This window comes from Sciurus carolinensis, chromosome 18, assembly GCF_902686445.1.
Source record: "Sciurus carolinensis chromosome 18, mSciCar1.2, whole genome shotgun sequence".
Taxonomy (NCBI): Eukaryota; Metazoa; Chordata; class Mammalia; order Rodentia; family Sciuridae; genus Sciurus; species Sciurus carolinensis.
Window position 1 is genome coordinate 18846583 of NC_062230.1, and position 72089 is coordinate 18918671.

Genomic DNA, 72089 nt, shown 5'->3' on the forward strand with positions numbered 1-72089 from the left:
AAGATAGAAAAAGAGAATACTAATTTACAAAACTGGTCACTTTTACTCCATTCCTTCCCCATTTTGATATTTTTTTCTTTGCAGTACTGGGAATTGAACCTGGGGTGCTCTGCCACTGAACTACATCACCAGCCCTTTTTATCTCTATTTTGAGACAGGGTCTCACTAATTTTCCTAGGCTGGCTTCAAACTTATGATCTCCCTGCCTCTATCCTCCAAGTACATGGGAATGCAGGCTGTGTACCTCCACACCCAGCAACATTTTGAATTTTTGAAATCCCAAATATTTCTATATTCCCTATCTCTTAACATATTAATATACTATTTTAACTGTTTGGTGTTTTAGTCTTCATACTAATGTTTATACAGCATACTTACATTATTGGAGCATTCCAAATTTGTATAGTTAACCTTATCAATGGGTTTTATACCTTCTGATATTTTCTTCTTACTTGTTAGCATCTCTTCCAGTTGAAAAATTCCCTTTAGCATTGCTTTGTAAAACAGATCTGATGGTGATAGATTCTCTCAGTTTATTTTGTCTGGGAATGTCTTTATCTCTTTCATTCTCCTTCATTTCTATACTTTCTTTGTTAGCAGGTTTGTTTTTTTTTTTGTTTTTTTTTTTTCTTTTCCTTCAGTACTTTGAAAATCTCATCATACTCTTTCCTGGTCAGTCAGGTTTCTGCTGAGCAGTTAACTGTCAAGCAAATTGAAACACTATGTTTTGTTTCTTTTGTCTTGCTTTGAGAATCCTTTTTCTTTAACTTTGGAAACTTGATTACGATATGTGTTAAGGTAAACTTAATGAGTTAAATCTGACCAGTAACCTTTGACCTACCTGTACCTAGATATTTGTATCCTTCTCTATATTTGGGAAGTTTTCTCTTATTACCTCTGTGGACAACATTCCCATTCCTTTAGTACTTTCAAGTCTCTCTTAATCCCTATCACCTGAATATTTACGCTTTCAAGGCTATTCCAAAATTCCCATATGCTTTCTTCCCTTCTCTTCATTCTGAGCCCCAACTAGTCCAGCACAGGCGTGGGACCATGTCCCTTGCTGCTATGGGATACCTGCTGTTGTGATGGTCTCATGTCCTGATATCTCTGCAGTCAACCACAGGCGATGTTGCCTGCAAGAGAATTCTGATTGGCTGAGGCTACAGGTCTCCACTTGGAACTGGGATGGGTCCAGAGGCTTTAACCATAGGCACTGGATTGGGTAAGGGACTGTTAGGATTTACCCAGTGTTAGGTTTCACCCAGTGTTAGGTTTCACCAGCCCAGTACTGAATTTCAAGGCAAAGTTTCATGCTTACTATCCTGTCCTACACCCAGGATGGGGTCTTGCTCCATGCCATGCTGACTGAGATTGGGTAAGGGGTGGTAGAGGCAGTCTGTTGTTTGTCAAAGCTGACACCAAGCTTGAGTCTCACAGCCACAGACCTGCACAGTCTTAGGCATGTGCCCCAAGTCCATGTTACAACTGGTTATGATTCAGGTCTTACTCAACTGCCATCTTGTTCTTGGGTCCCTATCAGTCTTTCTTTGTGAAAATTAAAAGATGATAATTCATCTAGATGAGAGTCCATTAGGGGAAGCTACTACATCTCTTTTATCTTTGTTGCTCCAACAATTAGGCATTAGTTCCTGAGTAGACACAACCGTAGATCAGTATATGTCTGTTGCGTGTGAGAATGGATGTGTGTTGAGGGTAAATGAGTTTGTGTGTAGACAGGTTAGATGAATGGAAGAATAGGGTGGTGAGTGATTGGTAAATGGGTGAGTGGCTATAGTTTACTTTCTGCTGCTATAATGAAATACCACAGACTAGATACATTGTGAATAGTAGAATTTTATTGGGCTCATGGTTCTGGAGGCTGGGAAGTTCAAGAGCATGGTGCCAGCATCTGGCAAGGATCTTCATGCTGCATCATAACATGACAGAAGAGCAAATGAGCATGTATAAGACAGAGAGAAGGGTGGAGCCTACTCCAGCAATAATAGCACTAAGCTACTTATAAAGAAAGAACTCCCATCATTAATTAGCTCCTAAAGATCACACTTCTTAAACATAATACAACAGAAATTAAATTGCAACATAAAGTTCAAGGCCAGCCTCAGCAACTTAGCAAGACTCTCTCTGAAAATTAAAAAGTAAAAAGGACTGCATATGTCGCTCACTGGTAGAGTGTCCCTGGGCTTAATCCCCAGTACTGAAAATAAATAAATAAATAAATAAATAGATAGATAGATAGATAGATAAATTTGATACGATGCATTTATTGCTGTGTGTGAGAATAGTTTGTTTCTTTTTGTTGCTGAATAATATTCCACTGGATGGATGTACCAGTTTGTTTATGTGTCATTCAGCTGAAGAACATTTGAGTAGTTTCCTGTTGTGGTGATTATGAGTAAAGGCATTAAAGACCAAAAATAAATAATAAATAAATTGCAACATGAGTTTTAGATGGAATGTAGCAATGGGTGAACAGGTGAATGGGTAAATAGAAGGGAAATCTGCACAGATTTGAAGTTGATGAACCAAGCACTCGGCCCAGATCACCCTAAGGCCTCTTCAATAATAGTGTAAGTCAGAAGGCTGCCTCAGAAAAAGACAGAAGCTTGCTTTCTAAGGGACAAGTTAATGTGAATTGGTGCAAATTTAGGATAAAACAAGGATCTGCTTAGTTTGCATAAAAGACAAGTAGAAGGAAATAGACAATCAGGAAGACAATCAAAGTGCACCTGGTACACAAAGTACACAGACAATGAGCAAAGGGAAGAAGGAAAAAGCAACAGCGGGCTCATACATTGTCAAAACTTAAGAGCCAAAGTGTGGTCCATTGTCCTTGCTCACACTTGGTCATGAATGACAAGTGATTTGGCTGAAATTAGAGCATATTACTTATTTTGTACTTAAATTCGGTGAATTAGAGACAGAAGAGAAAGGAGGGAGTGAAAACATAATAATAGAAAGGAGTTGATGAGAGAAAGAGGGTTGAGTTCCAGGTGTTGGTAACAGACCTTGTCATGATCTGGGTTCCCCTTCCCTTGGAAGGCTCCATGGCACATCCCTCAAATCCCACCCTCAGTTTAAGAGCCCAGCCCATAGAAGACAGCAGGCAGATCTGTGTTGGATCCTGAGCTACTTGAAGTCTGCCCAATATTAATCAGTTTAACCTAACTTCATAATCATCGGAATTCTCTTCTGCAAAATGAGAACAACAATTTCTACCTTACTGGGCAGTTGTGAAAATTTTAAGGAGACTGGATTGGCTTTGAAGGGGTTCAGAGCATGCCTCCTCAAAATATGCCGTTTGGGTACTTTGATTGTTTTGAGCTGAAGGAAATAGAGCAACAGCAAATGCAGGAAGCCTCTCTGACCTCCCTGTTTCTGCCTGAAGCAGGACCTAAAACTTCCCATGCAAAGGATATTCTAGGGAGAAGAGAATATTCTATCACCTGAAATAAGTGATTGACACTGAGATGAATCTGTACAAAAAAATATTACTAGAATTTATAACCCTTATCTTCCATTTATTTCCCCAATACATTGCCCAGTCACTTTCTCATAATTTACTGAATCTAGTCCAAGCCCCTTTGTCTTGTCACTATCATCATTCAATAATTAATTTAATAAGTATCTATTGAGCTCCTTACTCTTTGGTTGGCACAGTCCAAACATCACAGATACCACAATGAACAACAACCATCTCTGCTTTCGAGGGCTGATTATAGCCAGGGCAAGGAAACAAATAGACTTTTTATTTTTTGTAAGGATAAAAACATATGGGCCAGAGAGCTCTTCAGAATGGCAATCATCCTAGGCTGATTTTCCTAGATACAGAATCTGAGATTGCAATTTTTTGAAGGAGCATCTTAGGAGAAGGGGATGAGCCAGGATAGAGCAAGAAAAGCTAAAGTGACTAGAATCTGACTTTGGCCTGATCCCAGAGGAAGCTGTGGAGTATGAACTGCACCATGGAACAGGTCCCACTGGAGACCAGAGTTGGTCCATGGTGCTGCCTTTGTCCATCAGTCATAGATCACTGAGCACTTTTCCACCTCTCTCCCACCTCTCAACCCCACCACCCAGTTTCCTATTCAGCTAAGACAATTCTCCAGAGAAGGGAACAGTTGTGAGCTTTTAGCAACCAATGAGGCAACTGAAAAATCGGTGTTAACCTGAAAGACTGGATCTCAGAGAGTCACAGACAGCAACTAGGGACTGTAAAATAGTTTGATCTTAACCTCTTTTTAGAGCAAAAGGAAGGAACAAGGGAATCCTAGAAAGATGAACTAAGAACACAGAACAGAGCATCCAGGGTCTCAGGGAGATTGTGGGCCAAGTGGAGCTGTGCGTGGGATAGGCTGGGCTGGAAATGTCTGTCTGAATTGGAAGAGGAAGAATTCCAGAGAGGAGGAGTATGGCTCGGTCATCACACTCAGTTTCTATATCTTGACCTTGGCTTGGTAGTAGGATGGCCCTCTGTAGGCAGATGTAAATATGGCAGAACTTGGTCACCAATGCCTCCAACTTGTGCTCACTCAACCTGGATTGCTGAGACACCTCATACTTCAATGGTCATGGGGGGTGGGAGGAAGATAGAGGGAATTATTTTAGCAATTGTTCTCCAAATTCTGTACTCAAATAGGAATGCCCACAGAGGATGTGGAAAGGAAATAGTTTATTCATTGTTTTTCAGTTGCTGAACCAGAGGATTGTGGATACAAAGACCAACCAAATGAGAACAAGCAAAGGCAATTATTCAAAGATTATTATAGCAAGTAAATCTGACACCATCACTGCAGAGACTTAAAAAGCAGGCAGAGGAGTAGGAAAGCCTAAAGTAGAAAAAAAGGAAGGTTTAAGCATGCCCTGATCAGAAGCTGTAAACAGGCAGCTAGAAGCAGCCATCCTATGAGATTGGTTAAGTGTACACATTTGATTTTCTGATTGGTCATGAATTGGAAGCGAAGACAAAAATTAGGGAAGTTTTCAATTATTACTCAAGATTTGGCCATGGGGCCAATTATTAAAGTCATTGTTTCCTGGTCTGGTTGTTAGAGATATCTGTATGTCAAGAAGTCTGACTTCCTGGACTGGTTATTGCTAATGCATTGGTTGCTGCAGATTGTAGGTCAGAAATCTAATTTTACATATAGGCTGGTCATTGTTCCTTAGTATATTCAGTCTCTTGGGATCTAGAGAATGTGAAACAGCTCAGTTGTTTATTCTGTTTGTGAAGAAATGTGTTGGGATGAGGAAAATAGATGTTTGAGAGCATTGTTGGTAGAAAGCACGAAGAAAACCGGGATCTGGGGAAACGAGTCTTCATTCACAGTTCCTTTACTCAACACATATACTCTGCAATTGTTTATTATTGTTTATTACATGTTCTAGGTATTGTCCTGGAGTCTGGGGATGCAACGGAGTCCTGTCCTTGAGGAATGTATAGTTTTTAGAGGAATAAAATCAGGTTACTATGGCAGCATGTGAGAAGTAGGGCTTTTCCCAACTAGAAAATCAGGAGGACCTGGAAGAAGTAACATTTAAACTAAGGCAAAAGTCAGGCAATAGGGGAAAGAAACTGAGTTCTGGGCAGAAGGTGGAGCACAGGCAAAAGTTGAACCGTGAAAAGGGGGCAAGAGTAGGGGAACAAAACACACCCTGATCTGTCCCAGACAGGTCTAGTGTTCAGTGCAATGATTGATCATAGTTCCTTTCACTTTCAGAAGGGTTCTGGTTGGTCACCTAAGTATGGTGCATTTGAGAAATGGAAGCTTGAGTGGGAGGAGTAGGATCAGAAGGTGACTGCGGAGGTAGTCAGGTCCTCAAATGACTGATCCTGGCCTCAGAGACCAGAGTGCTATGCAAAGAGGGAGAACTGGACTAACAGGCACATCACATTTCTAGTATCTTCTCCCACTTCTACAGTGCACACAGATCACAATTTCTCTATCAGGTCATTCTGTCACCAGGAAGGAAAGGATAAAGGGGTAGGACCTTTCCCATGGTGCTGTCAGAGATTGAGGAGAAATCCTTGGAGACCAAACCAGTGGATCATCAAGAAGTCCTACCCAGCAGGGCACGGTGGCACACCTGTAATACCAGCAGCTTGGGAGGCTGAGGCAGGAGGATCACAAGTTCAAAGCCAGTACCAGCAACTTAGGAAGCCCCAAGAAACTTAGCAAGACCCTGTCTCTAAATAAAATATTTTTAAAAGGTCTGGGGATGTGGCTTAGTGATTAAGCACCCCTGGGTTCAATCCCCAGTACAAAAAAAAAAAAAAAAAAGTCCTATCCAAGGACAAAATGACTGTAGCCTATATCCATCCCAGAATGGATATGGGTATCGACCATACCATGATAAGTGATAGAGGGGATGAAATGCTAGGAAATACGGCACCAGTAAATCACCTTCAAGTTTTGTCACAAGTTTTGTTTCTTGGACCACAGAGGAAAATGATCTTTGAGAAAGTAGTGATATTAGTTACAATAAAGCAGAAGCTGCTATATCAGAGGCTCTGAATAACAATGTCTGTCAAAAGACAAATCACAACAAATTTAAAGATCTTAACTGGCTTTCATTTACAAGTTTAAAACTAGGCAACCCTCAAAACCAGAACAGGTTCAAGAATTCTGGCCTGCAACATGGCCAGGCAGCATTGATGGATAGCAAACGGAAGCGTGGTAGCAAGACAGCGTAAACAGCCTTGAAGGAATCATTTGGATGCCTGCCATTGACTGCAGCTCAGCCTCTGTCTTCAGTCAAGATTCAGTTGTGTATGCAAAAGTGTTCTCCTGAGTTAGATTTTTCCATCAGTTTCATGTACTAAGTCAGGCTACAATTCATTGTGTAAGGAGTTGAGTGGAGAAGCATTCTCAGACCAAATTGAGTGTTTCTGCCTGCAACAGTGTCAATGTTCCTTTCTCTCTTCTGTATCAGTATAAAAATATGGAGGGCAAGGCTAACATGGTAGTTCTTCAGAGTCAGTATCCAGGTTCCTTCTGCCTCACTCTGGCATTCTCTGGTGTTGCCCTCATCCACAAGGTACAAGATGACACACCACGACATTCACTTTTCAGTCACTGGAAAGATGGTAATGCCAAAAAGAACTGAGATTAAATGTCAGCTTCATTCCCTTCTTATCAGTGTGACCTCAGGCCATTGTTATGATCTAAGCATCAGTTTCCTTCATAAGTGAAATTCAGATAAATAGCCAGTGGTAGCCCCTTAGCATGGACTAGTATGAGAATTAGAGGATGTATGTTAAAGCCAGGGGAATGGTTAGTGCATTCACATAAGTGTAGGAGATGGGCAGTGATGCCGTCCAGTGGAGTCAATTTGGCACGAGAGACAAACGAGTAGCGAGGATCTTGAATTCAGAATGGTTTATTGTTGATTCAGGAAACCCGGGAACACCAGTGCTTGAGGAGAGCCGGCTTATATCCCCTCCAGGAGGTGAAGGGTAGGGCTGACACTAATTATGTGAAGATTAGGGGAGGAGCTAGCTGTCAATCACGGTAAAGGTCAAAACGAGCAGGCGAGATCAGGAGCACTCGGGAACACCTGTGCACACGTTGTGTGCGTGGACTCAATTGAATACGGCCAATGATAAATCACTGGGTGTGCTTATGTTAATCAACCTCCTTACTACCAATGTGATCAAAACAACCTCTGGCTGGCTGCCAGGCGCCATCTTGGCGTAGTTCACATTGCATAGCCCCCAACAGGGCAGGTAGGCTTCCCCCAGAGGAGGGAGGCCCCCTGGAAATAGTTATCAAAACTTTACCTGCACTTGATAGCAAGTGCCCCCACCCACATCCCCACAGGATCACCAGGAGCTGTGTTCTTTCACACTCCAATGGCAGCACCTCTATCTCTCTCTGGCCACCAGAGTCTGCTCTTCTCACAGGGCAAACCAGAAGTGCCACAGGATTGACACCCTGTCTCCACCAAGAGCAACTTTCAGCCAATTGCTATTGGTGTTCCCCTACCCGTTGCTCCCCTTGGCCGGGATAATGCTAAGGCACAAGTTCTTTGTTGTCTCACAGAATGTTCCAGTGGAATTAAGCTCCAGGGGTTCATATAAAGATATGATATAATGGCAATAACACCATTAGCGGCTGCCTTCCCTTTCCCAGTTTATTTCCCCCACCTATGGCTGTTTCATGGAAACGCTTCTTTTTTAAATATTTTTTAGTTGTAGATGGACATGATACCTTTTATTTATTTTTATGTCATGCTAAGGATCAAACCCAGTGCCTCATACATGCTAGGCAAGCGCTACCACTGAGCTACAACCACAGCCCAGAAATGCTTCTTAAGTAAATTCTTTTTTTCATTCATCCAATAAGAAGCCATAACTTTATTAATGATAGAAACAGTACAAATTTTAAACCAAGTTGCAGTAACCCTTTTGAAACGCCAGAAAATGGTTCTGGCTTTGATGATTACATTGTTAATTCCATTAAAGCATTTACAATAGCATTGCTCTTGTTCTTCAGGGCTGGGACTGCCTTTGCTCTTGACACATTTGCTTGTGACACGACCAATTCTATATCCTTAACTTCCACACCTGTTTCATCAACCTCTTCCTCTTCACTCTTCTTGTACAGTTGGAGTCTGTGTATTTTCTTGAATGAAACAGCTTCACCTTGAACTTTGAATTTGTCAACAGCTGCTAACTGTGCTTGCTAAGATAAATCTTGGCTTCCCCCAAAACTATGTAGGTATCTAAAGCTGGACTCTTGTAGACATCTTGTTTTGTGGTGACAAAGAGGATATTAGATTTTCTGACAGTGACTCTAGTAACCCCTGTAACCTGTCGAAGATCCAGTTTGGACATAGCCTTCTGTGCCTTCTTTTCACTCCGATTCCGTTTTGCTTTACTGACTGGTTCTGCCTCGATTTCAGTTGCAGCTGCCAGCTATGCTTGTTATGTGGTTGCTTGTGTGGAATCTTGTTCTTCAAGCTCTGATACTGATTCATCACTGTCAGATTCTGTTCCAGATCCTGTCTCAGCTTGGAGCTGTGGCAACTCCTGCTCTATAGCAGGGATGGTTTCTGTGGCTTCACTGGGCATTTTGTGCAGAGAACGCAGGATCAAGATGGCGGCAGAAAGAGCGAGCTAGAGCAGCTTAAGTAAGTTCTTTCACTCAAATTCTTGTCTTGGATTTGCTTCTGGGAGAAGTCAAACTTCTAGAAATATATTCTATAAATTATTCTTACATACATGCAAAAATTAGTTTATTAGTTTATTAGTTCAGCATTGTTCATAATAGTGAAGTTAGAAATAAAATATCCAAAGGAGACTGGTTCACTCCATTATTATACAATCACACAATAGAACATTATGCAGCTGTATGAAAGAATGAATTTGTCCTGACATGAAACAATCTGAGCTACTAATGGAAAAGTAAGATACAGAACAGTACAAAGTATGCTACCATTTGTGCAAAAGAAAAGCTTGGGGGGCTGGGGAGATAGCTCAGTCAGCAGAGTGCTTGCCTTGCAAGCACAAGGCCCTGGGTTCGACCCCCAGTACCGCAAAAAAAAAAAAAAAAAAAGAAAGAAAAGAAAAGTTTGGGTGTGTGTGTGTGTATGTGTGTGTTTGCACATGCCTAGAATGTCTCTGAAGAAGATCCAAAAACATATAATCCTGACTTGCCCCTAAGGAGGAAAGAGAGTTAGGAAGACTTTTCCCTCTTGAACATATTTCAATTTTTGTACTATGGACTGGCTTATCAATTCAAAAATAAAAGTAACATCAAAATAATAAATGAATAAGTAAAGGGAATTATCATTCCTCACTGGACATCTTTATTGGGTCCATCAACTCTAGTGTGGAATGGATTAGGTCAGACTCCTGCCAGCTCACGAGCTCCTGGTTCCATCCGCAGCTACTCTGTGTACTTTTAAGTTCTAGCTCCACACTCTTCCGCAGGTCTGCACATTTTCCCACACAGGGAAGTCTCACTTCCTTCAGCAAAGAGAAGAGCTGCTGCATTTCCCTTATTTTCTCCCACAAGAGATGCCATCACCTTCCTCAGAAGAAGACACAACAGCTTCTTCACCCACACACAAGGAAGCCTGACCAATTCCCTCCTGACCAGGAGGTGCTGAAGACACCCGAGTCATATACACAATTCATACACACACACATGAATGGAAGCCCAAGCAGGTCTTTCCGGTTGAGATATAAATACAACAGTTTCCTAAAGGACATGTCTGTCCAGCAGCATAGGGACCTGCGTGTTGGTCCATTGCAGAAGCCACGCATTGGAGAAGGAGCTGTTACTGGGGTGGGGCCTCTTGGGGACCAGCTTCATTCATCATGTCCTTGTACTGTCGCTTAAAGAAGCCAAGCTGTTGGGGCAGACACAGAGTTGTGAGGGCCACAGAAGCAGGGAGAAGGCGAGGGTCATGCAAACCAGGAGTAAGGACAAAAGGACAAAGAGGGGTAAATAAATAATGGGGCACAGAGTAGAAGGGAACTGGGAAAAGTGAGGAAGGAAAGGAAATCCCATCAATGTTGGAGCCAGAAAAGAAATATAAAATAAAGCAAGGAGAATTACTCCTTGGTCATTCTGTACCAGGGGCCATTCTAGTTGCTCTACACATATTAACCCAATTTCCTTCACAAAATGGGTATTGATAACTGTTTTACAGCTGAAGAAACTGAGGCAAAAGAGGCCCCCGTCTGCCCAAAATCACACAGCTAGCCGCACTAGTGGGAGTTAAATCCCTGCATACAATAGGATGGGAGGAGGGATAGGAAAGGGTCAACCAGGGGTACCTTGTACAGTGCAGCAGTGATGAGGGCCAGGAGCACAAGTCCCCCAATGGAGCTGCCCACAATGAGTGGCAGAGGGTTGTGAATTTCATATGGTTCGACTTTGGTCTCTGTCTGGGAAAGGAAGAGGGAGAAAAGAGGTACATGAAGGGAGACAGATTCCAAATTTCTAGAGGTTTCTCCTATCAGACCTGTACTCCCACTGAACCCAGTCTCCACCCAGAAATCATCCTGATAAACCCAGTCTCCCCTCCTCCTTCCAACAGTCCCTCTGAGCCAGTTACCTGGGACCTCACGAACATCCCCTGTCCTGGAAGTAGGGCAAACATGGAATCATTAAACAAGATCTCTGCTGTGCTCACCAGCAGGAGGTGGTTATGTGAAGTCTGTGGAAAAGAACAGAGTAGTAGCCAGGTCTGGGGTCCTGAAGTACCCCATTTGTGCCCCACAAAGTCTCAGGATCCTACAAACCTTGATATACCAGTCAAATGAAAGGTTGCCTTTGAGGACAACATTGAAGTCTTCCTGGACACCAAAGGATGGGATTTCACACTGGATTTTCTGACAGACAGCAATGGAGCAGTTCTGGGGGGAAAAGGAGAAGAGAGAAACGAGTAGGTGCTGATATGGAAAACATCACTGTGTGCCCAGCCCTCTCAGTCAAGAGACCATACTGAGCTCCAATGAGGGGACCACCATAGGTCTACATGTAGCCCTGAGGCTACTCACCAGCACTGGGGTCTTCTTAAGCGCAGCCTGGAAGTCAGAGTAGGGAGGGAGTCTCTTCTCAGTGTGGCAAGTGTTTGAGACATTCTGAGGAAAGAGAGACACTGTGAGAAGAGAAGGAAGTGGGGGGTGAGACAGCCTGGATCCAGGAGAGTCAGAACCACCAAAGTCCAGTGCAGGAAACAAATTTTAGGAAAGATCAGGACTGTGGAAGAAGGAACTAGACCCACTTCTCAGGCCCAGCTGGACTCACCTGGGAGAAGATGACCTGAGGGTGATCCCAGACTGTCACATGGTTCAGCTGGACAGGGACCCAGAAGGTCACACTGATGGGGAGGCTCCTCTGGCCCAGGTTGTTGAACTACACCAGGGAAGAATCAGGCATCTGTCCTTGCACCCCACCAACTAACTCCTGGACTCAACCTCCCCATACCTTACTGCCCAGTACACCTGAATAAGGCCCAAGTGTCCTGCCCATTTCTCGGAGGCAGAGAATATAGCCATTAAACACACATCTGAGAACCAGACAGGCTGGTTCTAAGTCCTGGCTCCTCCACTTATTAGTTATGAGGCCTTGGACAGGTTTTGTTAACCTCTCTGAGCCCCAGTTTCTTTAAATGTAAACTGGGGGTAGCAACAGTGCCTCAGTCTTTATGAAGATAAAATGAGTTCATCAGGTAGTTGTGTGTTCACGGAGTGAGACACCTCCCTCCCCCACCCTCAGAGCTGTGCCTGGCATGCAGCAAGCACCTTATGCACATTTCCCATCATTATTTGTACATTTTCTCCACATCAATTTCCCTCCCCAATGTCCTCTTAGGACTCAAACATCCCCTGTGCTCACCTTATATTGATGCTGTATAATATGACTGGTCTTCTCCGAGGCAGTGAAGTTGAGATATTTGGTAGAAACCTCAGTACTAAAGGAAGAAAGAAGGAACAGGAGGTGACAGAAAATGAAGGGTGCCTTGGAAGGGACTCACAGGCTAAGTGTGTAAGGAATAAGCAGGCACATGGGTAACATGGTCCTGAGAAGGCACAGCGATGCATGTCAGAGACACAGTGGGTGCCAGTTAGGCCACTCACATAGATACAACATGGGCACACATACACCAACACATGAACACACACACACACACACACGCAGAGGCACACATGCAAAGACACAAGCACAAGCACAGATCCATGAACACAGATACACAGCTGGCTGTGTCCAGCCCAACGGTGAAGGCTCCACTAGATCCCTGGGGGTCTCACCTGGTGACTACCAAGAAGACAGCATATTTCACAGGCAGCTGCAGTTGGAATTCAGTTTTGTTGGTCCTGGGCATGTTATTCTCACTAACAGGAAAGAGAGACCTTAGTCAGCACTTAAGAACTAAGAATCGGCCTTTTCTTCTCCCTCTCCTTCACCCCCCAACGCCAATCAGTCACCAAGTCCTATCATCTCTCATCCTAAACCTGACTATTTTCTAACTCCCTCCTGCCCCTACATAGCCCAGGCCCATCCCTACTCACTTCCATGGCTAAAACAGTCTTCTAACTGGTCCTCTGAATTTAAAACTGTTCCCATCCCAATTTCTAGTCCTCCTGGAGAGTGACCCTTCTAACATGCAAATATAATCATGTCACTCCTAAAGGTTAAACTGCAAATTCCCTAAGACCACTTATGGAACATTTTGTGACATGGTCAGAACCAGTGCCTAAGTCCTACATCATGTGCTCAGGCCATTCTTAAACACATCCTGATCTTTTCAGGCTTCAGGCTTTGCCTGGTAGGTGCTTCTTTCTGTCTGTCTTCCTGCCCACCTTTAGTTCCTGCCTTTTATTGATTGAATCACAGACTAAATATATTTTCTTCAGGAATCTTCTCTGAATACCAAGCTCCCAAGAACATTGGACATCCCCCATCTAGCCATTCATTTCATACTATATTATGATTGTCAGTTTTCTTGTGTATCTGTGCCACTTAACCTCTATTTCTATAACCTCTGTGAGGGCAGGAACCACAATTGTCCTATCTGCCACTGTCCCACAAGCATTCAACACAACTGTGAGTGCTCAGTAAGTATTTGTTGCATGAACAAATGATCTGAACAAAGAACTAGATGGGAGATGGGAAATGTTCACCCTGGACAAGGGGCTGGGGCCTCAAAGGGAAGGATGCTTGTGGAGGGTGAGGGACAGTGTACCTGGTCACATTAGCCTTGAGGAGTAGCTTGTTTCCAAGGAAAGCATCAGACTCCACATTAAATGTGACATTAAAGGTAACCTGGAGGTAGAGAAAAGAGAGACGGTGATAAGAATAGGAAAGAAGAAACAACACAATTATCTATCATCTGATGAATGAACAAATAAAATGTGATCCACCCATACAATGGAAATATTATTCAGCAATAAAATGAAGTACTGATAGGTGAATGATCCTTAAACTCAATGTTAATTCAAATAAATTGATTCCAGAGAACCAAATACTGTATGTTTCCATTTACATGAAATAGCCAGGATAAGCAAATCTATAGAGATAAGTAAATGAGTGATTATCAGGGGCTGGGAAAGGCAGGGGACGGAGGCTGATAGCAAGGTCTTGAAAACTGATCATGATGGTGAATGCACAAATGAGCGTACTGAAAGTCACTGAATTGTATACTTTAAATGGGTGAGTTTATGGTATACGAATTATATCTCAATAAAGCTGTAATCTCAGTGACCCAAGAGGTTGAGTCAGGAGAATCTCAAGTTCAAAGCCAGTCTCAGCAACAGCAAGGTGCTTGGCAACTCAATGAGACCCTGTCTCCAAATATAATACAAAAAAGGGCTGGGGATGTGGTCAGTGGTCAAGTGCCCCTTAGTTCAACCCTGGTACCAAAAAAAAAAAAAAAAAAAAAAAAAGCTATTTTATAAAAAAGGAATCTTGGTTCTTAAGAAAGAAAAGGAGGAGGAGGAAAAAGCAGAGAGGAGAAGGAAAAGGAGGAGGAGAATTCCAGAGAAAGACAACAGAGAAAAAAAGAGGAGGAACTGGTAGCTCTGACCTCTGAGTTCCCTGGGAAAATGGGGTGGTTGATGCTGCAGCTGGTGCTCTTCAAAGCTCTAGGTCCTTCAGTGGAAGAACCAGACTCGCAGGTCAGACGCCAAGATCGCTGTGAGCGCTGGTTCTGGAAGGCAAAGGAGGCAGAAGTGGGTATCATTACCCAGCAGCCATGAAGATGGGGAAAGCAAAGGTCAGATGGGGCCTAAGAAGGACCTGGCTACCTGGGCCCCTGACACCTTCCGATAGAACAAGCCAGCTGGGTGGTAGAAGGTGACCTGTGTCCTGTAGGAATCCTCGCCCTCGTTTCTCACGGTCAAGGTCACATTGAAATCCTGGGGATCGCCCACCACCAAGGTGTCCAGGCTGTGGGAACAACAAAACAAGCCAGGAGGCTCTTGAGGGCTCTTGAGGGGAGGCTGTTTGGGTGGAAAGGGGGTGCAGCATTTAGAGTGACTCAGAGCAGCCACTAGGGACCTCGTGGCACACAGACACCTGCAATAGAGCTGTTCTCTGAAGGCTCCCTTAGGAGCCAGGAGAAGAACAGGTTCCACACCATGCACAGGTTCGAAGGAGGCAATGAGGAAAAGAAACGCACTTCATGAAACTGAAGGTGAGGCTGAGGTCATCCTGGCAAATGCTGTCATTACCACAATTCTTCTCAAAGGGAAACTGTAAAAAATAGAATAGGACAAAATGAAAGGAAATAATGAAATAAAAGAATTAAACCCAAAATGTTGAAATAAAATTATGTAGAATAAGTTTTCAACATCAGACCCCAGAAGGAGAGATAGTAGTAAGAATAGGAGAGAAGAAACAACAGGAATGTCCATCAACTGATGAATGAATAAATAAAATGTGAGCCACATTTTATTAGAAATGAAACAAAATGAAGTACTGATCTTTTCCAAGACCCTGTAGTGCCCCCACTCGAGGACTCACCGAGGCTATGAACAGTCTCTGAGCATCCACAGCCAGAACTGGCCGAAGGTTTCCAAAAGAGGACAAGGGCATCCCCAACAGAGTGTAGTTGAGGCGCAGGGTAATAGGGCTCACTGAGTCCTCCACACAATCCTGAGAGAGAATGCAGATTTGGGAATCTGCCCTCTTCAGCTGCCCAAGCCCACCCGTTCTCAGCCCAGGGATCTGGCCACTCGCCTGCTCACCGTTAACGATAGCTTCAGGGTCTCGCATTTCTGTGTCAGGCTGAAGGTTTGTGTCCGTCTGCGTGTGCTGTTCTTTGTGTCATCAAAGATGGCTCGGGAATGTGGGCGGCCAGAGTCCAGAGCCAGGTCATAAGTGACAGTGCTCTGGATATCTCCTGAAGGAACAGGACAGCATGGTGAGGAGGAGCCTGGGCTGTAGAGTCAGGCAAAGAGAGTTTGAGGGCCAACTCCTCTGCTCCCCAGCTGTGTGATTTGGACCATGTTCTCTGGCCTCTTTGAGTCTCGGTTCCTTATTTTCAAAGTCAGGATAATAATTATACTTTTCCAATGGGGAAAATGTAATAAAATTGAGACCATAAAGTAATTGCTCAAAAGAAAAGGAAGCTATTCTATTACATATTAGAAAATTAATTTTATTTTTCTGGCTTCTTAAGTTTTTTTCCTCTTGGTTTTTTGTATTCAGCAATATGACTTTGGTATGGCTTCCTTTTTTAATATTTTTTAGTTGTAAATGGACACAATATCTTTTATGTGTTTATTTTTATGTGGTGCTGAGGATCAAACCCCATGCCTCATGCATGTGAGACAAGCACTCTACCACAGAGATACAGCCCCAGCCCGACTTCCTTTATATTTATCCTGCTTTGATTTTTTTTTTTTTTAACATCTTGATCTATTGAGTTTTGGGAAAAATTTTAACACTGTTTATTTTAACACTGTTTCTTGCTTCCTCTGATTCATTTCTCTCTCTCCCCAATGACATAGTTTGTTAGATCTTTCACCGAATCCTATGTCTCTTATGATTTTGACTGTATTCGTCATCTTTTTATGTGTGTCAATCTGAATACTTTGAATTAACTTATCTCTAGTAATTCTGTTCTGCTTCTTAATCTATTACATCTACTGAATTCTTAATTTCAGTCACTGAATATCTCAGTGTCAGAATTGCAGTTTGACTCTATTTTATAAAGTCCAGGTCTTTCCTGAAGTTTCCCATCCTTTCCTTTTTTCTCTTGAATGTATTATTTGTAGGGGGATTTTTTGTTCCTCTATGATCACTTGACTTTCTAAATCACTCATAGATCTATTTCTATTTATCTATTATTTCCCTTGGTTGCTGTTCATTTGTCTCAATGGAAAGACCAAGGCATTTACCAAAGCCTCTCTTAAATCTGACTCCTCAGCACTGGGAAGGTGTTTAATTCTCTGCTCAGCTCTTTAGCTTTTCAGTTGCTATTTTCTACTAGAATGACCTGGATGTTCATGGTTTATGAGTCAGCCTATGACTTAAGAGGAATGTCTGTGTAGATTTTGGGGTGCCTTTCACATAATCCCTTGCTCTCCAAAACTTTTCTTTCAATTTTATCCATGTTGGCTGCCCCAATCTCTGATTATTATCTCCTCAACTCAATAAGACTGCTGCTAGAAAAACTTTTTTTCTCCTCTCATTTCTTTCTAATGCTGTCATTACTCTTCCCCTACCACAGGCACAATTCCATTCTTAGAGAATAGGGACAAGGGAAGATTTGAGGTCACTGGTGATAAAATGCAGATTCTTTGTTAACTTGTGTTTAGCTTCATCAACTCTACCTCACCAAATGAGTTCTCTCACAGTTTAAGAAAAATGAACCTAATCTAGTCACAGGAACTGGGCCCTTAGTTCTCTGGAGAATGGAGAGTGTAAGAGTAAGTGATAAATATTCATTTCTCTGAGGTTTACTGGGCTTCTCATCCAGCATAGGAAGAGCCTGCCCACTCTAGCCAGACTTGGGAAAGTCTATAGAGCCCATCAGAACTTTTCTCTGGATTACCAGAGGCTGGGAAGACTGGAATGAGTCACCTAACAATGCCCGCAGTCGCTTAGTCTTTTGAGATTTACCCACCAAGCCTCACCTTCCCTTAGCCGATCCCGTGTGCTCTTGCGGACAAGGAGGCAGACTCTGACCTCACCAGCAGCCGTGCTTCTCGCCACCTGTTCACGACACTCAAATACATCCCTTGCCACTTCCCTGGGTGTGAACTCCATGGTCACCACAACTCTAAGCACTGGCTGCGATCTACGGGGACACCAAAAGACCATCAGAAAGCTTCATATAGCAAGGAGATTTCTTCAAAGGTTGACTGCTCCAAATTCTCACCTGAGCAGCAGTACTTGCCCCTGGGCCCCTACAGCCAGGTCCACCAATCCATCCATTGTGAGGTCCTGTCCTCCACTCAGTGACTGACCAAAATACTGGAGCTGGGGGGAAAGCTGGGAGCCTGCAATCCGCTGAGGGTAGAAAATAGATGAGAAAGGGAGGGGGAAGATCCAAGGAGAGATTCAACAGGCTCCACTCAACTCTCATCCCCGACAACTTTTCAGGGAATTAGGGCAATTCAGAATTTATCAAGGAATTATTTACCTTTAAGCCACCACCTCAAGATGATACCCAAAACTCCCATTAATTACAAGAAGTTTTATAGGAAGGTAGCAAAAGTATATTTTTGGCTCCTTCAAATTTCACTTACATGGTCAAATAATGCAAACACTGAATATTAATCTAATCACAGTAGTGAGAAATGAGTGGGAGGAGGATAAAAAGAGTGTTCATGTGTGGCAAGAGGAAGGCCGAAAGAGAACAGTCTTCACTTTCCATGGTAGGAAATCAATGCTAAAACAAAAATCAAGAAATAGGAAACTTTCTCTATCCATTCACGCATGAATGACTCCATATCTTGGCTATCGTAAATAGTGTTGCAATTAACATGAGAGTGCAGGTATTTCATCGATAAAATGATTTCATTTCCTTTGGATATATACTTAGTAGTGAGATCACCAGACTATATGGTAATTCTATGTTTAACTTTTTAAGGAGACTCCATACCATTTTCCAGGGTGAATATACTAATTTACATTCCCACAAATAGTAGATGAGAGTTGGCTTTTCTTGACATCCTCATCCTCATTTGTTATTTTTATATTTTTTTTATATTGGCCATTCTAACTGGGGGGAGATATCTCATTATGGTTTTGACTTGCATTTCCAATATGATTAGTGATATTTAGTATTTTTATATATTTTATATATTTTTGTATTTTTATATATTTGTCAATCACATATCTTTTGAAAAATCTCTTCAAGCTCATTTGTTCATTTTTAATTGTAATATATGTATATACATATATGTGCACTGCTGAATAATATTCCATAAAAAGAATGAAATCCTATTGTTTGTGGCAAGGTGGACGGAACTGGAGGATCCTGTGTTAAGTAAAATAATCCAGTCACAGAAAGATAAATACTTCATGCTCTCATTCATTTGTGGAAGCAAAAAAAAAAAAGATTGCACAGAAAGAAGTGGAATAGTGTACACTAGAAACTGAGAAAGAAGGGGGAAAGGCAAGAGACAGAGGTTAGATAATGGCTACCAAAATACACTTAGATAGAAGGAACTAGTTCTGGTATTCCATAGCATAGTAGGGTAACTATAGTCTACAATTTATGATTAACTTCAAAATAACTAGAAATGATGATTATTATACATTGTACACATGTATCAAATTATTGTAACATACCTCATAAATAAGTACAATATTATGAATCAGTTAATTTAAACTTTTTTAAAAGAAGTAGGAAAAAATTTGTAATTTGAACATACAGAAAATAATTGGAGGAACTGAGATAGGTGTCTTCAGGGGGGAATGAAGCAGAAATCATAGTGTGTGTGGAAATTGGTTTTTGTGATGAGCCTTTTAGGCCTATTTTTACTCTTCAAACTATGCATAAAAAACTTTAAAAAAATTTTAAGTGATTCTTGTCATGTACTTAATGCCAGTGAACTGTGCACTTAAAAATGGTTAAGACAGTAAATTTTATGTCATGTGTATTTTACTACATTTTCAAGTGATTTTGTTAGGGCTTGTGGTGTAGCTCATTGGTAAAGCACGTGCTTACCAAGGGCAAAGGCCTGGGTTGATCCCCAGTGCCAAAAAAAGGCAAGGAAGGATAAGGAAACAAGATGCCAGAAATTTTTGACATATTAATATAGGTGGTGGTTACTTGGGTTTACTGATATATAAAAATTCATCTTTAGGGCCTAGGGATATAGCTCAGTTGGTAAGAATGCTTGCCTCACATGCACAAGGCCCTGGGTTCAATCCCCAGCACTGAAAAAAAAATTCATCTTTAATATTTGTGTATTTAGTGTATTTATGCCTCTCATTTGTTTGAGAACCATATATACTATTCTATTGGGAGGATACTTTGTTTTGAAATCATGTATAATATGGTAGTTTGGAGATCCACAGCATATTTGCTTGTCTGAAAACTGGCCATTTCCAATTTCAATCACTGGGGAAAAGGAAGTAAAATAGAAGAATTTATTTAAATAGAAGAATAACAAAATAGTATGACTCTTTTTGTTTTTGTTCTTAATCCCAAAGTCTGTGTATGTGTGTGTATGTGTATGCACACACTCAGGCATTTAAAGTGCCCTCCTTTGAAGGATGTTATAGAGTGGGTAGAGTGAGGGAACTAGGGCTTTCATTGTTTATTTTAGAATTATAAATTTTCATGACAAGCATGTAAAGCTTTTGTAATAAAAATTTTAAAAAACCAAAACCTTCAAATCCTATTTAAGTAGAGAAACAACAGGCACCAATGAAAAGAAGCATTATTGCCAGATTCAGTGGCACAGGCCTATAATTCCAGCTACCCGGGAGGCTGAGGCAAGAGGATAACAAGTTTGAGGCCAGCCCGGGCATTCTGAGGCCCTTCTCAGAAGCTCACTTCCATCTCATCTAAGGGAAACAGAGAAACAAAGAATGTGGGTGGGCTCATAGCAGCCAGTGTGCAGATCTCTACATTCTGGCCAACTGAGGGACCACACTAGAGAAACTAGCCAAGAGCATCTAACTACAAGATGCCCGGTCCATGGGTTTTCTAGACTTCAACCCCTGGTCAGCTTCTCACACATCCTGGCTGCTCACTTCAAGTCTTCTCCAGACCAAGAAGTAACTGCAGCTGAGATTGCCAGCAGAGGGAGCATTTGGCCCTGCCAACCCCAGGTGCTGGACAATATTTCCTCCATGAAACCTCTGTTCTGCTTAGGCCTACCCTACGCCAGGAACCAAGCCCAAGTCCACATACATCTGTGGAGCAAGGTTCTGGCTCTGCCCATCTTGTACAGTTGAATAGCAATCCCAGAGACCTCACCTAATCTCAGAGCCATCATGGGGCCCTGCTGACTACAGATTCCAAACAATACAACTGCCCAGTCCAGGAAAACAATCTTTACCCTGCCTGATCAGAGAAGATCACAGAGCCCAGACAGCAACCCCATCTGCTGCAAAGTCTAGCCAGTGGGTCTCACCAGATCACAGAACATAGTCATCTGACCTCAGAGCACAGGAAGTAAACCAGCCCAACTAGAGAATTCAAAAACACAGAGTACCTAGAAATTAGTACACATTTTACCATCAATTGTTTTTTGGTAAACATGCCAAGAACACATGGGAAAGGACAGTCTCTTCAACAAGATTGGGGAAATTATGTATTCACATGTAAAAGAATGAAATTAGAACCTTACCTGACACAATATGCAAAAATCAGCTCAATGAATTAAAGATTTAAATGTAAGACTATAAAGCTACTAGAAGAAAACATGGGGGAAAGCTCCACAATTTGTTTTAATATGATCCCAAAAGCACAGGTAACAAAAGCACAAATAGACAAATGGGATTGTAAACCAAAAGCCTTCTGCCCAGCAAAGGAAACAGTCCACAGAGTGAAAAGACAACCTACATGATGGGAGAAGTTATTTGCAAACCATACATCTGATAAGGGGTTAACATCCAAAATACATAAGGAATTTAAACAACTCAATAGCAAGTAAACAACCCAATTTTGAAATGGGCGAAAGGACTTTCCTCATCCCAAGGCTGGAAACTTATATAGAAAATAGGTTTATTTAACTCACAGATTTGGAGATTTAAGAGCCAGCATCTGCCTGGCTCTGGTGAGGGCCTTTTGGCTACGTGGTAACATAGCAGTTGTCATCATGACAGGAGTCAACATGAGAGGGAGAGAGCACATAAGTCAGGAAGCAAGAGAAAAAGCAAAGGAAGCCAATCTCACTTTACAGCACTCCATTATTACAGGAACTAACCCGCCGCTCCAGACAAGCATTAATCCTTCCTGAGGATTGTGATGCTCCCATGAACTAATTGTCTTCCACTAGGCCCCACCTCTTAAAAGTTTCTACCACCTCAACTACTGCTATGCTGGAGATCAAGTTTCTAGTACATGACCTGCTGGGGGATCATTCAAATGGTCTCCAAACCATAGCAGACCTAAATGAACCTTCCTCCAAGAAGGCATATGAAAAAGTGCCAATAGTTATATGGGAAAAAATGCTCCATAATGTAAATAATCCTCAGGGGACAACAAATTAAAAAACCACAAGAAATAACATTTCACTTCTGATAGAATGGCTATTATCAAAAAGACAAAAGATAACAATGATAAAGATGCAAAGACAAGACAAGAAAACCCTTACACACTGTTAGTGGGAATGTAAATTAGTGCAACTATTATGGGAAATAGTATGAAAGTTCCTCAAAACACTAAAAACAGACTCACCATATGATCCAACAAGCCCTTGTGTACATACCTAAAAAAAAAAAAAAAAGAAGTCAGCATGTCAAAGAGCTATGTTCTGGTGTTATTTGCAACACCATTCACAAGAGCCAAGATATGGAATCAAGTGATGAATGATAAAGAAAATGTGAGATAATGACACCAAATGAAATACTATTCAGCTATTAAGAAAATCCTGTCATTTGTGATAACATGTATAAACCTAAAAACTATATGGAATCTAAAAACATTGATTTCATAGAAGTAAAGGAGATCTAAAACACTCAAAATCATAAAAGCAAAGATTAGAATAGTGGTTTCCAGAGACTAGGGGTGGGGAGGGGAAACAGAGATTGCTAATCAATGAGTATAAAATTCTAGTTATACCAGAAGAATAAAATCTAGAGATCCGTATTAAATGACTCTTAATCAGTAATATCTTTGTGGGATTCCTCTTATCTAATAATGTCCCTTCTACTGCTATACAACATTGTGCCAATAGATAACAATTCTACATTGTAGATGTAAAATCTGTTAAGAGGGTATAGCCTGTGTTAAGCCTTCTGACCACAACAATTTTATTTAAAGAAAGAAAAATGTGAAGTTGGAAAAGAGTCAGAGAGCAGACACCAGAAGATCAGGTGACCTTAGCTGGCTGTAGTGGCATTTATGAGATGGAGCAAGACTGTGAGGGTCCCTCCAGACAGTGAGCATCATGTGACAGGAAACAAAGAACCATCCTGGAGGGAACACTAGTGGTGGGGGCCCAGATTTAGGGTGATCAGGATGGGTTACTTAATTTTCAAGACCCAGTGTAAAGAAAAACAGTGTTCAGAAATTATCAACAATTCTAGTGTATATAAATAGCAGAGTATTAAACCAAACACAGGGTCCTTGGATAAGAAGCCCTCAAAGCAGTGCTCTTCTGCAAGGTGACCAATCCTATGTTTTTCTGTGATTTGGAACTTTCAGTGCTAAAACTGGGATGGATTTGGGAAACCCAGGACTTGTGGTCACCCTATCAGCACCGAGATTCAGAAGGCAGGAATTCCTACATCCCAATACTTCCAGAGTGCCATTACCATCTCTGGGTCTGGATCACCTTATCTGTAAAATTGAAGTGACGATGCACCCAGTCACCTCCTATCTTTACAGAATAAAAATAAATCTAGAACTGAGATTCTTTGAGGTTTCTATGAAGTGTGTGTCATTATTTTTGAAGGTTCTAAAAGAAGTACAGGGAGAACTGATCTGGCAACCATGGGACTCTTGAATTAGAAGGAGATGGATCAGCAAAGAGGTTACTGATATGACATGGAAGATGAGTGACCTAAACTTACCTGACTGTGGGAGGGGCTGATGCTGAATACTGATGTTCCATGAAAAATGTAGATAGCACCCCGATTCTCCTGTTCTCCTGGGGCTCCAATAGCCACGTCTGTCAGCTTGTCCCCATTCACATCGCCCAGCGCTGTCATAGCTGCCCCAAAGCGGCCCCAGGGATGGCCCTGCTCACCGTGGAGAACAGCCTCACACCGCCACCGAGCCCTCTGCTAAACAAAAACAGTTCAGGCCTTAAGACAGACAACCTCTCCATCCATACCCAGACCCCATCCAGCCCTGGTCCCATCAGCCACTCACCCCCTTAGGCAAGGGACAAATGGACACCTGGCCCCCTCGGGTCTGCTCATAGAAATGGGGTGCCCCAATGAGGACCAGGTTGGTATTTCCATCACCATCCATGTCCACCGAGCAGAGGGAAGCCCCAAAGTAGGAGCCAATCTGAAAGAGAAGGATTCAGTATTACATACCTCTTCCCACATAAAGCAAGTGTGGGGATTTTCCCTCTGAAGAAAAGTCATTGTAAAACAAAAAGAAAAATCACACCTGCTGGTGGAAGCCTTTTGGAGAGGATGTGATTTTCTATATGATTCATGATAAATTCTTACTTGAATAAGCTGCCAGCTACAGGAGTACATTATAAAGTCAAAGGGCAGAGGTCTAGATTTATCCCAAATGGTATTCTAGGGAGATTATTAAGGCAGCAAAGAAGTTAGGTTGGAAAATTGAGATAGAAAAGCCTAGAAGACTAGACAGGATACCCTTTTAATATATTAGGAGTCTTTGAGGGGGGTGATGAAAAATGAAAGTTGGCAGTCTTACTAACAAGGAATCAATCTGTTTGGATTAAAATAACAATTGCTACTGAGGAATTTTTTTGCAATATTGAAAAATAATGTCTACCTACCAGTAAAAGATTTTTATATATGTTCAAAGTCAATATAGGATATTCCATTTACTTATTCATTCATTCAGTTATTAGTTTATTGAACAAACAAGAGTTTGCATTTGTTGAGCACAAGGCTGGATAGTAGAAATACAATGCCTTCCAGGACTCTCAATGCAGCAGAATACAAGGAAGGAAAGTAGTAAATGTATGTATAAATATCCCATCTAGCCCATATCCCATATCATAAGTCATATATATCCCATATCCCATATATATGAAGACACATATACACACACACATATATATCAAATTAAAACTGGGATACTTTCTAGATCTAGAAAGGAAAAATGTCCCACACCATTGAGGGAGGCCTCACAGATAACCCGATAAAGGCATTTAAGCTTCGTGCTGAAGTCAGTAGGAGTTCAAATATTTTTTAATATTTTTTTTTAGTTGTAGATGGACACAACACCTTTACTTTATTTATTTTTATGTGATGCTAAGGATCGAACCCAGTGCCTCATATGTGCTAGGCAGGCACATTACCACTGAGCCACAACCCAGCCCTAGAGTTCAAATTTTTTAGGTCAGATTTATTAGGGTAAAATGTACATGCAACAAACTTGGCCTTTTTTATTTTTTAAAGAACTTTATTTTATTTATTTATTTACTTTTTATGTGATGCTGAGGATCAAACCCAGTGCCTCACACATTTGAGGCAAGCTCTGCTACCAAGCCCCAGCCCCAGCCCAAACACAGCCCTTTTTCTGTTTTTTTTGTTTGTTTGTTTGTTTGTTTTGCGGTGCTGGGGATCAAACCCAGGGCCTTGTGCTTGCAAGGCAAACACTCTACCAACTGAGCTATCTCCCCAGCCCCAAACACGGCCCTTTTATTATACAGTTTTCAAATTTTGACGAACATTTGAAGTCATGTAATCACTACAATTGAGATATAGAATCCCTCATGCCCCACTGTAGTCGACCTCTCCCCACAATCACCCTAGCAACCACTTATTTGTTTTCTGTCCCTACAGTTTTCTTTTCCAGAATGCTATTTGAATGGAATTAAATATTTTGTAATCTTTGGGGACTGGCAACTGTTTCTAGATTGGGATGATTCATACTACAGCCACTTCAAACACCTGCATACAAGTCTTCGCATGAACATCTGCTTTTATTTCTCTTGAGCAAATGTGTAGGAGTGGGATTGCTGATTAAACTTTATAAGAAATTGTTTATTTTAAAGTGAATTTCATATGGCATGAGATATGGGTAAAGGTTTATTTTTGGTTGTGGATGTAGAGTTGTTTCACTGACATTTGTTGAATCTACTCTCCATGAAATTTCATCAGTTGATTTCTTAAATCAACTGATAAATGGTGACATTAACAACATAAAATGGGGTTATGTGTAGAGTTGAAAATGTGGCATTTTAAGTTTTAATCAGTTTGAAGGAGACTATTATACCTGTGTTTTATGTAAGCCTCACAGTATGCACAAAGAAAAAAACACAAAAGAGAAAGAAATCAAAGCAAATCAATACCAAAAAATAATTAAAACCCAAAGGAAGACAACAAAATAATAGAACAAATAAACTAAAAACCAAAAAAGAGCAAATAATATGACAGTAATAAGTCCTTACATACAGTTACTTTAAATGCCGATGAATTAAATTCTTCAAACAGTAAATATGGAGTGGCTGAATGGCTTTTTTTAGTTCAACTATATGCTACCTAAAAAAGACTCAAATTAGACTTAACTATACACATAGGTTGCAAGTAACGGAATGAAAAAGATATTCTGTGCAAATGGTAACCAAAAAAAGAATGGGTAGCTGTGTACTTATACCAGAGAAAATACACTTTATGTCAAAACTTCCACTAGAGATAAGATCACTATATAATATAAAAATGTCACATATATGTGTATATATGCATCAGAGTATCTAAATATATAAAGCAAATGTTAATAGTACTGAAAGAAGAAACACTCAGCAACACCTAACAGTAGGGAACTTCAATATCCCATCTTCAACAATGAATAGATCATCCAGACAGAAAATAAAAAAAAAAAACAAGAACTAGAGCAACACTATAAACATACAGAATATTTCATTCAACAGCAGCAGAATATACATTCTCTTCAAGGACACATGGAACATTCTCTAATATAGATCGTATGTAAGGCCACAAAACAAGTTTTAAGAAATCCAAAAAAGGGCTGGGGAGATAGCTCAGTCAGTAGAGTGTTTGCCTTGCAAGCACGAGGCCCTGGGTTCAATCCCCAATACCACAAAAAAAAAAAGAAAGAAAGAAAAGAAGTCATATCAAATATCTTTTCTAATCACAAAGGTAAGAATCTAGAAATCAATAAGAAGAAAATTGAAAAATTCACAAATATGTGAAATTCAGACAACACGCTCTTCAACATCCAATGGGTCAAAGAAGAAACCAAAGTGAAATCAAAAAAATCTTGAGAAAAATTAAAATTAAAACACAACACACCAAAACTCACAAGATGTAACAAAGTAATTCCAAAAGAGTTTAAAAAGTAAAAAAAAAAAAAACTACTCAAACAACCTAACTTTACACCTCAAAAAAACTAGAAAAAAAAAAGCCCAAAATCAGCAGAAGAAAATAACAAAGAGCAAATCATAAATCAGATTTTTTTAAAAAAGCAAACAAAATTGACAAATCTTGAGCTAGGCTAAGAAAACAGAAAGAAAATTAAATTAGATAAAGCCAGAAATAGAAGAAGAGGTATTACAGTTGATGCATCAAATATCCAAAGGTTTAAAAGAGACTACTATAAAAATTGCACGCCAACAAATTGGATAACCTTGAAGAAATAAATTCCAAGACACATACAACCTACCAAGACTGATTAAATCATAACCAGGTGTAGTGGGACATGCCTATATTCCCAGTGACTCAGGAGGCAAGAGGACTGCAAGTTCAAGACCAGCTTCAGCAACTTAGTGAGGCCCTAAGCATTTTAGAGAGATCCCATCTCAAAAGAATAAATAAAAAAAGACAGGATTTGGCTCAATCCTTGTTACAAAAAAAAAAAAGAAAGAATCTTGAATCATAAAGAACAGACTAGAACAGACTAATAAATAAGGAGATTGAATTGAATAAATAATCAAAAACCTCCCAACAAAGAGAAGCCCATGACTTCATACATTCGGAGATGAATTCTACCAAACATTTAAAGAAAAATTAATGCTAATCCTTCTTAAACTCATCCAAAAAATTGAAGAGGAGAGAATCCCAAATTCATTGTATAAGGCCAGCATTACCCTGATGCCAAAGACAGAAAAGAACTCTACAAGAAAAGAAAACCACAGGTCAATATCCCTGATGAACATAAATGCAAAAATCCTCATCAAAATACTAGGAAACCAAATTCAACAGCACATTAGAAGAATCACATAGGGGATATAGCTCAGTTGGGAGACAATTGCACAGGAGGAGACTGAGGAGGAGGAAGCTGAGATTGCTGAGGAGGTTGAGGAGGAGGAGGTTGAGATTATGGAGGAGGTTGAGATTTTTGAGGGGGGATGATGGAGGAGGGGACAACCGAGGAGGGGATGACGAAGGAGACGGTTGAGGAGATTCTGTCATTGCGACAGTATGAAACCAGGGGATATCATGCTAAGTGAAGTAATCCCGGAACGGAAAGAGTTTGACTTTTAAGATTACACATATAAGTGAGAACTGCATGTGGAATCTTAAAAGTCAAATTCATCAAAGCAGAGATTAGAATGTTGTTTGCCAAAGGGTAGAGTTTGGAAGTAGGAACTGCAGAGATGTTGGTCAAAGGACACTACTGCTTTTCACTTAGCATTAATAAGTTCTATTGTTCTCAATAGAATATGTCTATTGTAGCATATAGTGACTGTAATGAATAATAATGCATCATGTACTTGAAAATTACTAAGGGAGTAGATTTTAAATGTTCTCGCGCCCCAAAACAAGATAAATATCTAAGGCAATGGATATATTAATTTAGGTTGGTTTAATAATTTCACAATGTATATATATATATATTAAAACATCCCATTTTATATGGGAAATACATACTACTTTTATTTCTAAATTATACCTTAATAAAGTGGAGAACAAAATTTTATAAAAAGAAAATCCGTTGACTATGTATGTATCTATTTCAGAGCTATTCTGTTCCACTGATCTCCATGTCTATCTTTGGCAATGCCAAAATGTCCTTACTACTATAACTTTATAAGTCCTGAAATTCAGTAATATGAGTTCTTCAGTAAATACCTACAGATACTTATCTAAATTCCTTGCAAAATTCTTTTGGATATTCAAAATTCTTTTATTTTTCATATAAATTTTAGAGTCATCTTTGTCAATTCTACAAAACATACTTCCAGGATTTTAAATGAATTTAACAATCAACTTGGGGAAAATTGATATCTTAACTACACTGAGTCTTCCAATCTGATGATAGTAATCTGTCCATTTATTTGTTTTTGATGTCTCTCATCAGTATTTTGTAGTTTTCAGTATATAAATATTGTACATATTCTATTAGATTTATTCCTAAGCATTTCTTGGTCTTGGTTTACTATTGTAAATGGTACTTTTTTCTTACTCATTTCCAACTGTTTAATGATAATGCAGAAAAAGAACTAATTTTTATAAGTTAGTCTCTTCTATCCTGAGAACTTACTGAAAAAACTTATTATAGTAGTTTTTTTGTAGATTAAGATTTTCCATGTAAGGATGTTATCTGCAAATACAGTTTTATATCTTCCTTTCAACTCGTGTGCTTTTTTCTCCCCATAGCTTTGCTGAACCAGTGAAGTCTTCCAGTATAATGTTGAATAGAAATAGTAAGAGCGAACATTCTTGTTTTGTTTCCAATTATAGCAGAAAAGCATTCTCTTGCACTTTTAAGTATGACGCCAACTGTAGATTTTTTTGTAACTGCTTTTTTTCAAGTTGAGGAAGTTCTCTTTAGTTCCTGTTTCACTGAGTTTTTAGTTGTGAGAGGATGCTATATTTTGTCAAGTACTTTTTCTATGTCTACTAAAATGATTATGTTTTTTGTTCTCTAATTATTAGGTCCAAGGCTTAGCATCTGTGCAGTCATTTTAAATTCTTACCATAAGTTGCTTTCCCGCCCTAGAGGGGTACTTTCGGAGAAAAAAAGAATTGGAATGTAACCTCCCCTTCCCACCTCTCATTAACCACCCCACCAGAACATCCCCTTACTTGTCCTGTCAGCCCATCATAAGATCTTATGCAAGCAGCTCATACGAGCTCATGCAACTTCACACAAGCCATCCAAACTGCCCCATAAAATACTGCAGAGCTAAGTTTTTTCTGCCTCTCTTGTTTTTCCCAAGCAATGGCCTTTGTCAGACCCTGACTGGCAAATAAAACTTTCTACATGTGGATCTCCTTGCCTGGTTTCCGTGTTGCTCCTCCGTGTCGCATTTTCCTTTCACCAATTACTTGTTATGGTGGATTACATTGATGGCTTTTCAAAATAATAATTTTTTATTGAGATAAAATTTATATAACATAAATTCACCATTTTAAAGTAGAAAACTCAGTGGTTTTTAGTATAGTCATAATATTATGTCACCATCATCACTGATTCAAGATTGTTGTCTCCCCAGAAAGAAACAGTGTCTCCTAGCAGTCACTCCCAACCTCTCACCCACTGCCATTCCTTGATAACCACGAATGTATTTTCTGGCTCTATTGATTTGTAAATTTTGAATTGGGAATATATGGGGCTTCCAACCTTGTTATCCTTTTTTCAAACTTGTTTTGGCTATTCTGGATCCCTTGCATTTCCATATGAACTTTTATTTTTAAATAGTTTTAGTTGTAGATGAACACAATACCTTTATTTTATTTACTTACATGTGGTACTGAGGATGGAACCCAGTGCCTCACACGTGTTAGGCAAGTGCTCTGCCACTGAGCTACAACCCCAGTCCTCCATATGAACTTTAAGATCAGTTTGTTCTCTTGTGGAATCTCAGAGACACAGCCATTTATCAACAGATATGGGATTATTAAATTATGTGGCTTTATTGGTTTTGTTACTAGATGAATATCAGCTCCAGATGCAGTTAAACTCCTAGAGAGCTCTATACACATCAAACATTATTATTTATTATTGTTAGAAAACTGAGAACAAGGCATTCTCAAAAGCAAAACTAATACTGTGACTCTCCAACTTAAAGCCCTCTGAGGGCTCCTTTACAAGTCTCTACCCATTCATGACATCTGGCAATGCCCAACCTGGAATCTCTCAGTCCCCAGGGTGCCTCTGCACATTCAGGCTTCATACTCTGCTCTTACCTGGTTGCCCTTGATATCAGCATTGGTCTCCCAGGCACCAGCATTCTGTCTGAACATCATCACCAGGCCAATGTGTTGATATCGAGGTGCCCCCAGAACAAGGCTTTGCACCCGGTTCCTCAGGATGACTGCAGCTGCATAACCTGAAGACGGTGGTCTAATAAGCAAAGCCCTTTCCCTCACAGACCTGCCCTCCTTTCCACCATGCAGATCATCCTGAGTGGGGGCAATGGGGCAGCCCCATGCTTGGCAGATTGAGGTAAGAGCCCTGTACTATATTCCTCTTTGTGAACATAATTAAAATTAAATTTTGAAATTTCTGTCTTTGCAAATATCCCCAGGGCCTGTGAAAGATCCAACAGCATCTGCACTAGTTTAATTACATGAAATCCTGATCCTCTCTTAGGGGACCCCTGTCTTCCCCACTTACCCAAGTAAGCATCGTTCATGTCTGAGTTCACCCTGGTTGCGTTGATGAAGGTGATTTCATTCTTTGACTTATGCAAAAAGGCTCCACCAGCCCAGTCAAAGCTCCCCACAGAGCCCAACAAGAGACCATTCTGGAGAAAGAGATAGAACAGGATTGATGAGGGAAGAACAGAACACTGCTGCCCAGCAAAAAGCTACCTCCCTACAAGAGCCCATCACAGAGAAGAGCCCCCAGACCCTTGTACTTCTCTCATTTCTTCTTGCCCTACCCCCACCCCCAATTTAATGAAGGACCACTTACAGAAGTGATGGCAGCACTGAAGCCTTCCTGAGACATCTCATGCTCAAAGGAGCTGGTACTTCCTGTCTGAGTACCTGTGAAGAGGAGAATTTTCTATATCAAAGAAAGCAAAAGAGCATAGAACAGGTGCTGGACACTCAAAAGCTATTGTGGCCAAAGGGAGGGTCCTCTGAGATCTGTGTTGAACTCTAAAGTGTGTGCCCCTCTTAAGGGGATGGCAGCTATTCGCAGCAGCTACATTCTGTCAGATGAGAATGTGGTCCTCAAGGAGCCTAATTCCTTTATTCAACAAGCATGTATTGACCACCTTCTATGTACCAGATACTATTCCAGGTGAAGGGTATCTAACAGAAACCAATAAATGTTAGCAACACATCCACACTTTGGGGAAGATGCTCTATGGAGTTTGACTCTTCTACACTTCAATTTATCAGCCTGTAGCCAAGACTGGAAAAATTAGAGATGAAAGTAAAGATTCTCTGATTTCAAAGGAATTGACCAGGTAAGACCCAAGTGGCTAGGGAAGAGTTGAGATTGAGGGTTAAGATACCAGGAATTAGGAGGGTCTAGGCTGCATCTTGAGCTATTCTGGGAACATAGATGCCTGGCTCACCTTCAATTGCAAAGATCTTTTCCTGAAGCTGGTTTTGAATGGTCTTTAAAGCTTCAAAGTTATTCACCCGGAACACATGTTCACGAGCTGGTTTAGAGGCAATAGTATTAAGCTCTTGGCGGGATCTGTCATTGTTGAAGGCATCTCCCACCTGTTGCCAAGAAACAAAGGGCAAAGCAGACAGTGTCTGTGGGTAGTAGTATCATCTAGCAAAAAAATCCTTAGGAAAAGAATCAGAACATTGTCAAATAAGAGAATGTAGCAGAAGGCCTCTGGGACACTGCCATGTGCATAGGGAGCAGCTGGGGGCTTTTTCTTTCTTTCTTTCTTTTTTTTTTTTTTTGGTACTGGGGATTGAACTCAAAGCCACTTTAACACTGAGCTACATCCCCAGCCCTTTTTATTTTTTTATTTTGAGACAAGGTATCACTAATTTGCTAAGGCTGACCTTGAACCTGTAATCTTCCTACCTCAGCCTCTGGAGTTGCTGGGATTATAAGTGTGTGTCACCACACCCAGATTCAAACATGACTTTTAATCTATTTTTTTTGCCAAGCCTCCTGGCTGCCCTCCACTCAGAGGAAAGGGAAAGATTTTTTTTCTTTATAGGAAGGTCTTACATGGCAATCCATGCACTCAGAATGGTATTTTTTCTATGTCACCCAAGTATTGTAATAGTTTGATTATACTGATGATCCTCTTCCTTACCTCTTCCTGTATCCAAGCCCTTTCACCAAAACTTTGCTGTGCCCTTCACACTTGGTGGAGTAACCTGAGCCCTTCATTGTTTCTGGGCTCAACCATGGACCTTGCTTTAGCCCATGAATGTTATCAAACTTGATGCAAACAGAGGTCTGAAAAAGTACCTGCAACATTTACACTTTCTCTCTTGTTCCTCTACCTTCACCAAAAGGACATGTCAAGGCCAGCCCACTGGAGAATGAGACCTAGGAAGCAGAAAGGCCAAATCGCCCAGTTGTTCCAACCAAGGTCATCTGTCCAGCAGACAAACATAGCTTGCAACCCTCAGAAATGGAGAGAGCTGGCCAGGATGTAAGCAGGAAGATCACAAGATTGATGCCACACTGGGCAACTTAGTGAGACCCTGCCTCAAAATAAAAAATAAACAGGGCTGGGGACGTATCTCAGTGTTAGAGGACCCCTGGGTTCAATCCCCAGTGCTGGGAGGAAGGGAGGGAGGGAGGGAGGGAGGAAGGAAGGAAGGAAGGAAGGAAGGAAGGAAGGAAGGAAGGAAGGAAGGAAGGGAGGGGAGCTGGCCTGCAAACCTGATTACAGATGTGTGAGTGAGCCCACCTGAAACCAGAAAAACCAGGCAGTTGAACTGCAGACTTACTTCTTATTTTTAACCACTAAATTTGTAGATCATTTGTTACATAGCTTTACTGTGACAATAGATAAGTGATGCACAGGTGTATATGAGTTAGCAGGAACCCTTGCCTCACTTCGATTTCACCAATATTTGCAAGTTGAAGGGAGGGTACATCCAAGTAGAAACCCACAACAGAAGCATCAGGCCCAAAGACACATTCCCTACCCCAATGACATAGCGAATGACCCCCGCTCTGTCCGCCTCAGGGATGACATCCTCATAATTCAAGGGATCTCGATACTTTTCTCCATCTGTGATGACAACTAGGATCTTAACAGCATTCTCCCGGGCTCCATAGGCACTCTGAAACAGTTCTCTTCTGTTCAGAGAAGAAGAAAGTCAAAGTCAAATGCAAATAGAGAGCCTATTAATATTAGGGAGGAAATGTCAGCAGAGTCACAGACACAGATGCAGCTGGGCTCTGTCCAGGAGGGGCTCTGTCTCCCCTGAGACAATGTGGAGCCATGACTGCTCCAAGAACCAGAAAGGCAGCAGGGGAGGGGGGAAGAATGGAATAAAGGAAGACTTTACCCCTTATATATACACTTTTGCATATTTTGATATTTTAAACTGAATATTATTACTTTTAAATTTAGAAACATTTTTAAAGAAATAAATCATTTGTCCTTCATCACATCTCTCCTAGAATACTACCACAACTCTCTAGCTCATCTTCCCACACTTCTGCCCCAACCCCACCCTTGCTGCCACACACACACACACACACACACACACACACACACACACGAATCAAAATGATATTCCCAGAACAAGATAGGGTGTCTCCCTACTGCTTAAAATCATCAATGGATCCTCACTGGCTACAAATTTGTCTTTGGTTACCAAAATCAATCCATTTTTCTGACCTCCCTCAGCCACATTTCCCTCACCTCACTTCCTCTCTTTTCCACATTTATGCAAATTTTTTTCATTGATGTATTAAAGGAAGGAGACCAGGAAGAGGAAGGAGGAGGAGAGAAGGTGAGGTAGTGGAGAATGAAATTGATCATATTATGTTATGTGTATATATGAAAATATCTCAGTGAATCTCACTATTAGGTATAATTATAATGCACCAATAGAAAAAAATACTACACACAGACCTCCTTCAAACCTTTGCCCCATTCCTGTCTGAACAATTCCCTCATCCTTCAAAACCCAGTTAAAATTATCTCCTCCTTTCCTTCTAAACAAAGAGGGAAGAACTTACACTACTTTGCGGATTCCTGTGGCAGTGTGAGTTGTTCCAAGCAGCTGTGTTATTGGGTTTACCAGTGATCTTGGGTTAGGATTTTTCTTGAAATAGCTGAAGGTGAAATGAGTCTGGAAGTCATCTGAGTACTGCATCAAAGAGAACTGAAAACAGGGCACCTGGCCTGAGACTGGAGAAGGTGCCCCTCATCCCCATCAAGCCTTGCAACACTTCGATTTCCAAATTCCTTCTCCACAGCTCCCACCCACTCTTTCTACAGGAGATGACGTGTGGGTTTCATCTTCCATGCCACCCCTATCCGCCAGAGCTGCCTACTTTACAACAATTGAAAGAATGCAGATGCTGCATCCAAGCAGATCAAAAAAGAGAATCATTAAATAACACAAAAATCCATCCTTCCTCCATTCGGGGTGGAAGGGGTGGGGGAAAGGAAAAATAACAGAATGAGACAAGCATCATTACCCTATGTATGTATGATTACACAAATGGTATGACTCTACTTCATGTACAACCAGAGAAACAAGTTGTACCCCATTTGTTTACAATGAATCAAAATAAATAAATTATTAAAAAATAAATAACACAACAAATAACACAATAAATAACACAATAAATAACACAACAATCAGTTGTCCCTTTTGCCATGTCTGCAATTGCAGTGGGGGGGTAGTGGCAACATGGCTGCCATGTTTTTGCCACCCTTATATGAGCACTCACCAAGGTTTTAGACTTTTTGAATTTGTCCATCACTGTTGAGACAAAGTCCTTCATCTTCTGAAAGTCATTTGGGTTGATGCTACCAGAGCCATCAATCAAAAAGGCAATGTCACTCTCCTGCTGAGGACATTCTAAGGAAGAGAAAAAAAGAGTATGAATTTATTAATTAGAGAGTTGGTGTTCGTTTTATGCACATCAGCTCTCTGCTAAACAATGAGAACAAAGGTAAACAAGATTACACCTATGTTCCAGGCTGAATTTTTTAAAATGGACAGATTCCTTGGACATCAGCAAGGAATGGCTGCTAGAAGGCCTTAGTGAGCACTAACTCATTCGCCCCATGAAGGCAGCCAGAACAAGAAACAACCAAATACATTTTGATGAAAATAAAATAACTAAAGAAGGGTGCCAAGGAGTAGCACCTTATGTTGTTATGTGTATATATGAAAATATCTCAGTGAATCTCACTATTAGGTATAATTATAATGCACCAATAGAAAAAAATACTACACACAGACCTCCTTCAAACCTTTGCCCCATTCCTGTCTGAACAATTCCCTCATCCTTCAAAACCCAGTTAAAATTATCTCCTCTTTTTCTTCTAAACAAAGAGGGAAGAACTTACACTACTTTGCGGAACCCTGTACGGCAGAGAAACCCAGGATGACCTCATAGGGAATGGAAGGAAATCCCTGGCCTCCATCCCCATACCCCAGCAGAGATCAGCTTAGAACCAGAAGGGATTTCCTTCCAAGGAGGCAAAGGTAAGCAAGAGAACCCGGCAACTACCACCAACATGTTGGACATCTACAGTCCTCACCACTGGGGTCTGCAGTCCTCACAGGCACTAAGCCCAGCTGAGAGAGCAGCCTAGGATACACACAGCTGTGCCCCCTCAGGAGAAGGAGGCAATACTGAGCCCCAGCTCCTGGGGCTATGCAGCTGAGGCACTATGCCACCTTGAAACCAGAGCCACTGCTGGAATGAGTCCTGTTCCAGGGATAAGAGGTCATGGCACCTTTCCACCTCTGAAGTTTAGCCACCTAGTAGCTATGCCCTTCTCCTTGGGGCAAGCTGCCATAAAGCCACTTCATCTACCCTTCACTGCTACCTGCTTGAGCTGAAGCTGCCCTCAGCCCCCAGGAAAATGATGCCTTAGGGAAGAGGTTCTGTCTAACTATCCCAGCCACTGCTGTGCTCTGCTCCTCTGGGCCTGAACTGAAACTGTCCACCAGGAAAACAATGTCTTGGTAGGGGTGCCCCCATCCACCCCTTTCAATTACTGCTGGGCCTTACCCCTTGGGCTTGAAGTGAGGCTGTGAAGTGCCTCCTGGGAAAATGGTGCCTTGGCCATCCAGAGAAGTCACACCTCCCTGTGCCTGAGCTGAAGCAGTGCCCAGAAAATAGTACTTGAACTACTCAGAATAATCTCAGTTCCTTTTCGCCTAAGTCGAAGCAACCCTCTGCATCCCAGGGTTTCCAGCAAGGTTCCTTGCTGCTCAGAGAAGTCATGACCCCTGAGCCTGTGCTGAAGTAGCACATCATCTCCTGGGAAATCAGTGTCTTGGCTGACCAAGCAGCCATGCATTCCAGGACTGAGCTGAGGCAGTGCCCCGTTTGCATTACAGAAGAGTAAGAGACAAATATGGGGGCAGAGAGCTTATTTAATGAAAAAACAGTTGAAAACATCCCAAGTCTTAGAAGAGATATGGATATCCAGATACATGAAGCTGAAAATTCCAAAAACAGATTCAGTCCAAAGAGTTCTTCACTGCAAAACACATTAACTGTCAAAAGTCAGACAAGGAATTTTAAAAGCAGCAAAAGAAAAGCAGCAAATCACTATAAGACAGTCCTTGTTAGACAACTGATTTCTCAGCAGAAGCTCTATAGATCAACAGAAAAGGGAATGATATATTTGATGTGTTCAAAGAAAAAAAACTGTCAGCCAAGAATACTACAGACAAGAATGCAATCTCTTTCAGAAATGCAGGAGAAATGAAATCTTTCTTAGACAAGAAAAATTGAAGGAATTCATCACCACAAGACTTGCCTTATGAGAAATTCTTAAGGGAGTTCTTCAAGTAGAAATGAAAGGACACTAATTACTAACATGAAAACATAAGAGTATAAAATTCACAGGTAAAAGTAGATATATATATATATATATTCAAATCCAGAATACTCCACTACTGATATGGTGCTCTGTAAATCACATTATCTCTAGTATGAAGGTTAACAGTCAAAAAGAAAAAGGATAACAATAGCTTTAATAAGTTTTTAAGAAATATATAATGTAAAAATGTCAAATGTGACATCAAAAGTAGAAATTGGAGGTGGGGGTGCAGTTCAAGTAGTAGAGTGTTTGTCTAATATGCACTAGGCCCTGGTTTCAATTCCCAGCACTGCAAAAACAAGTGAAAAAAAAGAAATATATATATGCATGCATGCATGCATGCTGGGGAGAGGATTAAAGTCTATAGAATTCAATCTGGGCTGGGGATGTTACCCAGTGGTACAGTACTTGCCTAGCATATGTGAGACCTGGAGTTCAATCCCCAGCACTGCAAAAAAATGACTAGAAGTTAACTGAAGTTAAGGTGTTATCAGTGCAAAATAGTCATTATAACTATAAAATATCTTATGAAAGTCTTGTGGTAGCAAGGCATAAAACTATAGTAGATGCCCAGACAACAAGGAGAAAGAAACAAAACAGCACTAAAGAAAATCATCAAACCACAGAGATAACAACAGAGAAAGATAGGAACAGAGGTCTACAAACAACCAGATGTCAAAATGGTAGTGATAACTGTTTACCTATCAATAATTGCTTTCAGTGTGAATGGATTAAGCTCTCCAGTCAAAAATCACAATGGTTGAAGGAATTGGAAAACAAGGTCCAACTATATACTGCCTAGTAAAGACTCAGATTAGTCTTAAGATACATAGGCTAAAAGTAAAGAGTTGAAAGAAGGGCTCCATGCCAATGGTAAAGAGAGTAGGTGTGGCTATTCTTATATCAGATAAAATAGACATCAGGTTTAAAACTGTGATAAGGGGAGTTGAGGGATTTAGCTCAATGGTAGAGTACCTGCTTAGAACTATTAAGACCTTGGGTTCAATCCTCGGCACAGAAAAAAATGTGCTACAAGATACAAAGAAATGTATCTTGTACATTGATAAAGGACTCAATTCATCAAAAGGGTGTAACAACTATAAATATATAAATATATACATCCAATATCAGAGCACCTAAGTATATAAATCAAATATTAATGGACATGAAAGAACAAGTAGATAGAGATAAGAGTGATACAATAAAATCAGGGAACTTTGCTATCCCGCTTTCAACAAATTAGACAGAAAAATTAATATTTAAAGGCTGGAATTTAACTGCACTTCAGACAAACTGGACCTAATAACTTTATACAGAACCTTCCAGCTAACAGCTGTAGAATACACATTCTTCTCAATTGCACACAGAACATTCTCCAAGATAGACCATTTAGTAGGCCACAAAACCATCTTTAACAATTTCTTTTAAAAATCTGAAATATATCAAGAATTGTTGCCAACAACAATGGTACAAAATCAGTAACAGGAGGAACTTTAGAAACTATAAAAATACACGGAAACTAAACAACGTGCCAGAGATGGGGGTGTAACTCGGGCAGAGCACTTGCCTAGCATGTGTGAAGCCCTGAGTTTGATCACCAGCACTGAAAAAAGAAGAAAAACATGCTTTTGAACTACCAATGAGTCAATGGAGAAATTAAAAGGGAAATTTTAAAAATCTCCACAAATGAAAATGTAAACACAACATACCAAAACTTATGAGAGCCAGGAAAAGCAGCATTCAGAGGGAAATGTATAGCAATAAATGTCTACATCAAAACATAAGAAAGTTAAAAAAAAAAAAACTCACACTTTACCTCAAGGAACCAGAAAAAATAATAAACCAAACTCAAAATTAATAGAGGAGAATAAATAATAAAGATCGGAGCATAAACAAACAATATAGAGACTTAAAATACAATGTAATAGATAAATGAAATAAAGGGTTGGTTTTTTTAAAGGATAAACAAAATCCTCAGACTTTTAGTCAGGTTAATTAAGAAACTAGAGAGAAAAACCAAACACATAAGGGGTAAAGCAGACATTAAACAGATATGACAGAAATGCAAAAGACTTTAAGAGTATTATGAACAAATTTGAAAACCTACAAGAAAGGGATAAGTTCCTAGATGCATGCAACCTACCTAGATTGAATCATGAAGAAATGGAAAATCTGAATAGAATAATAACAATAAGTGAGGAGAGTAAATCAGTAATAAAGTCTCCTGGCAAAGAAAAGTCAAAAACCAGATGACTTCACTGCCAAATTCAACCAAACATTTAAAGAATTAATACCAGTTCTTCTCAAAATATTTCAAAAAATCGAAGAAGAGGAAAATCTTCCAAATTCATCCTCTGAAATCAGCATTACCCTGATATCAAGATCAGACACAGACAAATAATAAAGAAAATTACTAATATACCTAGTGAACATAGATGCAAAAATTCTCAACAAAATTCTAGTAAACTGGATTCAACAGCAGATTAAAAATATCACTCACTATGATCAAGGAGGATTCATCCCAGGGATGCAAGAATAGTTTCAATACACAAAATTTGATTCATCTCATTTACAAAGTAAAAACCAAAACCACATGATTATTTCAGTAGGTGCAAAAATGCATTGGACAAAACTAAACATCCCTTCATGATAAAAACTCTCAAGCCACACACAGCAGCACACACATCTATAATCCCAGCAGCTTGGGAGATGGAGGCAGGAGGATCGTAAGATCAAAGCCAGCCTCAGCAATAGTGAGGCACTAAGCAAGTAAGTGAGACCCTGTCTCTAAATAAAATACAAAAAAGGACTAGGGATGTGGCTCAGGGGTTGAGTGCCCCTAAATTCAGTCCCCAGTACCCCCCCACCAAAAAAAAAAAAAAAACCTCTAACAGTTTAGGCATAAAATATACCTACTTCAGCACAGTGAGACCATACGTGACAAACTCACAGCCTACATCATACTGAATGTGACAAAGCTGAAATCATTTCCTCTAAAATCAGGAACAAGAAGAGGAGGGTCACCTTAATCACTCTTATTTAACATAGTACAAGAAGTTCTAGTCAGAGCAATTAGGCAAGAGTAAAAATTAAAGGGCATCCAAATTGGAAAGAAGAAGTCAAATTATCCCCACTCGTAGTTGACATAATCTTATGTACAGAAAAACCTAAGGACTCAACAAAAAACTGTTAGAACTAACAAATGAATTCAATAAAATGGGAGGAAACAAAGCATGTGAAAATCTATAGTGTTTCTATATGCTAATAGTAAGCTACCTGAAAATGAGCAATCCTGCTTATAGTAGCTGAAAAAATAAGATACCTAGGAAAAAATCAAAAAGTTGAAATACCTCTATACTGAAAATCATGAAAGATTGTTGAAAGAAATTGGAGAGGACATAATTAACAGAAACACATCTAGTATTCATGTATTAGAAGGATTAATATTGTTAAAAAGTCCACACTACCTAAGTGATCTACAGATACATTACAATTTCTACAAAAATGCCAGTGACATTCTTCACAAAATTAGAAAAAAACAATTCTAAAATTCCTATAAAACCACCAAAGACCCCATGTAGTCAAGGCTATCTTGAGCAGAAAGAACAAAGCTAGGGGATGGAGAAGAATAGAAGTTCATTGGACTAGACAAAGGGGAATGAAGGGGAGGGAGATGGAAATAGGAAAGACAGTGAAATGAATCTGACCTAACTTCCCTATGTTCATATATGAATACACCACTGTGAATTTAAACATCATGTACAGCCCAAGACTAGGATCCTAATTAAAATAAGATATACTCCATGTTTGTATAAACATGTCAAAATTGACTCTACTGATACAGCCACATCAATGTTCATAGCTGCTCAATTCACAATTGCCAGATTGTGGAGCCAACTTAGATGTCCTTCAATTGATGAATGGATAAAGAAACTGTGGTATATATATACAATGGAATATTACTCAGCCATAAAAAATAATAAAATTATGGCATTTGCAGGCAAATGGATGAAATTGGAGAATATCATGCTAAGTGAGATAAGCCAATCTCAAAAAACCAAAGGACAAATGATCTCACTGACAAGCGGATGATGACACATAATGGGGAGTGGGGGGGCAAGAATGGAGGAAGGAGGGACTGTATAGAAGGAAAAGAGGGGAGGGAGGGATGGGGGGGAAGGAAAAAAATAATAGAATGAATCAAACATCATTACCATATGTAAATGTATGATTACGCAAATGGTATGCTGTTACTCCATGTACAAACAGAAACAGCATGTATCCCATTTGTTTACAATAAAAATGAATTTAAAAAATTGACTCTACTGTCATGTATATAACTAAAAAAATAATAAATTACCTTCACTAATACTACTGAAAACTCAGAGGTTCAAAATATCATTTTGGGTAGTAATAACAATTTCAAAAGGACCTATAGATTGTGAGATATCAGGTAAGGGAAATATCTGAATATACTGTGTGTATCTCTGTATGTGCTTCATTTGTTTAATTGTCATTAAAAATAATCACCAAAATGTTAGTGCTTTTAATGATATTTTTATTATTGTGCTGTTCTCTCAGCAAAGATGGCATAAAACTTTTCAATGAATGTGAAAATTAATTAATTAATTAATAAACGAAAAGCTTTTAAAAAGAACAAAGCCAGTCACATCACACTACCTGCCTTCATAATGTACATAAAGCTAAGGTAACCAAACTGCATGGTACTAGCATAAAAACAGATACTTTGACCACTGGACAGAGTTGAGAGCCTAGAAATAAATGTATTCATCTAAATCCAACTTATATTTTACAAAGGTGCCAAGAGCACACATGGGGACGAGGACGGTTTCTTCAATAATTGGTGCTAGGGAAATTGGATATCCTCATGCAGAAGAAGGAAACTAGACCCCTGTCTCTCACTATCCACAGAAATTTACTCAAAATGGACTAAAGACTTAAATATAAGACCCCAAACTGTGAAACTACTAGAAGAAAACAGGGGAAGTCCTTCACAATCTTAGTTAAGGTTTTTTTAGTTAAGACCCCAAAAGCACAGGAAATTTTGTAAAAATGGACAAATAGGATTAGCTCAAACTAAAAATTCTCTGCATATGAAAGAAAACAAACAAAAGAGTGATGAGACAGAATGAATGGAAATACTGGCAAATTATACATTGACAAAGGGTTAAAATTCAGAATATATAAGGAACTCAATTAACTCAATAACAAAAAAATATAATTTGGTTTAAAAATGAATAAAAGATCTGAATAGACATTTCTCTAAAGAAGACATACAAACAGCTAAGAAGTGTATGAAAAAAATGTTCAATAATCATCAGGGAAATTCACATTAAAAATACAAAGAGTTATGGTCTCATCCCAGGTAGAATTGATTTTATCAAAAAGATAACAAGTGCTGGCAAAGAGGTGGGGAAAATGTAACCCCTCACACTGTTGGTGGAATCATAAATTAGCAGAGCCATTATAAAAAACAGTATGAAGGGACCTAAATGGTCCATATGATCCAGAAATCCTATAACTGGGTATATATTCAAAGGAAATGAAATCAGTATGTGAAAGAGATACCTGAAGACCCATGTTTCTTGCATCACTATTGATAATACCCAAGATACAAAATCAACCTAAACATCCATCGGTGGTTGAATAGGTAGTATATGTATACACAATGGAATACTATTCATCCATAAAAAATTATGAAATCCTGTCATTTGCAAAAACATGGATGAACTTACTGTGTTAAGTGACACAAGCCAGACATTGAAAAATTAACATGACATGATCTCACTCATATGTAGAAGCTAAAGAAGTAGATTTCATAAAAATAGACAGCAGGATAGCAGTTACCAGAGGCTGGAGAAGGCAGGAAGGAGATCAGGGAATGGTTGGTATAGCTATAAAGTTACAGTTACATAGGAGAAATAAGTTCTGGTGTTCTGTTGCACAGTAGGCTAATTATTGTTAACATTAATATATTGTATGCTTCAAAATAACTAGAATAGAGGATTTAGAATGTTCTTACCACAAAGAAATGACCAATATTTGAGGTCATGGATAACACTGAATGCCATGATTTGATCATTACACAATGTATGCATGTGTCAAAACATATTGTACCCCCCATTTTAGTACATATTGTGCTGAAGTGTATAATTACTATATGTCCATTAAAATAAAACATAACTTTTTTAAAATGGACAAAGTGGTATGGAACATGTCCAAGTGATTCAGGATAAGTGGAGATATTTGACTGGGTCATGAAGAATGAGAAACAATTTTCTAGAAATGCAAAATGAGAAGTAAATTATAGAAAAAGGAATAGCACATGAAAGTGTACAAAAGTATAGGTACTTGGTTAAGCAAGTACACAAATAAATAGGATAATTTCAGACCATGATCCACACTATGAAGAAAATCAAATGAGCTGATTTAATGGTATTGAACTAGAGGTAGCAGAGGTGAGGGGAGGTTAACTCAGACTGTGAGATTAGTTCTCATTATAACCTGAATGGTAAAATTGGGGCCAGCTCAAATGTTTTCTCTGATATGTGGATGCTAATTCACAATAAGGTGGAGAGGAGAATAATGATATTTTGGACTAAACAGAGGGGAGTGAAGGAAGGGGAGGGGGTCGGGGGTAGGAATGATAGTAGAATTACTTGGACCTTATTACTCTATGTACATGATCTGTGTAACTCTACATCATGTACCACCAGACAAATGAGAAGTCATACTCCATTTATGTATGTTGTGTCAAAATTCTACTGTCATGTATAACTAAGTGGAACAAATAAAAAAATAAGTAAATTAAAATTGGGGGGAAAAAAAGCATGTTCAATGTGTTCTTCCCTTCTGCCTCTGTCCCCAAATCCTCTTTCTGCCCTGCTCCACTCTGCACTGTGACCTGGCAAGTCAACCTACATGGAACACATCAACAAAATTCCTTTGCCCTCTGACTTCTAGTTCAATTTGGCCAGTTAGGAGGATTAATTGGAGACTGAAGAAAAATGGAGCATGAGGTCAGGGAATTCTCCCCTTGGCTCCCTCTCTGTGAGGTTGATTTGGGCCATCCGCATCCTCAACAGAAAACCACAGCTCCTCTCAAGGACACCTGCTCCGTACGACTCTTTCTCCTTCTGGATTCTGATGACCTCTCCCTCCCTTCATCCTGCCAGCCTAAGGGTGGAAACAGGTTGCTGCTGTTCACCTGAGGTTTTAGGGCTATCCCTTAAAGTTCCCCTAGACCTGATCACACATTTATAATTAATCCCTTTATGAATAAAGTCACTTCAAATTGTCCTGACTGGACAACTGTCCCAGTTCAGACTCCGACTGATACAAAGGGGATGGAGGTCCAAAATGATGCTGGCACAATCAAGGAATGGATGGTTCAAGAAGGGTTAATGTATGTGATGAGGATGGAGACAGGGCTAGAACATTCAGCAGTTGGGAAGGGCCTCTCTACTCCAATAAGAAGTTTACCTTTATTCCTTAGGCAAAGGGGAGCCACTAAAAGTTCTTTAGAAAAGTGAGATGATTTGTTTTGTATTTTGGAAAGATTAGCATGGAATTTATACAACTCTATTCATGATTGTCAAACAGTTTACAACTCAAACATCCTTCAGCCTGTTAACAGACAGACTGGTGAATGGGACTGTGGTAAATCCATACAAAGGAATATCACTCATTGATATAAAAGGAATGATATATGCAACCACATGGATACACATGGAAATAATTGGTAGTCAGCTGAGCTCTGGAGAAGAGCCTGCCTAGCTAAGGACAGGTTGGTGTCATTCCTGGAGAAGAAAGTCAGCTGGAGTGGCTGAAGCAGTGACTAAAGTAGAAGGCATGGCGGAAGTAGCAGGGGTGAGCAGGGGCTGCATCATCTACAACATCAAAGGCAGGAGATTCAGGCACTTACTCTAAGGACAATGGTTGGAACATCTAAGAAGTCAGGTTACCTGGTCCCCTTAGAGAGGTAAGTAACTATCTCAGGACTTCCCTATCCCCCACCAATTCCTTTTAATGGAACCCGGCTTCCCCACCTTCTACACCTAGACCTCTAAGTTATCCCCTAGACCATGAGTCGTCGGTCATAGCTCAGGCCTACCCTCCACCCTCCAGTCTCTACCAAAAGGCACATACCTCTGAGGGCCTCTGGAAACCTCTGGGGCTGCTGCAGAAGGTTGGATCCAAACAGGAAGCAGAAGCCATTCACATACGTGTTCTCCTTGCAAGTTTGGTGTACGGTGGGGCCACAGGCCTGAGGGGCAGGGTACCAGTGGAAGGGGCTGCCCTGCTTCCTGTCCTTTCATATCAGCACCTCCACCTTCCACAAGACCTCAGGCCCAATAGCCTCAGGTCCCCACTCCTCCCCTCAACACCCTCCTGTGACCCAGAGCAACTCACCAGCAGCCGGGAGGGGTTGGTGGCAGTCACCAGGGACAGGCCCAAGGACATGTTCACAGCCTCCAGGGGGACTGCAGGGATAGAAATGTACATGGTCACCCTCAGGGGGAGGAAAGGAGCTGTGTAAGAGCTGGCCAGGGATCACTGCAACATGGGAAACAGAGAAGTGGGACAGGTGAAGGGGACACCTAGAACATGAGAACAGAGAGCGGCGACCTGAGAGTGTCTAGGTAGTCTTGAGACTGAGCAGAGACGGGGGAGCAAGACTCCCTCTGTCCCCCAGTGTAGATCCCCCAGAACATGGGGATTCCTGGAAAGTGCAGGTGAGTCATAGGTGGAATCCCAGCCCTGGGACCCAGACTGGGGCAGTGACTCACCCTGAAAGCGGATGGGCTCACACTTGAGGGTGCTGAAGTCGCACTGGTAGAGGCCACCTGTTTGGTTGTCAGCCCTTATCTCCTTGGGAGCTCCAACCACAACCCTGGGGAAGAGGTGGGAATAGATATAAGAAGAAAAAAGGAAGAGTTCCACCCCCACCCAAGGAAAAAGTAGGGGCTCTCACATGGATTCTTGAATTTCCATAAATAGGAAGAATAATTAGCACAGGAAGAAATGGAAAAATATTAAGTCTCAATGGGAAGGGCCTGAGAATGACACAAAACTCAGAGGGCATTTTAAAAATGGATAAATTCAACCACACAGTAATTTTAAATAAGTTTCTGCATATGATAAACTATCATATGCAAAGACAAAAGGTAAGTGATAAACTGTAGGAAAGGATATTAGCAACTTGTAATACAGTCAGTTCCTACCAAACAGTAAGAGAAAAAAATCAATAGAAAAATGTGTAAGAGATTAAAAAACAAGAATTTGCAAAAAGGAACTATGTCTTCAGTAAAAAAAGCAATTTAAAACTAATCTACTCACTTCACAAAGATCAATAAGTTTGATAACAAACTGGATTGCCAAGTGGGTGGGGAAATAAATGTTTCCACAAATTTCTGGGGGCCAAGTGTAAATTGCAACCATCCTCTACAGATGGCAATCTGGAAAAATCTATTGCAATCACATATGCACACACAGTAGTGCACATCTGTAATCCCAGCAGCTGCAGAAGCTGAGATAGGAGGGTTGCAAGTTCAAGGCCAGCTTAGGCAACTTAGGGAAAGCCTGTCTCAAAATAAGTAAATAAATACAGGGCTGGGATGTAGTTCTGTAATAGAGCACTTACATAGCATCCCTGGGTTCAATTCCCAGTACCACAAAAATTAAAAATTGTATATGCATTTTTGATCCAACACTCCCAGTTCTGGGAATTTACTTCCAAATATACTTCCACATGTGCTAAAGGACAGCAGAGTTCACATAAAAGTTTGGAAACAATCCAAATTGTGCTTTAAATTATTTAATCCCCTGCCCATGCAAAGAGTGCAGATGTGCCTCAGGCAAGAAGAGCTTCAAAGAAGAAGATGAAGAAGAGGAGGAGGAGGAGGAGGAGAAAAGAGAAGAGCCACTGCTCCTGTGTCAGGTGCACCCAAGGTTGTGTCTACAAAGGGTCAGGAGACAAGTGCAGCTGCTGGGCCTGATGAGCCCTGCCCCCACTTGCACACAGAGTGACCTGTGCAAACCTGCATTTCTCGTCCTGGTCCCCAGACCCATCTGAAGATTTCCTTTTCCTAGGAAGTATGTGACTATTAATAAAAGGTGTTGACAACTTGGGGGAAAAAAGAGATTTAATATAAAGTAAAAGCAAATTCTAGTCCCCTAATAACAGAATATAATGCAAACATAAGACAGAATGAGTATGCTTAATCTGGTAAAATCTGTTAAGGGTAGGGGGAGAAAAATGTAGTGGAAAGCAGAGTCCAAAACATTTTTTCTGGAAAAGGGATGTTATTTCCATAAATATTTCTGTCTTTATGGACAGTCACTGTCACAGATATTTTATTTTACCATCATCGCTCAAAGCAAGCCATAAACAATAGGTGGAAAATGGGCAGAGTTGTGTTCAATAAAATTTATTTATAAAAATATGCAGCAAGTCAGACACGGGTGGAGCACGATTGTAATCCCAGTGACTCCGGAGGCTCAGGCAGAAGGATCACAAGCTCGAGGCCAGTCTCAGCAACTTAGCAGCCCCTAAGCAACTTAGCAAGAACTTATCTCAAAACAAAAAATTTTTAAAATGGCTAGGGATGTTAAGTGCTCCTGGGTTCAATCCCTGGTACCAAAAAAAGAAAAAAATAGGCAACAGCCTGCAAGTGGGCTGGCCATAGGTTGAGTCTTACATGTACTATAAATGGAGTGTGAAGTAGGAATTAGGGAGATAGACATAGACATAAAGATATAGATGTGTAGATAAAAAAAAAAAATCTCTCTGAAAGAACCCACAAAGGAATTATTTGCCAACGTAACTCCTGGAAAGGGAAGTTAGGGAAGGGAGCATGGAAGAGCTTTTTCTTTCATCCTTTGGCATCTTTTGAATTTGGTACCTTGTCCTGGTTCCAAATTTGCTACCCACTCAAAAAATCAATCAAGTAAACAGCTTTTTGTTTTCCAACAATTTAGGGAAGCACATGAGACAGGAGGAGGCCCCCTCTGGTGCTCTTACCGGGATCCCTCAAACTGGACCACACTCTGCCCAAAGCCCCTTGCATTCTCTTGGAAGATCATTGGATTTTCAGTATCCAGGTTGAACGCGTGACACAGGGCTAAGACTGGAGGGAGAATAAGGTGTTGAGGGTCAGGCAGAGGAGCCTCAACAGTTAAGAACGCAGTGCATCTTCCTACACCATGTGCCTTCCTGTCCAGATTCACCCTAACCCACCATCAGGATGTCTGCCTCCCTGGTTCAGTTCTGGTTACCTAGGGCAGGGGTCAGCACACTTTTCTATCAAGGGCCTGATATTTCAAGCTCTGCAGGCCCAGATACCAATAGAATACGTAGGTACCCATGTAACAAAAGAAATTTTCATTTCCACAAATTTTTTGTCAAGGAAATTCAAAATAAAATTATTAAGTACAATTTTCTGTAATACAAGTTTACTAACAAGACAAATGAAGTTCTTGGTAGGAAGATGGCATTTCATTTAACTGGATTCAAAATTACTATTCCCTGTCATCAAATTGGTTATAAATGTTTATCTTCAACCTATGACCAATTAATAGGTGATGGGTTACATTTGATACATTTGACACAATTGCTGCCCCATAGCCTAAGGAACACCATCAGAGGACATAGTCAGTACATCTGAGCTCCACCCTCCCTTCTGAGCACCCAAATGACCTCTTCGCCACAATGATTTGCCCAACAATCCTATAGACAATGCTATTTGCCCAAGTTCCTATAGATTCAGTTAGATAATTTCCTTGCTATGCAACTCTTAAGCATTTCCTTCCCTTCTTGGCTCATTCTCCACAAACATAAGCATAAAAGGAAACACACTCAAATCATTTTGATTCATCAGTCATTCAACAAACACTTACACCTGGTCTTTGTTAAACAGAACTGGAGGCAAAAATGGAGGCCATAAGGTAGAATCCAAGAGGAAGCCTCTGGGACAAGAGTCTAACACCTGCTGTGCATCCTCGGGCATGTCACTTCATCTCTCTGGTCCTCAGTTTCCTCATTTGTGAAGTGACTGGATGCAAAACAGCCTTGCACAGTCTATGAATTTAGCCATTCATCCAAGTTTCCTGGACATCCCATCTTGATATCAGTCTACTCTGCTTCATTCTTGAATCTTTTATCCTTCCCCCAAACACTCTGCCTCTCCCCAACCTAATTCCTACATATGCTGTGTCCTTCCTCTCCATTCATATACCCCAAAGATCCCCCTCCTCCCCACACTGAGGACCCCCAAGCCCCCCTGGTATACCTGTTAACAGAAGAACTGTACAAGTCATGGCTGAAAGGAGCAGGGACCTGGGAAGAAGCATGAACTGTGGGGTTGCAAGCTCCACTGAGCCACTTCAAGGGAGCCACCAAAGACAGGAAGGGGAGAAAAAGAGAAGTAGATGGCATAAGACTGTTAGAGACTCAAAGGAAGAGGGCGGAGGCTCTAGTGCCCAGCCCCACTGGACCTTCCTCAGGGGACTGCACATAGCCTGCCCTCCCTCCCTGCCCAAATTCCTGACCCCAATGGTAAAGGTCACTCTCCAAAAGATGCAGTTTGTCACCTAGGGTTGGCCAAAGCATTATGAAAGCAAGCTAAATAGCTTTGAGCCTGCCTTCTGGACTGTGTGTCCTGAACGTTAATACAGATCAAATGAGTGTAAGAGATCCAACCTTGTGTCTCCTTAAAAACCCTTAGCAAAAAATGTCCCTCCTCCAGCCTCTGGAAATGGGAGCATCCTTCACCAAAGCTGTTCTTTATAGCCATCAACAAGGACAACCCAGTACAGAGAAAGATGATGTTTTTATAATATTTTGCTTTTTAAAAAGCCTCAAACCGGTTATCCAAGAATTTTCACCTCCAAGAACTTATCTTAGGAAATAGCTAAGAGCTGAACCTGGTGGCTCCTATTGGTAGTCCCAGTTACTTGGGAGGCTAGGGCAGGAGGATTACTTGAGCCTGGAAGTTTAGGGCCAGCATAATGAGATCCTGTCTCTTTAAGAAAAAAAAAAAAAGATGAAGAAGAAGAAAAAGTATTTAAAAAATTACTAAGAAGTGCAGTCAGAGGTTCATATAAGATCATTCATTGCAGCAGTATAATAGTGAAAAACTAGAACATCCTGAATAACCAAAAGAAGAATGTTTAAATGATATCTTACTCTGTAATCTATTCTTACATTCCATCGCGTATAACTCAAACTGAATCTGTAATTCAAAGACACAGGAAAATACTTTCACCAAACACAGAACAATAAACTATATCTTATATGTGGCTGCTAATGTAATTTCTAATCCAATGATTTTCTTCACTTTCTTAACACATTTTCTTTTGCTCCTAGTGCTACTTTCCTAATAACCAAATAATGGAAATAATGTTTACCAGCTGAAAAATATTCCATAAAAATTCTGCACATTTTGTTTAAAATTATACATACATATATAAGTATGTGGTTGAGTGCCATGGTACACATCTGTAATCCCAGCAGCTTGAAAGACTAAGGCAGGAAGATGGAAGTTCAAGGCCAGCCTGGGCAGCTTGCAAAATCCTATGTCAAATTTCTAAAAATTTAAAGGACTAAGAGAGCCAGGCCCAGTGGCACATGCCTGTAATCCCAGCAACTCGGGAGACTGAGGCAGGAGGATCACAAGTTAAAGGCCAGCCTCAGCAGTTTAGCAAGATCCTATCTCAAAATAATAAATTAATTAATTAAAAGGGCTGGGGATGTCTCTCAGTGGTAGGGTGCCCTGGGTTCAATAGTGAAAACCTGTTGTACCAGGGGGAAAAAAAGGACCAAGGTGTAGCTCAGAGGTAGAGTGCTTGCCTGCCATGTTCAAGGCATCCTCAGTACCAAAACATATATGTATATATGCAGGAAAACAAAAATGTTAACAATGGTTAGCCCCAAGATGGTAGGGTTACAGATGTATCCCAGTTATCTATTACTTCATTGCAATTCACTTCAAAGTTTAGTGACTTAAAACAGTGACACATTATTATCTGTCATGGTTCTATGAATATACTGGCCTCAGCAGTTCCCACTGGAGTTATCCCACATGATCACAGTCACATCATGACTGGGGTTAGAGGCATCCAAAGGCTCTCGGGTGGACTTCTAAAATGGGTCACTCGTGTGGCTGACCATTGATGCTGGCTGTAGATGAGAAGTTCGGTTGGGGTTGTCAACTGCAGACCTACATGTGCCCTCTCCGCGTGACTTCGGCTTCTCCCAGCATGGTGGCTACTTTTCAGGAGCAAGTGTTCCAAGAGGTTTCCAACCCCTTTAAGAGATAGAAACTGAAGAGCTACTTCCACCATTTTCTGTTCATCAAGCAGTCCCAGAGCCCATTCACATTCCTGGAGAAAAGACCCAGATCTCATTTCTCATAGTTGTGCCCAAAGGACAGTGGCTACCTTTAATCTGCCACAGAGTGATTTCAATTTTTTTCTTTGTATTTAAAATTTAATACAAAAAAAGAATCAGTTTTAAAATCGGAAAAAAAAAATTCCAATAGATAATTTAAAACAATGAAGTGCCTCTATCAGTTAAAAGGTTTAAGAAAGGAGGAACAAGGCCATGGGCCCTTGATGAGAAGATATTTACTAGGACGTGGGGAGTGGTTTAATAGATAAGATGAGTTTGTTTGGGTCAGGCGTGGTGGTGGCACACGCCTGTAATCCCAGCAACTTGGGAGGCTGAAGCAGAAGGATTGCAAGTTTGAGGCCAGTTTGGGTCATTTAGTGAGACTGTCTCAAAATAAAAGTTGTTTTAAAAAGGACTAAGAGTGTAGCTCAGTGGTACCTGTTTCAATCCCCAGCACCAAAAAAAATGTTTGTTGTGGTAAAAGTTTTCACATTCTAACCACCACAAGGGGCTACTCTAACTCAGAAGTTGAAGCCCATCCTTGTCCTAATAGTGGCCAAGGTTCCACTGTCTGTAAAAACACAGGCAAAGTCTCAGAGTGACTGTCCAATATGCAGAGCTTTTCTCAAAGGCCCACCAATGGGTGTGTCCCTGACTAGGCGACTGAAGCTGGTTACATATTTACAGGCTGCCAATCTCTCCATCCCACTTGTCCCCTACCCCCACAGCTGATAAAATATTAACTTGAAACTGAGCACAGCAACTTCCTGTAATCTCAGTGACCCAGAGGCTGAGGCAGGAAGATCCCAAGTTCCAGGTCAGCTTCAGCAATTTAGGGAAGCTCTGTCTTAAATTTTAAAAATAACAAGAGGAAGGGCTGGGTATGAAACTCAGTGGTAGAGCACTCCTGGTTTCGATCCCCAGTACCAAAATAAAATTAGCTTTGGGTCCTCTATAAATGGATCCTGAGACAAGGATTCAATTACACGTAATATATTTGGAAGATGATCCGGGAAACGCTAGTGAAAAGTGCAGAAAGAAGGAGTTCATAAAAGATATGTGATGAAACAAGTTACTACTGTGGACAACTGATGCTCAATACAGTGAGAAATTTTGGAAGCCATTTTAGAACAGGCCTCACAGTTTCCTGCCTTCAGGGCAGGAGAACTAGATTTTTTTTTTTTTATTTTTTAGATGTTGATAGACTTTTATTTTATTCATTTATTTATATGTGGTGCTGAGGCTCAGACCCAGTGCCTCACACATGCTAGGCAAGCGCTCTACCACTGAGCCACCACCCCAGCCCCAAGAACTGGATTCTTAATTACAATTCACATCAGCTATTCGTTGAGTGGTTGTTTCTGGGGAAACCCGAATTCTCTGTGTATCCAGCTTGCCCAGGTAGAAGAGCTTCCAGGAGCCAAAGAAAACCCTCAGGCAAGTATTTGAGGGTGCTATAAGCAGGAAACCAGGCCAACTTGCATAAGAATGTTAAATGCCAACAGATCACGAATGATGCAACTACAGCGTTTGCTACAGATGCTCAAAAATGTGCATGCTAGGTGGAGTGGAGGGTGGGCGCCTGTGCGTGCCCAGTGCTGGGCTGGGCGCAAGGGTCTGGCCGGCTGAGGTAGATGCTGGTCGGTGGTGTAAATGAGTACTTTTTCCCCTCTTAGTTTGGATGCTTTGGCTTTGATTAGAGTCATCTTGTGTTGTGAGGCTAGAAGGGGAGGTGGGTGGTTATTACAGATTTAGTACAAGGACCATCCATTCCCAGCCAGGTCACATTTCGAGTGAGACACATGACTTTCTGAGTGTCATTGAAAGGGTGTCGGCATGGAAGTCATGAATGAAAATAAAATGGTGTCCTCTGAGTTTAGCACAGGACCAGTGGAAAAAGCTGCCAAACCTTTGCCATTTAAGGATCCCAACTTTGTGCACTCTGGCCATGGTGGTGCAGAACGTGGCAAGAAGAACAGAACCTAGAAGAACCTGAAACAAATTCTCACTGCTGAAAGGGCATTGCTGTGGCAACTGAATGAGCCTAACTACTTTAGTGTTGATGCTCCTCCATCCTTTATACCAGTCAAGAAGTATTCTGATGTTTCAGTCTTCTTGTTCATGTACTATGAAGTTTGGTCTCCAGTGTGGCAGTGTTGAGAGATGATGGAGCCTTTAAAAGGCCCACTACACAGACCCCCAGAGCAAGCTGCAGTTCAGCACCATCGAAGAGTTTGCCTACATTCGGAGGCTGCCATCCGATGTCATCACAGGCTACCTGGCCCTAAGGAAGGCCACAAGCATTGTTCCCTGAGCCTGAGCAGTGGAGATGAAGTGGGAACTCTTTCAGAGGCAGACTCTGGGCTCGTGATTTTGTTTCATGGAAACCAACTCATTCTGCTGTCAATCTGAAAATGTCCGTGCTGTGCCTTGGAAAGAATGTTTGGCTTTAATTTAAGGATTTTCTTTTTTATTTCTGTGTTTTCCCTCCAAGTGTGATATTTCCTATTGATTTAAATTATACTTCAGTTGTTGCCTCAAGTAAAATTGTTTGACAAAAGACAATAAAATTGTGCTTTTAATTTTTTTAAAAAATGTGCATACTAAGCAAGTGCACTACCATCAAGCTACATCCCCAGTCCTTCAATGTTCTTTTCATATCACTTATCATTACATGAAATTGTATTATATATTTTCATTGTCTACTTTCTGACTCCTCTACTAGACTAAGTTCTGTGGGAGGAGAGATTCTTGACAATCTTGCTCATCACTGTATCTCCAGTGCACAGGTAGTAACTGCTTCATAATAGCCAGCCAATAAAAATTGAGTAAGAGAGAATTCTGGGAATATGACTAAGAAAGCCCCAGGCATTCACCTCACCATCTACACAGGAATTGTACTGGCATCTGTCTGAGGTATTATTTGGGGGCTCTGGAGTCTATTCAAAGGTTTGCAACTTCCAGGGAAAGGCTTGGATAGTAAATTGTGGGTAATTTTGGCCAACTTCAGCTCTTAGCACTATAGCAGTAACCAATACCCCATTACCAATCCCACGGCAGGCAGCTATGCATGCATTCCAGCAAATCCTGAATTTAGAGATGAAACTAGATTCCCTGATTCTGCTGGCAAAATGGGTTTGTGCAGGCTGCAGGCCTCACCAATTTCCTTCTGGGTTCTTTTCTCTTAGATTTGAAGAATTAAATCCATGGACAATAATGAAAGGGAAAAGAGAACAGAGTAGAATTTATTTAAGTGAGAAAAGAGAGAATTCGCATGATATGGGAGAGGACCTGATAGTGTTGCAGGGCTGGGCACTTCCAGGAAACTGAGGCAGCATGAAGAACTCCCACTTCAAACCCCAATTCTTGTGATCAAGTCAGAAAAATTTCAGATGTCACTCAGAGTAACAGGCATGAGTTTACTGAAGGGATAAGAAAAGGGAAAAGGGACACTCTCCAGGGGTAGAGTGGGTCATCTCAGAAAGGAGAGGGACAGAGAGCCTCTTCTGTACTCCAGTTTTGGGAGATCCTAAAGAAGTTTCCATAGGCTCCCACCCAGGTCCACCTTTTGACTTTTGACTGACAGCAGGATGACATCAGACTTTCAATTCCCCACTGCCATGACAACGCTAGGTCACTTTGGCCCTTGCTGACTGGTTCTAATTGGATTTTTAACCATACATTCTTACAGGTTTTATAGTTAGGAGAAATTATCCTTAGCTCCCTGAGTTCTGGGGTCTGTTCTGTTAAAAGGGTCACAAAGATCCTCCCCTTCAGAATAACTGGGTCTGTATTTCACCTGCAGATAACAGGTAGCTTGCTGAGGAATATGTCTATGCTGTCCACTTAAGCCAGGTAGGGCTGCAGGTAAAATGACTCTCAGAAAAGAAAGCAAGTGGGGGTCAGCACAGTGGGCCCATTTTACAGAATTATTCCCTTAACTCCATGTTCCCACCACTTGCATCTGTCTGCCCACTGTCACCAGGAGCTACTTGGGAGTGGATTATAGGAACCAGGGTGGACAGTAAGACTCCATCCTCCAAATATCAGGTTAGTCCTCCAACTGCTGATTGCTGTTCCTGATCTCAGGTTTGCAGATAGAGATGGGAAGTCAGTGTTGGACCACCCCCTCCTTGTTTCAAGTCATTCCATCTCTGACTACTGCAACTGGAAATTAAAAGATCCAGAGTCACCACCTCCACCTCTTCCTCCTCCTCCTCCTCCATTTTTCTCCTTTTTCTGCTTTGAGAGCCAAGCTTTTAGGCACTAGACATTCACAAGTAACTGCATTAAATAAGACCAAAAATTACAACAAAGCATAGAAAAGGGGAAAAATCTGATTTCCAGAATTTTCACATTATTATACAAAAAAAGTTCAGTTTTCAACAACAAAATAAAGCATAAGTCATACAAAGGAAAATATGTCCCATTCAAAGGAAAAAAATAAATAAACCAATAGAAACCATCCAGGAGCAAAAAACAAATCACAGATCTCTTAGACAAAATTGTAAAATATCTGTTTTAAAGATGCTCAAAGTCAGCATACACCCAGAGGACTTAAAGTCAGCAAACTATAATGACATGACCACATCAATGTTTATAGCTGCTCAATTCATAATACCTAAGCTATGGAACCAACCTAGACGCCTTTCAACAGATGAATGGATAAAGGAAATGTGGTACCTATACACCATAGAATATTACTCAGCCATAAAAAATGAAATTATGGCATTTGCCGGGAAATGGATCAAACTGGAAAGTGAAATAAGCCAATCCCAAAAAACCAAAGACCAGATATTCTCTCTGGTGTGCGGATGCTGACTCACAATGGGGCGGGGAAGGTTCACCAGATTGGACAGGGTAGAATGGGGGTAAGGGATTGGGGATGGGAATGGGAAAGACTGTAGAATGAATTGGACATAACTTTCCTATGTTCATATATGAGTACTTGACTAGTGTAACTGCACATCATGTACAACCACAAGAATGAGTACATATATACTTCATGTATGTATGATATGTAAAAATGCATTCTACTGTCATGTATAAAACAAATTTTAAAAATAATAATGTAGGGAAAAAGATGTTCAAAGAACAAAAGAAAGCCAAGAAAATAATGTATGATTACCCTATTATACATGTATGATTGCACAACTGGCATGACTCTGCAACATGTACAGCCAGAGGAATGAGAAGTTGTGCTCGATTTATGTAAAAGAAAGAAAAGAAAACAATGTATGAACAAAATATAAATATTGAAAAAGAGATTAAAAAAGAAACCAAAAGGTACAATAACTGAAATGAAATGAAAAATTCACTACAGAGAGTCAAAGGCAGATTTGAGAAAGTAGATGAAAAAAAAAAAGCAAATCTGAAGATAGGAAAATGGAAATTAAGTCCAAAGCACAGAAAGGAAAATTAGATTGAAGAAAAGTGAACAGTGTAAGGAAAGAACAGAATGGAATGCAGGAAATAAAGAAAAGACAGGCGACTTGTTTTAGTCAACTATTTCACTGCTATGACTAAATGATCTGACCAGCACAATTATAGAGGAAGAAAAGTTTATTTGAGGGCTTATGGTTTCAGAGGTCTTAGTCCATAGAAGGCCAGCTCCATTCCTCAGGGCTCGAGATGAGGCTGAGGTGAGAGAGGGTTGCAGAGGGAAGCAGCCTACATCACAGTGATCAGGAAGCAGAGAGACTCCACTCTCCAGATAGAAAATATATACCCATAGCCATGCCTCAGTTTCCACCTCCTCCAACCACACCCTACCACTTCAATTAATCTCAAGGATTAATTCACTGATTGGGTTAAGACTCTTACAACACAATCATTTCTCCTCTGAACCTTCTTGCATTGTCTCACACATGAGCTTTTGGGGGACACTTCAAATCCAAACCATAACAGTAAGTAATTTAGAAGTGATTTAAAGTATATGGGATCTCCAAAAAATTTCACCAAAAAACTTCTAGAACTAATAAATGAATTCAGCAAAGTAGCAGAATATAAAATTACTCAAAAATCTAAAGTATTTCTATTCACAAAATAAATCCTCTGAAAGAGAAATTAGGAAAACTACCCCATTCACAATAACCTCAAAAAAATTAAATACTTGGGAATCAGTCTAACAAAAGAGGTGAAAGACCTTTACAATGACTACAAGAACACTAAAGAAATTAAAGAAAACCTTAGTAGAATATGGAAAGATCTCCCATGTTCTTGGATAGGCAGAATTAATGTTGTCAAAATGGCATTATACAGATGCAATGCAATTCCAACTAACATCCTAATGACATTCCTCATAGAAATTGAGAAAGCAACCATGAAATTCATTTGGAAAAATAAGAGACCCAAATTAGTCAAAGTAATTCTTAGCAGGAAGAGTGAAGCAGAAGGTATCAAAATACCAGAACTTAAACTATACTACAGAGCAATAGTAACAAAAATGGCATTGGTATTGGCACCAAAATAGACAGGCAGATCAATGGTACAGGATAGAAGATATAGAGACATACCCACATAAGTACAGTAACCTCATACTAGACAAAGGTGCCAAAAACTTACAATGGAGAAAAGATAGCCTGGTCAACAAATGGTGCTGGGAAAACTGGAAATCCATATGCAGTAAAATGAAATTAAAACCCTATCTCTCACCATCTACAAAACTCAACTCAAAATGGATCAAGGATCTAGGAATTAGACCTGAGACCCTTCATCAAATAGAAGAAACAATAGGCCCGAATCTCCATCACAATGGCTTAGGACCAGACTTCCTTAACAAGACTCCCAAAGTGCAAGAAATAAAAGCAAGAATCAATAAATGGGATGGATTCGAACTATAAAGCTTTTTCTCAGCACAGGAAACAATAAATAATGTGAAGAGAGAGCCTACAAAGTAGAAAATCTTTTCCACACACACTTCAGATAGAGCACTAATCTCCAGAATTTATAAAGAACTCAAAAAACTTAACACCAAGAATACAAATAACCCAATCAATAAATGGGCTAAGGAACTGAGTAGACACTTCACAGATGATTTACAAGCAATCAACAGATATATGAAAAAAAAGGTTCAATGTCTCTAGTAATAAGAGAAATGCAAATCAAAACTACCCTAAGATTTCATCTCACCCCAATTTAGAATGGCTACTATCAAGAATACAAGCAACAACAGGTGTTGGCAAGGATGTGGATAAAAAGGTACACTCGTACATTACTGATGGAATTGCAAATTGGTGCAGCCACTATGGAAAGCAGTATGGAGATTCCTTAGCAAACTTGGAATGAAACCACCATTTGACCCAGCTATCCCACTCCTTGGCCTATACCAAAGGACTTAAAATCAGCATACTACAGTGACACAGTCACATCAATGTTTATAGCAACTCAATTCACAATAGCTAGATTGTGGAACCAATCTAGATGTCCTTCAACAGATAAATGAATAAGAAACTGTGGTATATATACACAATGGAATATTATTAGGCCATAAAGAAGGATAAAACTATGGCATTTACAGGTAAATGAATGGAGTTGGAAAATATCAGGCTAAGTGAGATAAGCCAATCCCAAGCCAAAGGTTTTCTCTGATAAGTGGATGATGATACATAATAGGGGGGAATAGGGAAGAATGGAGGAATGTTGGCTTGTGTAGAGGGAAATGAGGGGATGGAAGGGGTGGGGAAAGGAAAGATGGTGGAATGAGACAAACATCATTACCCTATGTACATGTGTGATCACATGAATGGTGTGACTCTACATCATGTACAACCAAAGAAATGAAAAGTTGTACTCCATTTGTGTACAAGGAATCAAAATGCATTCTGCTGTCATGTATAACTAAATAGAACAAATAAAATAAAATAAATAAGATAAAATAAAAAATAAAGTATACAGGATTTCAATGATGGAGCAAGTTCTTAGCATTCAAGAGGTCCTGGTTTTAATACCCAGCACCAAAAATAAATGAATAACTAAAGGGGATGTGTGACAGTTATATGCAAATATTCAGCCATAAGGAAGAACAAAATTATGCCATTTTCGGGGAAATTGATAGATCTGGAGAGTATTGTGAAATAAGCTAACCCCAAAAAACCAAAGGTCAAATGTTCTCTCTGATATGTGGATGCTAACACACAACAAGAGGGTGGGAAGGGAAGAATAGAAGTTCATTAGATTAAACAAAGGGGAATGAAGGGAAAGGAGGGGGATAAGAATAGGAAAGATAGTAAAATGAATCCACATAACTTTCCTATGTTCATAAATAAATACACAACCAGTGTAACTCCACATCATGTAAATCCACAAAGATGGAATCCTAATTAGAATAAGTTATATTCCATGACTCCAGGTATGTATATGACAAAATATACTCCACTGTCATGTATATCTAAAAAGAACAAATAAAAATTAAATTTTAAAAAACTGAACTACTGATCACTCTCAATCTTGCTCTACCTCAGCCTGACCAACCTGGGTATTAACCGATACCCAGGGTCAGCCAAAGCCTGAATGATTTGACCAGTAAAGACGCAATGGACCATTCTTAGTTTCTAACTGTTTATCACTCACATGGCAAAAGTAAGAGAATACAAAGTTCCTTATGGTTCATGTCTTGTACATCAAAAATGATGTCACAGAAAAAAGGGGGTTATATTCTAGACACAGCTTAAGCTGCTTTAGCCTGTAGCTCTGTTGTCAGGTGTTTAGGGGGACTATAAGGCAAAAAGTCTCATACTTTGTCAAACCTGAGAAATAAGAAATTGCCTTCTGCCTCCCTCCTAAGGCAGGTAGGAAGGTGAGTGGGAGAATACCCCACAATAGTCACTGACAGGCCTCCTACTCTCTGTTCAGAGGGAATCATAAAATATTTCACCACAACTGAGATTATCTGTGATCCAAGCCTTGGCTAGTATGGCCTGTGTAATGCATACAAGTTCACTAGGGCACCATGGTGGAACTGTTCCCCTACATTCATTCTATCAAGGGCAACAGCATCCTTCTGGTTGCTCAGACCAAAGTCCTCAGGAACTCCCAAGACTCTTCTCACCCACTCTCCTATTACCAAAATCATGGAATCCATCCTCATCCTGCCCAGACTATTACAGAAGCCTCTTTCTGTGCCCCATTTCTTCTACACTAGCCTCCCTCCAGAGTCAGTTTTCAATACAACAGCCAGAGGAATCCTTTTAAAATACAATCCATCTCATTATGATCCTCTGCTCAAAACCTTGCAAAGCCTCAACTCCCTGAAAGTAAAAGCCCAGTCCTGCTGGGCATGGTGGTACATGCCTATAATCCCAGCTGCTCAAGAGGCTGAGGCAGGAGGATTCCAAGTTCAAGGTCAGCCTCAGTAACTAAGCAAGGCCCTAAGCAACTAAGTGAGACCCTGTCTCTGAATTAAAAACAAAAGGGCTGGGGATGTGGCTCAGTGGTTAAGCTCCCCTGGGTTCAACCCGTAGGGCCAAAAAAAGAAGCCAATGCTTTCTAAAACCTACAAGGTCGTATGTGGTGTGTCATCCCATGCCTCCGCCCTTACCATTCTGAGCTCATCTCCTTTTCTCTATCCATTGTTCCTTCCACTACCCTTGCTCTTCTTCAAACATGCCAGACACTCCTCCATCATAAGGCCAATCACACTGGCTATTCCTTCAGACTGAACGATTCTTCCCCCAGATATCTGACTCACTCCCTCCCCTCCTTCAAATGAGTGAGTTTTATATCACATGACTCTCTATTCACAACTTCAAAGATCATCTTTCTACATTTCTTATCTCAAAATTTTTTCAGCTTTGCTCTCAAGAGAAGGAAGGTATCATGGTCTCCTTCATCTCCCACTGCCTCACCTGGCTTCTCTCTTCCTAGTAAAATCTCCAAGACCCACTTTTCCAAATCTTTCCCCCTTGCCCACATGGACAAATTGTCTCTATCTAAACTCTTCCAATTTGCATGATTAACCACACTCAAAAGAACTTGCCACACAGGATCAACTCTGGAAGAAGGTTCTGGAAGTACTAATAACAACATATTGGTTTTCCATTCATACTGCATGGTCACTAACACTCAATTAAAAGTGGTACAACTTCATTCACCCTCAACCATCTGATCAAGCCTCTGGGGTATGAGGTCAAATAGAGGGCTAAAATCCTAGCTCTATAAGTATGTGACCTTGAGTAAGTTATTCTTGGACCTTATTGCCCTCATCTGGAAATTGAGGGTAGTAATACTATGAATATCTTGGGGTTGTTGTGACAATTAAATAATAAAATAGATGACAATGTAGATGTAATGAATGCTCAGTCCACATTAGCTGTAATTATTCTACTAAGTCTTTAATCCATGTACATGTATGGGTACCATAGATTCAAAAACACATAAAGGAAATACATATATTGGCTCAAAGTTACCAGTTGTTCAGGTAGAAGCATCCTACCCCACTCCACTGCTCTCTTAATTGTCTAATCAGGAAACAAATGCCGGAAAGAGGAAGAAACGGTTCTACCGCAGGTTTGGTGGAAAGTTCAAGGGGTTCCATTAAGGTCACACTAAGAGTGTGGTTGGCTAGAGATCACTTTGGGGACAGAGAAGGCCATTTCACCATCCTTAAAACAGTTCCTCTTGCTTCCCACCCTTGAGAGTAGAAGTAGCTCAGGGCCTGAACTGAACAGGGCAGGAGGATAAAACCAATTCCTTTAGTAGTACATGAAGGAAGTTACACTAGTTGGGGATTTTATGTGTGTTCTTTTGCTTCTAGAGGATGAATACAAATATCAAAAGGCAACAATCTCTTCACAACTCTATAAGACAAATCATTTCTGAAGAATGTGTCAGATATGTCCCATGCAAGTTTGAGCCTGACCCAAGAAGTCATTGAATTATATTTTCTCCCCAATTATATTGACTATGCAAACAATATGATGGCAATATTTTAAAGAATAAGAAAAAACAATACACAGTCCCACCACATATCAGCTTTTCTGCACTAACTCCCAGGCAGATACAGTTTACCAACCAGTCATGATGGAGTAGGTTAAACTCTGTATCATGGTTTTACCATATAACATTTTAACGCAAACATATCTCATGTAGCTTTTATAAGTCATAATTGTAATTTTAATGGGCATAAAATATTCCCTTGATAACTTTTAGCATTTTACTACTTTAGGTAGTGCTGCACTAAATGATTTTCTATCTTTATAACTTTTTGCTTCTTTGGAATTTTTCCCTCCAGATGTTATTTTTTTTAATTAAAGACTGGAGTCAGGTATGTTGACCATTTCCTGTAGTTCCAGTGGCTTGTGGCTTGGTAGGATAATTACAAGTTCAAAGCCAGCCTCAGCAACCTAGCAAGGCTCTAAGCAACTTAGCAAGACCTTGTCTCAAAACACAAAAAGGGCTGCAGATGTGACTCAATTGTTAAGCACCCCTGGATTCAATCCCCAGTACAACAACAACAAAAAAAAAGTTTAAATGACATGGGCAAACAGGTGTTGGCGAGGATGTGGGGAGAAAGGTACACTCATACATTGCTGGTGGGGCTGCAAATTAGTGCAGCCACTCTGGAAAGCAGTGTGGAGACTCCTTAGAAAACTTGGAATGGAACCACCATTTGACCCAGCTATCCCACTCCTTGGCCTATACCCAAAGGACTTAAAATCAGCATGTTACAGAGATACAGCCACATCAATGTTCATAGCTGCTCAGTTCACAATAGCCAGATTGTGGAACCAACCTAGATGTCCTTCAACTGATGAATGGATAAAGAAACTGTGGTATATATATACAATGGAATATTACTCAGCCATAAAGAATGATAAAATTATGGCATTTGCAAGCAAATGGATGAAATTGGAGAATATCATGCTAAGTGAGATAAGCCAATCTCAAAAAAACAAAGGACGAATGATATGGCTAATAAGTGGATGATGACACATAATGGGGGGTGGGAGAGGTTAGTGTTAGGGTTAGAGTTAGGGTTAGGGAGGGGGGCAAGAATGGAGGAAGGAAGGACTGTATAGAGGGAAAAGAGGGGTGGGAGGGGTGGGGGGGAAGGGAAAAAATAACAGAATGAATCAAACAGCATTACCCTATGTAAATTTATGATTACACAAGTGGTATGCCTTTCTCCATGTACAAACAGAGAAACAACATGTATCCCATTTGTTTACAATAAAATAAAAAAAAATTTTTTTAAATGACATGGGCAAATTAAATGCACCATTGGGACCTTCCATTTTTACTACCAAATGACTTTCCAAATGGGTTGTCCAGCATGCATTTTATTTTTTTAACTGATTTTATTTTTATGTGGTGCTGAGGATTGAACCCAGAGCCTCATGCATGCCAGCAAGCGCCCTACCACTGAGCCACAAACCCAACCCCAAGGCATTTTATTTAAGTCAACATTTACAGAGTGTGTTATAATTTTGAATCATTTCCTAAGTTTCATCTCAACTACCATGGCAGGTCAACATGACTTCTACTTCCTAGGGCAGATAACTTAATTGGTTAACTCCAATTGACTGGAAAAGCTACCTACAGGTTTCTCAGCCAGCCCTTCAGCTGGGAGTGACCACATGGCCACATTGTGACCAATGAGACATAAGGAAAAGTTCACAAGGGTTTCTGGGAAAGTGCAGATGGACAGTGAAGCTGACTCCTCCCCTCCCTGCACTTCCTGTCTAGAATGTGGAAATAATGCCTGAGGCAAATCAAGTTATGAAAGAACAAAGGTACCAGGAAGGGAATGTAGTCTATTCAAAGAATAGATCAGAGAGACCATGAGGGAGCCACACAGCCTCCGAGATGGAGGTGAAGAGTGAGATGAGAGAATGCTTTCCCACTTTAGTTCACCCACACACAACCTCATGCCTCAGCCCCTACAGATCTTCACACCATGCCCCCATTTTCTTGTAGAAATTTGGGACAAGTCTCTTTTCCTATCAACAATCAAATCTGCAAGGATTGTTTGCAGCTGTTCTCACAGTTTCTGTTCCATGGTGGTAGACTCAAAGGATCAAGACCAGTTAAGGATTTTGTTCTTCCCACACCACACAGGGAGAGGAGTCTGTTCACGCATGAGAAGTCACGTGATTGCTGTCTGAAACATCTGTGTCCTGCAGAACAGTGTGAGATCAAGCAGCCTATAGGGGAGTCAGTAAAACTGATACCAAAAGCTTGGTCCTTCTCCCCAGGGGGTACCAGGAATGGTCTCCCATACACTATTTCTTTCTGGACTTAATTTAAGCCTGCTTCTAGCAGATAATCTTAATGAAGAAAGCAATTGGTAACACCTTATCCCACTGAAGGTCGGTTTCCTGCCATCATATAACCACCACCTTTTTGAAGGTATTATTTATCTTTTCTGTTTTCTTACAGATTGGGGTCTCCAGGATGTGTGTAACTTCATCATATTCTATGTTTTGCTCTCCTGTTGGGTCACTTTTGCAATGAAAGCTGGCCCATTGTCACTTTGCATGGAGGAAAGGGATCCTACATCTTGGAATTGGCTCCTTCAAAGGGGCTTTAGTTTTTTTTGAAGCTTTTTCTCTTCTGGTGGGATACTAAAGAAGGTATCTACCAGTATAATCAAATATCTGAATTTTCCTATGGCACAGGGCATTTAGGTAAAATCTATTTGTCAATCATCAAATGTCTGCATTTATACATATTGTTTTCCTTTTACAGTAGGCTGCCTTCCAGTCCAGATGGTTTCAGGCACATAAGACACAGTTGAGTCACCTACTGAATATTCTGTTGGAGGCATGGCCTTCACAAGGGGAGCTTGATGAAATTTACCGAGGCATTCTTCCCATATTCAGCACTTTTCTGTAGGTGTTTAATCAAGGTCAGACCATACTTCAGGCAGGAGGATGAGCTCATGGGAATTTCATCTCCACTTAGTGGTGCTATCCCAGGAGTTGAAAAGAGCAATTACTGATAAATACCAACACTGACCTGTTTCTCATCCTCCTCAATATAAAAAGGTTTGCACCGGTCTCATTCAAGCTGAGATAATAGGGCCCTAATAAACAGTTTCCTCTTTGTGGTCCTTTTGGCTGCTCCATCAGCAGCCTGATTTCTCCAGTATCAATCTTCTGATGGATGGGACAGTGCATGATTGCCCCGTGCTTTGGTTTGACACAGCCTATATTAATTCCAGCATTTCAAGGGCATATTTAATGTCCTTGTTCTTAGCCATGAGCCTTCTTTCTTTCCAGATGGCTCCATGTATACATATCTCATGAAAGCATATCTTGAATCAGTATAAATGCTTACCTTCTTTCCTTTGGACAGTTTGAGAGCTTTTGACAAAGCAATTAGTTCAGCTTTCTGAGCAAATGTTTTCAGCAATGAAGCCTTGGCTTCTAGTACCCTGACCACAACATACTCAGTCATCTGCTCACTGTTATCCACAAGGCTGCTCCTGTCAGTGAAGAAGTCCCAGTCTGACTCTGTGAGAGGTTGATCAAGCAAATCCAACCTGCAAGGGTAAACAATCTCCAAGATCTCTGAGCAGTCATGTTGCATTGGTGCATTATCATCTGCTGGCAACAGGGTCAATGGATTTAAAACGGACACAGTTCCAAGGTTGGCATTTGTCTAACAAATATTTTAATGTCAAAAAATATTTCAAAGTGGTTGAAAAGAGCAATTACTGATAAATACCAACACTTATTCAACATGGTTGGAAAAAAGGCACTGCATAGTATCCTGCAAAGCAGGTTAGTCCTTTCAATGCCAGGGCATGGGAGAGACAAAAGTTAAAAGCAAAGATACAGCTAAAAAGCCACTTTCTGTTTTTTATGCTGATTACAAAGTTCCCAGATCAAAATCCATAGTTTACCAACCTTCTTTGCCACTGTCCTTTTTTTCTTCTTTACAATCTGACTTGCTCCTGTTCACCCAATAGTTTAGGGTCCCTGTCAATGATAAGCAGGTACTAAAACCACCAAATAAGGCTATATGAAGTCTGCCAACAAAGTGGCAAAGAATGATTTGACTGAGGTAATATACATTATTACACACAACCACCAAGGTAACTGACACTTCCTGATAATATGGTTTTTGTTTAAGGATTTGTGTTTGGCTGAAATGTAAAATTCCAATCTATAATCTATGCTATTTAAGTCTGAGATCAATGCAAAACAATTTAACTTAAAGGAGGTGGTACTTCGATACCACTAGATATTACATTATTTGATTTAAAACCTGGTGTATTAATCATTTTGTTAAAATTAAAGAACGATTTGCTCAGACAAATCATATCTGCTGAAGGTATCTTATCTATTTCTTGGACTCACATACTGAAAACTACAGAAATGTTATAGAAAAGACATAAAATTTATAAAGGAAAATTATACATCTTGGGTGTTTTTTTTTTTAAATACCAGCTGCCTGCAAAATGAACAAGCATAATTTCAAAACAGTTTTCAAAAATGAGGTTGTTTATGAAGGTCATAGCTTTTGTGACAACTTAGAACCAGACTTTAGATCTGCAGTTGATCCAAACCTAAACAGTTTGCTCATGTCTGATATTTCCATCTGTTTGCAGGGCTTTATAGCAATAGCATATTTTTCATTCATTGTACACATGACTGACACCTGTACATCTTCACCTGTATTGTACATTCCTTCTATTTCTTTGCTAGTTCACCTCCTGGCAGTTTAATATCCTCATGAACTTCACCAGTTTCTGTCAGTAGAGAAAAGTGACCATTCTGAATACTTTGGTTATCATTTCTGTTAATATTTGGGACACCCATCTTGTGAATAGAAGGGCAGATATCTTCATTTTTTGCCTGTGAAAATATCAATTCCAATGAGGTGTACCTTGGTATGACCATGCTTTCCAGGTTTGGAAGTTGACATCTCCACTGTTTTTGCATGCTCATCCTTTGAATACCACAAAGTCATTTTTGCACAGGACTAAGCACTGCAGAGGATAGTGTTGGAAGCCCCATCAACTCCAGTAGTGAAATCAGTTTCCTCCACCATGATGGGCTGAGGAAATGATAGTTTTCTGAGGGAATTTTCAGTGGGCACTGAGCACATTTTGCTTGTTCCTGTATACCTGTGCTAGTTAAGGCAGTACCCGGAGCCTCAAGGTTGACATTTAGATTGTCTAATAGGATGGCCTGGAATCTCCCACCCTCCTAGCAGTCGACTGATAGTCATCATTCTGTTTTAGTAGGACCAGGACCTGGTAAGGAGTAAATACAGTGATGAGTTGTCCTAGAGTGAACTTCTCAGTTTTTTGTAGTAAATCACAAGTGGGAGCCATCACCCAAAGGTGAGGACAAGAGACATTTTTTTTACCATGTGGTCAAACTGTTTTGACAAATAGGCTACTGGTCACCACCACATGTCTCCCAATGTCTGTAAGAGAACTTCAAGGGCTTTACCTTATCCCTCATGTACATATAGTCTGAACTTCTTTTTTAAGTCAGGCAGACTTATGACAGAGGCTGTCATGAGGCTCTGTTTTAACTTCTCAAGGTGACTTGGCCTTCTGGGGTCCAAATCAAAGATACTGTTAAGGTCTCCTACAAGGTTGGACACAAATATGACAGAACCCATCCATTCCCAGGAACCACATAACTGTCTCTCATCCCTGAGTTCTCTAAGGTTCAAGATAACCTGCTTTTAATCTGACATCAAACTTTGGCTGTCTTAGTTAATTCTGGAATCCCCATTAGGTGACATGTTGTTTACAAATCTGATCCTTTTTAGTGGACATCTCATATCCATATGAGTAGTTGTGGGATCTACTCCATGACCTGTATGAGAACTAAGCAGAACTGAGCCATTTACCGGGAAAATCTGGTCTTAGGAACTCGTCAGTTATTAATAACTGATCAAGATTGCCTTAGTCAAGTGGTTACCCTGCATTAGCTCACTGCTGAAGTTCAAATGCAGGCCCTGGATGTGGGAATGACCCGCTAGAGCCAAGTGGCTTCCTTAACTCCACCCCTTATCCTGCTTTTCATGAAGAAGCTTCTACCAACCCCTTTTGATCTATACCACTATAAATAAAGGAAGTGCAGGCTCCTTCCTTTGTTAGAGCCAGACTTTACGGACAGCTCAATCAGTTATACCCCTGCTTCAAAGATAATTCTGTCCTCTGCTGTAATTCCTAATAAATAAATTTCACTAGCCTTTTATTTTGCAGCCTGCCCATCCCTTCTACAAGAACCCTTTCCCTCGCCTGCACGGGATATGTGACAAGAAGTAGTAGTGTTTGAAAGGTAGTATTCATAGTTGGGACTGGCTATAAGCAGGTCACCTGCATATTGCAAAAGGGTTCTTTGATCCAACTATAATCTTCTCAGGTTTTTTGCTAGACTCTCATTAAATAGAGTAGAAGTTTTAAATCTCTAAGGTAGGACAGTCCAGCAATACTGGGTAGTTACTCCTGTACAAAGGTCCTGTCACTCAAAAACAAACAGTAATTGGGAATTCCTTTCCAAAGGAATGCAAAAGAATGCACACTTTAAATCTAGCACTGTGAACTAGCCATTGTTACCTGGCACTGCTGTCAGCAGGGTGCAATGATTTGGTACTGTGGACTGAATATACTAAATAATATTATTAATAGCTCTCAAGTTTTCCTTAAATTTGTACTTATTAGTGTGAGGGTTTTTTGTTTCTTTGTTTGTTTGTTTGCCCTATCATTTTTTTTTTAATAAGAAGGACTGGAGTATTATAGGGGATCTGGCAAAGCCAATTCAATCCATGTTTTAAAAATTTGCCCAGAAGAGGCTGGATCCTTATCAATGCCTCTAAGTCATTGATAAGCCTTATCTAAGGGGGTTATTTTTCTTCCTGGGGCAGGTTATTCCCTCCTTAAATAAAATCTCATTTGGAATAATATCGATCACCCTTCCCAGGATTACTTCAGCCCATACAGTCTTATTTACTTTTTTGTAGATCTCGAGAAAACAAACTGTTTCCTTCTCCTGGATGGCCAGTGAAAGATGGAACCAGAGAATTTTCTGGTGGCACTTGCAAATATAGTCGTTGCTTTTTAGGTGAAAAGGTTATCTGTGTATTTAACTAACACAAAAAAAATCATCAAGAGAAGAGGGATCAGACAATCTGGCATATACAAAAATCTCTGCCTTAATTTTCACTTTCCCAGGATGCATTCAAAGGGTTGGAGCACAGGATGGAGTTGAGCCTGACTTGTCACTCATCATTATCACAATGTCACCAACTTTCGGTTACCCACTGTCAGTTGTACCCAGGGGCTCCTGCTGGACCTTTTTCTTACAGTAGGCATATGAATTTTTGATGGAGGGAGGCCCTTCCTATCCTTTGAAATCCCTTTGCAGGAGATGTCAACAAAACATGAGTTCTGTGCCTCCTGGGTATTTATAACTTAAAGGCAGTATCAACTGTGAGGGATTTATGTCAGTTGCCCCTCCAATGACTGAAGTTTTTTTCTTGAATCAGGGCACTCTTTGAGATGAAGGTCACTTTGATCATATGGAGATTTTCAGGAGCCTCTCTCTGTAGAAACCAGTAAGGCCAAGCGGCAGGGGCCTACATACATGGGGACGCCAGAAGGCCCTTGTTTCTGCTTAGCAATGCGGGCAGCAGGCAGGGCTCCACCCAGAAGTGTCCACTGGCAGGCAAAAGAGCTCAGTGGTTTGGGGCACACGAGGTGCGGGAGCATGCATGGGAGGCCTTTCCTCTCCCTGTCTATCTCTGCCTCCCTCAGAGAGCAGCCAAGGCCTAGGGGCTTTTTCCCAGGTGCTGAGGTCAAATAAGTGACTCCTTTTTATCTGCACCTGAAGGCAATCCCTGATGTCTGTGGTGCAGCTACAGCACAGCTCAAGAAATCCAGGGCCATTAGCTTTTCTGAGCTGAACCTTAGAACATTAGATTATCCAACTTATCTTTCATAGTTGCTGTTTTTACAAGGAAAAGAGGCTGCAGTTTCTTTCTCTACTCTAGCTGTCCATTTTAAAGGCATAGCTGGGATTTGTTTTTCCTTCCTGCACGCAGTTATTTATCCTGCCAATCCCCCTGTGCATGTATGTTGAAGGGATGCCGTCATAGCAAGAATTGCTCTGCCCCAGTGATGGTTGTCCTGTTGGATCTTAAAAGGGGAACCTATGACCCAGACCATGATCTAGCAGTGCTGACACCCATTATTATATCTTTTTTGGCACACACATGCATACGCTCTTGAGTAAAGTAGGCTGGAAGGCAAGACAGAGGCTAAATCCTTTTTATTCATTTCTCTAAAGCTCGGGCAACTTTTCTGGGATTTTTCCCCCAATCCAAGGTTGGTGTCCCTGACCCACAGTGGGATGATTTGCAACTACTTGGGGCCAGGCTGAGAAACCATACCAGGCCTGCCAGTACTGGGGTGAAAATATTTATTTAAATCTTTTTTAACTTTTTCTTCTGGTGTCCTGCTATCCTTGCACACCAGAAGAGGTGCTAATTTTTGATTGCCTGTTTTTGCACCATCAACTTAATTCTTAAGTTCAGAATCCTTTACATGCAATTGCATAAAAGCCCGCACATAAAGAAGTTCTTCCATTTATTTGACCTGTGATAATCCAACTCTGCTGCAAGAGTGTATAATTATTCAGAAAAATCATTCACTGACCAGATCATGTTACAGTAAAACATCATCTTTTTCTTAGTCACAGGCTTATATTTATATGTGACCCTTTCAGCCAAGAGCTTTCCCAAGAGACTACCATGGGGATCAACGCAACATTCCCTGTGTCTTAAAAGGCCAGTAACCAATACAAACAAAAGACAGAGACAACAGGAGGGGAGTCCCAAAACCAGGGCAGAAAGATGGGAACCTTTAAAACAGACAGACAAGATTAGGGAGGAAATCCCCCAGGTTTCCAACTTCTACTTAACTGTGGCTCCTACACCATGGTACCATGGATGTCCCCCCAAAAAGGAACCAGATAGTCCCATGAAGGGGAACCAGATGTCCCCACAAAGATGGACCAGATG

The 72089-nt window shown here is 40.5% G+C and overlaps 1 protein-coding gene and 3 pseudogenes across 2 annotated transcripts; 1 reads left to right on the plus strand and 3 right to left on the minus strand.

Annotated features, from left to right (window-relative positions):
* Positions 1 to 8357: 8357 nt before the first annotated feature.
* Positions 8358 to 9094, minus strand: LOC124970059 (nascent polypeptide-associated complex subunit alpha-like; annotated as a pseudogene).
* Itgam (integrin subunit alpha M) lies at positions 8358 to 50108 on the minus strand. Of its 2 annotated transcripts, none has more exons than XM_047533084.1 (30): positions 50005 to 50108; positions 48738 to 48843; positions 46504 to 46607; positions 46127 to 46197; positions 45863 to 45980; positions 35578 to 35708; positions 34858 to 35003; positions 33813 to 33966; positions 32258 to 32408; positions 31645 to 31718; positions 31345 to 31474; positions 30915 to 31057; positions 23983 to 24123; positions 23682 to 23891; positions 17863 to 17993; positions 17618 to 17781; positions 15725 to 15879; positions 15501 to 15632; positions 15157 to 15230; positions 14783 to 14924; positions 14563 to 14685; positions 13723 to 13802; positions 12788 to 12871; positions 12375 to 12450; positions 11784 to 11891; positions 11534 to 11617; positions 11276 to 11389; positions 11089 to 11190; positions 10808 to 10918; positions 8358 to 10377 (listed from the first exon to the last, which is right to left on the minus strand). In XM_047533084.1, the coding sequence occupies exons 1-30, from the start codon at positions 50063 to 50065 to the stop codon at positions 10306 to 10308; spliced, it is 3492 nt and encodes a 1163-aa protein (XP_047389040.1). In that variant the 5' UTR covers positions 50066 to 50108; the 3' UTR covers positions 8358 to 10305. The 2 variants fall into 2 exon arrangements, with proteins under 2 accessions (XP_047389040.1, XP_047389039.1); XM_047533083.1 differs by having other exon boundaries at positions 23682 to 23894.
* A 3831-nt stretch (positions 50109 to 53939) lies between these two features.
* On the plus strand, positions 53940 to 54417 carry LOC124970064 (INO80 complex subunit C-like; annotated as a pseudogene).
* Positions 54418 to 67559: 13142 nt separating this feature from the next.
* On the minus strand, positions 67560 to 68099 carry LOC124969927 (eukaryotic translation initiation factor 5A-2-like; annotated as a pseudogene).
* Positions 68100 to 72089: the final 3990 nt, after the last annotated feature.

What these genes read in the sequence shown, in the direction of transcription:
- Itgam (XM_047533083.1), bottom strand. Translation starts at nt 50,065, where the DNA reads ATGCTTCTTCCCAGGTCCCTGCTCCTTTCAGCCATGACTTGTACAGTT. An exon ending in TTTTCCCAGGGAACTCAGAG is followed by an intron (nt 13,803 to 14,562) that starts GTCAGAGCTACC and finishes CTCTACCTCCAG; the next exon opens with GTTACCTTTAATGTCACATT. An exon ending in CTCAGGTCATCTTCTCCCAG is followed by an intron (nt 11,618 to 11,783) that starts GTGAGTCCAGCT and finishes CTCTTTCCTCAG; the next exon opens with AATGTCTCAAACACTTGCCA.